A 72089-nucleotide genomic window follows, 5' to 3' on the forward strand; every position below is an offset into this window, starting at 1 on the left:
GGTATCAATTCGTTTGATGTATTTGAGCTTTTGATTTTGCCATTTGATTACAGACTTTCCGTTTTGAATTTTCCTCGGTGTTCAGTATTTTTGTTATTTTTCATTACTTTTTACATGAAATCGTTGTTGGCTTATGGTTTCTAATTGGTCGAAGATGATACACCCTAGTTCTACTTACAGCTCTACTGGTTATTGGACTTAATTAATAACCTGGCCTCGTAGTTTGCATATGTTTTCTAACTTGTCGAAGCTTATACACCCTATTTCTATTTACAGATGTACGGTTAATGCTTTTGTAGACGAAACGTGCGTCTGGCATATACACAAAATTTAGTCCTGGTATCTATGATGAGTTTATTTAGACGTAATTCATTACCTGAATTCGTAGTTTGGATATTTTTCTCTAATTGGTCGAAGTGTATACACGGAAGGAACAGAATTACCATCTTTGCTGTACCATTCATCTAATAATGTCGTATCTGGAGTAAAAAAGATCTCTTTAAAATTTTAAATATTCATAACACTGTCTCTCTATAAGAATGACACCCATTTCATTACACAAGCAAGGTGCTCCAAGATGCTCAAAATCAAAGAATTGGTAAACCAAATGTAAATATATCTCTCAGAAAATTGAATTTTTATTAAGTTGTTATTGGCTTTGAAATCCCTGTCAGTAACTGCAATTTATCTTAGATCTGTACGTTGGTCTTTTTCGTTGTTAGTGATTTAGATACCCTTCCACATCCGGTCTTTTTTGTGGTAAGATATATTTTCTGTTAAGAATTTGCTGAGCGAAATATTTTTTAATGCAGTATGGTTCTTATCTTGTGGAAGGCTGCACGGTTGCTTATAATTGGTGACACCACTTCATTTGAACTTTAGCGGATAGTTGTCTCATTGGCAATCATATCTCATATCCTTATTTTTATAAAGATAAGTTGCAAAACCAAGAAGGACTTTAAAACTTAATTAGTATTTATGAATATCACATGATTGTCACATATAAAAGACATATTATGTCATGTGTATACGTCAAACTCTCTAACACTCTCTATTTATTACTCAATTTATTTCACTTGACTGGGCGGAGTTTATCCAGTTCGCTCATAATAAACCAGTCCATCTATAGATAGGTGTTTAAGGATACACTCGTCAATGCATTGTCCAGTCATTCTTTTGTAAATTCCTTTGAGGTCACTGATAGTTGATAAGAAATCAGTAATAACTATAACGGCAATCATCGTAATCACACACATTTTCAAATCGACTGTCCTCATGCAAATTAAAACGTAAGCTCCGCCCGATCAGTTGAAATAACATTGGTAATACTTCCTACAAAAACAATTACCTCACAAAGGATTCTGCAGTTTACATATTACAGAATTGAAACATGACAGTAATTCATTCATGTACTGTAGTGAGTTATACATGTTACATTTTTATCTAATATGATGTTCCTTAAATCAAAACATGTACATTAAAAAAGTGACACAAAAGCTTCCAGTTAACATTTAAATAATTGTAGGACGGTCCTTGCAATTACATGATGATAATCAACTTTTTCAATGGGTTTGTGTTGTTTTTCTCTACTTTATTTTTATTATCCAAAAGGAAATCAAATACTTTGCCATTTCTTAAACAGATTACACAACGCTGTAACAGAAATGTCTTTACAAACATATTCACACAGGTTGTTGACACTAGACAGACGTTTTCCCACAGTGTATTGGCACTTAGGTGAAGTTCACACATACTGTTTAAGATATTTGATATTGATAGAATCAAATTTAGATTACAAACATACAATTCGATATTTTACATATTGGATTTCTGCAGCAGCTTGCGATGGTATGAGAATATTAATATTGACAGTAGCGTCATTAAGTAAAAACTAATTTATATTAGTGTTCTAAATTTCCTGGTTCTCAAATGCTTTTTTACTTTTATAAAATGAATAAATTAGTCTCTTGTCCAATAAAAACCCAATCAAAAAACAAAAAAGACAAAACAAATGGAATTAAAATTGTCAGGACTATTTTCCACTTCATATTCACCTAACTTCCTTGAAAATATCAAATTAGCCAATGACTTTGCAATAATGTTAATTCCATAGAAAAACATCGGTCAATGACATTTGTTCAAAGTAGTAGTATACCAGGTGTTAATATTATTACGGATGCGAATGAAAAAAGATAAAATATCAATAAGTCTAACAAATGTTAAAGATAGCAAATAGAATTGTTCTGAAAAGAACCTTTTGAAATTAATAAACTATAAATCTTCTTATGACCATTTACATGATATTATAAATCTCGTAATATATTAAGACTTCTGTCGCGTTTATGAAGCTAAGAAATTTAAAGGAAAGATACGAATCTTTGTTGATACAGATACAGCGTTTTTCAACTTTTAACTCATAATCATACAATGTATTTGTTAATTTCATAATGTTTATTTTTACCTTTTCCGCATGATAATATCTCTTTTCTGATATCCTGGAATTCTTGCTCATCTAAATAAATCGGCAATGGACAGTCTCCATATTTATTTCCTATCAAGCACTAAAACGACAAAATTAAACTATTTATTTCTGTATTCGTAAATTTTTAATAATTTTCTAAATCTTTTTCACGTTTTCCTCATTCTAATTTATTTGCACAATATTTTGTATCTTGTGAATCCCATCCAGACTGATAGTTTGGTTCTATCTATCTTGTGAATCCCATCCAGACTAATAGTTTGGTTCAATCTTGTGAATCCCATTCAGACTGATAGTTTGGTTCTATCTATCTTGTGAATCCCAGCCAGACTGATAGTATGGTTCTATCTATCTTGTGAATCCCATCCAGACTGATAGTTTGGTTCTATCTTGTGAATCCCATCCAGACTGATAGTTTGGTTCTATCTTGTGAATCCCATCAAGACTGATAGTTTAGTTCTATGTTTTCTATCTTGTGAATCCCATCCAGACTGATAGTTTGGTTCTATGTTTTCTATCTTGTGAATCCCATCCAGACTGATAGTTTGGTTCTATCTTGTGAATCCATCCAGACTAATAGTTTGGTTCTATCTTGTGAATCCCATCCAGACTGATAGTTTGGTTCTATGTTTTCTATCTTGTGAATCCCATCCAGACTGATAGTTTGGTTCTATCTTGTGAATCCAATCCAGACTGATAGTTTGCTTCTATCTATCTTGTGAATCCCATCCAGACTGATAGTTTGGTTCTATCTTGTGAATCCCATCCAGACTGATAGTTTGGTTCTATCTATCTTGTGAATCCCATCCAGACTGATAGTTTGGTTCTATGTTTTTGTTTTCATTAATCAAAATGGTTGAGAATAGGAAGTCCATAATTTATAGTCCGAGATTACTCTGACGTCCAACGGCTGTTTTGCCAGACAAGCTGGGGCCGTGGGACGTCAGAGCTCGTCCCATATCAAAAAGTGGATATTTGCCCACCCAAAATAGATGAGCTGCTTCGTCGCTTCTGGTGCCGATTGACGGCCTTGGAATTGTATAAATCGGGCATCAATCTGTTCATTTTTCATTTATCTCTTCATTTATGTAAGTTTCACCTACCTGCCAACCTTTATTTTCTCATAATTAGACAGTTTTCACAGTGACCCATCGATTTCGGCATTTTGACTTTCACTTTCAAATGGACGTCAAGTTATGGGAGAGTTCGTGGTCTCGAGACTCAAAATATGCAAATTTTATAGGAGATCGATGTTTAACATATAGAAGCCAACCATGATTTTCCACCTCCTTTACAGGAGATCGATATGAAGCATTTAGTTCCGACCACGTTACAATCGGAAGCTCTCGGACATTTAGATAACTTGCATTGTAAATGAACGAGGTGTTACATAATGGTCATTTGCATAAATCATCACTGTTTTCTCGTGGTCACATGATAATCTTTGAAAATGAAAGGCAAAATGCCGAAATCGATGGGTCACTGTGAAAACTGTCTAATTATGAGAAAATAAAGGTTGGCAGGTAGGTGAAACTTACATAAATGAAGAGATAAATGAAAAATGAACAGATTGATGCCCGATTTATATAATTCCAAGGCCGTCAATCGGCACCAGAAGCGACGAAGCAGCGCATCTATTTTGGGTGAGCAAATATCCACTTTTTGATATGGGACGAGCTCTGACGTCCCACGGCCCCAGCTTGTCTGGCAAAACAGCCGTTGGACGTCACAGTAATCTCGGACTAATAATTTAGAACGTTTGAACCCGCTGAATTTGTACGTAATGCATATGTCAGGAGCCTGTTCAGTGGTTGTCGTTTGTTGTTGTGGTGTGATTAATTAGTGTTTCTCATTTTTCTTTTTTTTTAATATATTAGAATGTTGGTTTTTCTGTTTGCATTGTTTTACATTAGTCATTTTGGGGCTTTTCATAGCTTGCTAATCGGTTATCTTCCCTTGAATTGCTCATTTAAAAAAAATTATTCTAAAAGCAAAAAAATAAATCTTTTTGAGTAAATATTTTGAACTATACAATAAATTACAAAGTATTCTTTACATTATTAAACAGTCTATCCTTTAAATTCCAAATCTGTCTCCAAATTTGCAGATTTAGGGAAATAACTAGACCGATTTTTTATTGTGATTGTACAATCCAAGTTGGCGGTATACCATGTACCTACCTTAACACCACTCATAGGATATTCCTCTTTACAAGAAACAGTTTAACTGTACTATGAATAATTGTTAATGGAAAAAAGAGAGAGTTCGAGATTCAGATTTATGTAAATCGCATTTAGAAAAACGTGAATTCGATGTACGCATATGGATAATTAGTTGTCAGTACGGCAGTCAACACAGACTGTTAGTTAAAATTATGTGACAATTGTAATAATTATTATCTGCAGTTGAACTTCAATAATAATATGTGGTGTATCCTATGACGCAATACTCCATTGTTTTATACATTAAGAATAGTGACTCTGCTGCGTGATGTTCTGTTCTATCACGTTTTAATTAATATCAGGTAGTGACGGTGTCTAGTAGTGTTAATTTTATGACGTGATCAAGTTAGGTACATTTGTACTCCTTAATAGTGACTGCATGTGGCATGTATATTTTTAGCGTTTTTTGTTGAAAAGCGTTAACATCATTAAAACATTGACCGTCCGTGGGATGGATTAATCGCCAGACGTCAAAGGAACGACTTCAAAAATGGGGTTATGTTATTTTCCCTTAAATAAAATGATAAATAAAATTATTTTGGTCAGTACAAAAAAAAGTATTCTGAACTCAAATTTCCCCATACCTTATAGTGTTAAAATTTAAAAGACAATATTTGATTAATAGCGTCGAAAAAAATATTTTACTCAGAAAACACAACTTTTTTTGAAGTTAAATGGTTGCTGGCTTATAACTCGACGCAGCATTATCATTGAAACATAATTCAATATTCAAAAGATCAGGTTAAAATGATGAAGTATGTACTGGACAAAAAATGTTGATAAACTGGGCATTTCAACCTTCTAAAAGCCTATTTAACTATGTATTAGGATAAATCAAGCCAACCGGGTGTTAACGACGTGATAATCAGACGACATTTCAAAATTTTAACTATATTTAGTTAGCTTCGTCAATTTCCTAAATTTCATGACATCAAAAAAAGAGGCCAATAGTATGTTAAAAAAGTAATATTGTTATAAACTGGTTACATAGAGTATCCAAAAACAACATTTACCTCTAATACATTTGAGAAAAAAAAACCCAAGATATCATCATAATCATGCTTATATATCTGGTTATTATTAAGTTACCTAGTCTAATGTTACGAGATTATTGTGTATGCATGTGATAATATGGTGAACCCGAGGGGGTATGTCCTTTGGTTTTCAGTCATTATGTGATACTATAAACACTTAATAGTACACATGACACAAAAAAAGTAAAATCACAAAAATACTGAACTCAGAAGAAATTCCAATCGGAAAGTCCATAATCACATGGCAAAATCAAATGACAAAACACATCAAAAACGAATGGACAAGAACTGTCATATTCCTGACTTGGTACAGGCATTTCCAAATGTAGAAAATTCTCAGTCAGATTTTTTATTGCGAAATGCACGAAAACTTTTTTTTTCCCAGGCAATTAATCAAAAATTGTTTTTCAAATTTTAACACTGTAAGGTTAATCGGATGTTGACCGTTTCACAGATGATATAGAATATGTTCCTTGCGTCGTAACTACAATATCCTTCCCTTTTCACTAATATGACCTACCGAATTAGACTATTTACCGGATGTTTTAACACATAAGCAACACGACGGGTGCCACATGTGGAGCAGGATCTGATTACCCTTCCGGAGCACCTAAGATCACCCTTAGTTTTTGGTTGGGTTCGTGTTGCTTAGTCTTTAGTTTTTTATGTTGTGTCATATGTTCTATTATTTGTCTGTTTGTCTTTTTAATTTTTAGTCATGTTTTTCTTAGTAAATTTTCGTTCTATGAGTTTGACTTTCCCTTTGGTATCTTTCGCCTTTCTTTTATGTTGTATATCGCAGTCAATATGTGGTACTATGGTAACACTGTAAGTTATGTTGTATATTGTAGTCAATATGTGGTACTATGGTGACACTGTAAGTTATGTGGTATATCGCAGTCAATATGTGGTACTATGGTAACACTGTAAGCTATGTGGTATATCGCAGTCAGTATGTGGTACTATGGTAACACTGTAAGTTATGTGGTATATCGCAGTCAGTATGTGGTACTATGGTAAAACTGTCAGTTATGTTGTATATCGCAGTCAGTATGTGGTACTATGGTAACACTGTAGGCTATGTGGTATATCGCAGTCAATACGTGGTACTATGGTAACACTGTAAGTTATGTTGTATATCGCAGTCAGTATGTGGTACTATGGTAACACTGTCAGTTATGTTGCATATCGCAGTCAATATGTGGTACTATGGTAACACTGTAAGTTATGTGGTGTATTGCAGTCAATACGTGGTACTATGGTAACACTGTAAGTTATGTTGTATATTGCAGTCAGTATTTGGTACTATGGTAACACTGTAAGTTATGTTGTATATCGCAGTCAATATGTGGTACTATGGTAACACTGTAAGTTATGTTGTATATCGCAGTCAGTATGTGGTACTATGGTAACACTGTAAGTTATGTTGTATATCGCAGTCAGTATGTGGTACTATGGTAACACTGTAAGTTATGTTGTATATCGCAGTCAGTATGTGGTACTATGGTAACACTGTAAGTTATGTTGTATATCGCAGTCAATATGTGGTACTATGGTAACACTAAGTTGTGTTGTATATCGCAGTCAGTATGTGGTACTATGGTAACACTGTAAGTTATGTTGTGTATCGCAGTCAGTATGTGGTACTATGGTAACACTGTAAGTTATGTTGTATATCGCAGTCGATATGTTGTTCTATGGTAACACTATAAGTTATGTTGTGTATCGCAGTCAGTATGTGGTACTATGGTAACACTGTAAGTTATGTTGTATATCTCAGTCAGTATGCTCTGTGATAATATAGTAATCTCTTGAGGGTGATAAGGTATGTTACAGTCATTATGTGATATTACGGTAACCTCTCGAGTGTTATAGGGTATGTTGCAGTCAGTATGTGATATTATGGTAACCTCTTGAGTGTTATAGGGTATGTTGCAGTCAGTATGTGATATTATGGTAACCTCTTGAGTGTTATAGGGTATATTACAGTCAGTATGTGATATTATGGTAACCTCTTGAGTGTTATAGGGTATGTTGCAGTCAGTATGTGCTATTACGGTAACCTCTTGAGTGTTATAGGGTATGTTGCAGTCAGTATGTGATATTATGGTAACCTCTTGAGTGTTATAGGGTATGTTGCAGTCAGTATGTGATATTATGGTAACCTCTTGAGTGTTATAGGGTATGTTGCAGTCAGTATGTGATATTATGGTAACCTCTTGAGTGTTATAGGGTATGTTGCAGTCAGTATGTGATATTATGGTAACCTCTTGAGTGTTATAGGGTATGTTGCAGTCAGTATGTGCTATTATGGTAACCTCTTGAGTGTTATAGGGTATGTTGCAGTCAGTATGTGATAATATGGTAACCTCTTGGGTGTTATAGGGTATGTTGCAGTCAGTATGTGATATTATGGTAACCTCTTTGGTGTTATAGGGTATGTTGCAGTCAGTATGTAATATTACGGTAACCTCTTTGGTGTTATAGGGTATGTTGCAGTCAGTATGTAATATTACGGTAACCTCGCTAGTGTTATAGGGTATGTTGCAGTCAGTATGTGATATTATGGTAACCTCTTGAGTGTTATAGGGTATGTTGCAGTCAGTATGTGATATTATGGTAACCTCTTGAGTGTTATAGGGTATATTACAGTCAGTATGTGATATTATGGTAACCTCTTGAGTGTTATAGGGTATGTTGCAGTCAGTATGTGCTATTACGGTAACCTCTTGAGTGTTATAGGGTATGTTGCAGTCAGTATGTGATATTATGGTAACCTCTTGAGTGTTATAGGGTATGTTGCAGTCAGTATGTGATATTATGGTAACCTCTTGAGTGTTATAGGGTATGTTGCAGTCAGTATGTGATATTATGGTAACCTCTTGAGTGTTATAGGGTATGTTGCAGTCAGTATGTGATATTATGGTAACCTCTTGAGTGTTATAGGGTATGTTGCAGTCAGTATGTGCTATTATGGTAACCTCTTGAGTGTTATAGGGTATGTTGCAGTCAGTATGTGATATTATGGTAACCTCTTGGGTGTTATAGGGTATGTTGCAGTCAGTATGTGATATTATGGTAACCTCTTTGGTGTTATAGGGTATGTTGCAGTCAGTATGTAATATTACGGTAACCTCTTGGGTGTTATAGGGTATGTTGCAGTCAGCACGAAAGATACCAGAGGGACAGTCAAACTTAAAAATCGAAAATAAACTGACAACGACATGGCTAAAAATGAAAAAGGCAAACAGACAAATAATAGAACACATGACATAACATATAAAACTAAAGAATAAGCAACACGAACCCCATCAAAAACTAGGGGTGATCTCAGGTGCTCCGGAAGGGTAAGCAGATCCTGCTCCACATGTGGAACCCGTCGTGTTGTTTATGTGTTAACAAATCCGGTAAATAGTCTAATTCGGTAGGTCACATTCATGAAAGGGAAGGTGATTGTAGTTACGACGTAAGGAACATATCCGATATCATTTGTGAAACGGTTATTCCATAACGGCCAACCTACTCGTGATGGCGTCCCTAATATTTACGAAGGGATGATTTCAACTTCACCATTTGGAACTCTTGGTTTAACAGCTTCCTTGTGAGCAGCAACCCTCTATCAAGAAAATCATGATCGGAAATGCAAGCAAGGGAATATCGTATCAATTGGGAGATATATACCCCGTATGCAGGTGCTGCTGGAATGTTGCTACTTAGAAAAACGAAAGTTCACAATTGGAAAGCTGAACTCATCTCTTTTGTCGTAAAGTTTTGTTTTCAACTGACCCTCATTGTCAATTTCTAGATGTAAGTCAAGATATGAAGCTGACTTAACTGTATCTGTAGTTTCCTTCATCTCTAGTTCGATGGGATAGATGGGTTAAACATAGTCACCAAATTTTGAATTATTTAGTGAAAGAACATCATCTATATAGCGGAAAGTAAAGTTAAAGGATATTGCTAACTTCTTATCTTTCTTCCTAAGAAGTTCCTGTATGAAGTCAGTAAATATATTGTAGATAAAATGTAGTTACTCTTTCCAAGATTTGACATTATCAATTGTGAATTCACCGTTTCAGAATATAATCAATTCTACACAGTATTTCTAAAAGCTACATGAAGACCAACAATGTTATGAATATTTAAACTATCATGGATATATAACCAAGACATAACAATATTCACTTTTTGGTGTACTAACAATGAAAACAAATATCATTCAGATTGAATTTCTTAAACGGAAAATTGACTTCAAAAATGACTCCTGAAAAAAGGAAGAAAAAGAAAAACCAAGAAATTAATTATCAGTCATTAAAATAAATAAAATTGATTATATTACCACAAAGAAAGGACCAACTGATTGCTGATGACATTTCTTTATTTCTTCTATATGCTCTTGGAACCTGTAGGCGTCCTGCACGTGGTCAATTTTACTTCCATAATGAACATCCATCCAAACCACGTCCAAGCCATGCTGTACACATTCTTGTTGCAGAGCGGGCAATGCATCACGCCAAAGATGGTAACGCTCTAATTCAAAATCTAGATAAATATAAATCAACTTATATAACCATCTTACCGTATACATTAGGTGCTTTATTTACCTAAAAAAAGCCTAACACATTTGTTTACTCCTTACCTACACTAGCCTATCATGTCTGCTATTTATCTTAAATATTTCAGGATCATTTGTTTGTAAATCATCGTTTCAGGAACCGTTTACGATTCTTTACATAGTCTTTGGAAAACTTTGTCCCCCAATACATTATTTCGCCTATTTACCTACCGTATTTTTGTTGCCAGTAGGAGCTGGAAACCAAATAAACATTTCACCCCTTTTTAATAATACAAAAAGAGCAGTTTAATATTTCAAATAACTAATTGTAAACAGTGGCTTTGATTTTTATGAATCTTCTTCGTTGTCACCTTGTAGGCAACTATTTTGTTTCTGAAGGAAATTTTAATACTGAATTTCAATCGAAATGTTTGAGATTATTTTTTTGTGTCTTAGTTCGAAATGGTTTTGGATTAATTTTTCCATCTTTTAAACTAGATTTGGATGAATTCATCTTTCTTCGTCGATCCATTGTCTGGTATCTATGCCGAGTTTATTTATACCTTTATGTAGGTAAACCTACTTAATATGGACAGAATCCTTATTGTGTGAATTGATTTTAATAAAAAAAAGGTTTATTGATAGATTCCTATAATAGATGTGATTTAGGCAGTAAGAAACCTTTTCAAATCGCTGATGCAAAACAGTTATATAATAAATAGCAGTCATTTATTATAACTCCGAGGAAATTAAAGCATTATAAAATGAGGACAGAGTAATATAATATATCCATATTTGGACCAAGTTGACACTTTGATTAGTTTCCTGGAAACGTTTTACAGTAAACTATGTCAGAATAACAGGCAGTATATCAGTATTACAGACAAAGCATCTAATTTTAATCTTCTTAAAGGATAGAACAGTAATAATAAGATCACAATTACTTTAAATTTTGGTCGATTATGTTAACTAAGACATATTTTGATCGGATATATGTTGTCAAGACGATGAACACGGATGTGGGTTTTTTTCCCGAGAAAATTAAATTTGCCAATATTGTCTTTTGTCGTGTTGATGATTTATTTCTTTAATATTTAATAAATGTAACTTAAGTCATTTGTTTATCCTTTCTAACGTAATGAAGAGTATAATGAGCTTACGACCGTACAGAACAGAATAAAAGCTTAATTAAAATACGGGGGAAAAACAGAAAACCTCTTCTAACAATGCTTCGTAATTAAAACCGAATTTGTTTACGGTAAAGAAAAGAGATTCTATTTGTAAGGATGGTAATAATAAGTCTTGTCTATTTATCAAAAGGAAGACGTAGATGTCCTTAGTCATATTAAACTATGTCTATATCATTTGAATCCGCTTCACGTAATCCAAAAAAATACAAAACCCAGACTCAAGCTTCAGTTGGGCCCTTAACAAAATGTGTACTAGTTTATGTTCACTTAATTTATATATACATTTAGTTTTCTCGTTTAAATTGATTTACATTGTCATATCGGGGTCTTTTATAGCTGACTATGCGGTATGGGATTTGCTCATTGTTGAAGGCCGTACAGTGACCTATAGTTGTTAATGTCTGTGTCATTTTGGTCTCTTGTGGACAGTTGTGTCATTGGCAATCATACCACATCTTCTTTTTTATATGACCCAAAATACTCTCCCTAAACGGACAAATGTAAAAAAAAATCATAGTATCTGTATCAATTATAGATAAAAAAAATTAAGATAACTCATTGTACCATACACTCTTACAATAATTCATTACTGAAAGCTGTATTAATCAAATGATTTTCGGATACTTTTACCTGATTGAACATACTTAACGTTGACTTCCGTATAACTTCCTTGAATGGCATTATTTAATTGCAAACATATTACTAGCACTACATCAATAATGATATCCCATTATCATTCTGAAACCATTATCTCACATTGCGCGCATTTTGTTTTAAAGATGCAGACTTCCATTTAAACCATGAAAATACACAATGAACATTCATCCAATAAGACTGAGCAAGTTGAATCTTAACTCTCATAAAACATTTGTTTAATTTTGACCACACTCAATTCCATTTAATATAAGGTTGTCCTCCCTTTTCATAAAACTTTTTTTATCGCTATGAAAAGATGTAGAGAAGATGTTCGATTTACAATATCCCATATATATGAGATTCTGGATGGGGAAACGGCAATATTTTTGTTTCTGTTTATACCGTTTTTCATTATTCTCTACTTCTTTGCCAATTTTTCTTTATTCTCTTTATATCAACACCGCCTAATTTTTCAATGCTTTAATCATTCTTTATCTGCCAACCCAACCTAAACCCTTATATGTAGAGTAAAGATTATCATAACATAAAATTCAAACTGCAATTAACATCAAGATATCTGTAGCGCCTGTGTCTGGCTGTGGATACAAGAAGACTTTTACAATTATATGCGATATGATAACTTTAAAGTCGATAGCCCACAATGATGGAAGAAACTTACGACATTTGGTGTGTTCGAGCGCTATTGGTTTATTTAATTTCAATGGTACCAAACAGCAACAAAATGTCATCCTTCAACAAACTTTGATTCCCAACGAACAAATCTTACTGGAGTATTAAATGTGAGTGTATTTGTGTGAGTTTGTTTTATAGAGCCACATATATACGATATACAAATACTCGAGGTATCAAATTGAAAATATTATTCTATATAATACATTATATTTAAGTTTTAAATATTTTCTACCTGATCGGTTAGAACATAAGTATATCTTCAAAGTTCTTTTTGGCAGAGGTGGTATTTCTGATAGTTTTCCAGAAAGGATAATGTCAGTCAGATCGCTCATGTCACTCTTTAACGACATTTTGTCTTCATGGTATTTGCCGATGGACTTCTGAAATATAAGGAGAGCATTGTGTTATATCCATATATAATTATTCTGAATTAGTCCAAACTAATCAAAAAGACTAACTGTAAACCAACGATTCGCGATACCGGCAGGTCAATGAATGTCTTCTCATATGTCCGCGTTTACTTAATTATGCAAAGACACTTTTAGTATCCTGCAAGACTTGCGACTTTCGACCACATTCAAAATGAAAGTAAAATAAAAGGTTAATGCTTCCATAAACATAAAACCGTGGAACCAAGAACGAATCTATTCAAAATTCTGTGATGAGAGAAATAATGTTAAATAAAACAACAACAAATAAAAGGATGTAGACATTTAACGAATTCTACTTATGAAGAAAATGAAAGAAAGAGATAAAATGTGCATAATTATGGATCATGAAAACGGGACATTCCCTCTGACTTCTCGAATTATTTTATATTAAACAATTATGCATTACACGTAAACTATAAAAAGGAATCAATCGTCATATGAGCATTCCATAATCTGTTGGTTGTCAAATACAGCCCTATATCTATTATTATATTATATATATCAATATGACTAAATACCGTAAATACGACCATTTATCATGTTTATCTTTCATTTTAATGAGACCAGAAACACAAACAAAAAAGAGAATGCATGAGAACAAGACAAGCTGACAGTTACTTTATCGATGATAATTTGTAATTTGCATATTTGAAAAATGTATGTGCTATACAACTAACAAGTGATTACTTTTAATTGCTTTAAATTAAAATTAAATTCTGTATAAAATCTTTAAAGAGCTGAACGACGTATCCAGACTGAGTATTGATTTTCATTTTCTTTTCTTTTTGACAATTGATAGAATTTAAGCGTTCATTGCTGTTTTGAGTTAAAATTCTTTTCAGGTGAACAAGTCTAATCCTACATCGAAATGTTTAAGAACAGTTAGGAATCCCGTCCCCCTTTTCTTTTTATGTAACAAGTAATTTTATAGTGGGTAAGATACATAAGTCTGCTCAAGTTCGCCAAACCTGTGGTATTCAGGAGCATAACAAGTTGGTTCAAAATTATGATAATGTGTTAAAATAGAGAGATTTATATCTTCCTGATGACTGCTACAGTGTGTGTTATCGAACAAAGTTAACTGACTTAATTAATTATAAGCATGTTTGTATATAGCTAGAACATAAGGCAGGGTATATTTTAATCTTATGACTATGGTATCGTTTTGAATATGAGTGTAAAATTTGAAGCTGGACGTTAATGAACCAATCGGAATGTAAATTTTATAGTTTTCTACATTTTAATATCAAAGATACTATATATATGTTAGCGGTAATAAGTGAAATTAGGCATTAATCTTAAATCCTAGGCAATAAGCTAACGCCTAGGCATTAAGTTATTGCCTGAATATTGCCTGAAATTTTCAGGCATTAAGCTTATTACCTAAAATCTGATGATGATTATTCATCCTATTGCCCAACATGATTTTGTGCAAAAGGTGAAATCTGTAATTTATGTATATTTAGTGATTTTTTTTCTTGAAATAAAGTTGTTTCTTAATTATATTCCTAATATTAATATACATTTATCTGACAAGTCTTCAAATTTTAGTAATTTTCGTATCATAACAGCATTAACTCATACTTTTTTGTTGAAGTACAAAAAATAAAAAAAGATTTAAAAAAGTGATTGTATCCAATAAAAAAGAGGGAGACTCTATATAATCTTTATAATATTTATTTGAAAATGTTTACACTTCACTGGTCAAGCTGGTTTAAACTGGTAAAAAGTAGACAAAAATTCAGATATGATTTTTTGCTCACACCATTTTATTCGATAAGTAAATATTCTTTGTTAAAATATGTTACCCCCAGGCTATATATCTTGTCTTTTTCACTTCTTTAACTAAATTATTCGCATTACGTGACACCATGTCTATAGGGGAAAAAATTCTTGAATCTTTGAGGTCTAAATTCGAATCACGGAAAACAAGGAGCATAAACCCTAGCAGGGGCGAATCCAGCCATTTTAAAAGGGGGGGGGTCCAACTATATGTTCCCATTCAAATGCTTTGATCGTCCAAAAAGAAGGGGGGGTCCAACCCCCGGAACCCTCCCCTGGATCCGCCACTGCCTAGAGTAAAGTATCATGATCTTTTGGCAAATATTCTATTGGAATCGCTGCATGGCTGTGGGACAATGAATCGACAAAGTGGTCAATTGGTATCAAGTTCGTCCAGATTCAAAAGAATTCAGCTCTAAACAAAAGCATTGGACGACCCCCCCCCTATGAAGCCTTATTGGTTAATGTGCAACGATTGGATTAACATCAGAAACCAAATACCAGTACCTATGTTTGATCGAGGGAAGGGTGACAGTAGAAATTTACTCGGCCGAGTCATTGAGGTAAGATATTTAATCAAAAGTTTGACTGCATCATTTAATATGTCATGTTTATTAAATACCGAACAGAAAAAAAACCCAGTAAAAGTAAATATGTTTATGTTAATTTAGGAAGGGGTTATGGGACCAGGCCCCTCCACCTCTTTTTGACAAATCCAGGATCTGCACCTGATGAGGAAAATCAGAAGCGGGTTAATACCACAAAGACGGTTGAAATAACCATATGCAACACGACTTCATTTTGTAATACACTGAAAATAATTGCAAATAACTAATTAATTCTACTCTTACAAATATTTTTTTATCGATATTTTAATGAAAATAATCAAACTGCCTCCATAAGAATTTCAACGATAAGGGCAATGCTGTTGTAACTACAAGATTTGGACAACTCCTAAGAAAATTTGGATCAAATGAGATGGAAAACTCATTCTTTGTAAACAAATTTTAAACCTGGAAGAGGAAATTAATTGTGAAACAACTATAGGTGTTAGAGAGGCTTCAACCCATCAGTCATTATCCGGAGGTCAAGGATTTTTCAAATGTTCATGTAAATCTAAATGTTTATTATAAGTAACTGGTGCAAATGCAAGAAAAACGGGAGACAGTGCAATAGTCGGTGCCACAGTTCAACAACTTGTAATAAAAAATGATTTTAACACAAATTTCTATCAATTTTCATATTTTATAAGTAATATTTGATGAGTTTTAATATAAAAACATATTTTATCTGTGATTTTATTTCAAGTAGATGACTTTTTAAACTTTAGTTCTCGTAAAGCTATTATGTAACAAATGTATAATTTTTTATCTTATTGAATAAATGTCTTTTATTTACTCGCATTTATATTTTAGGCATTAAGCTTAATGCTGGGCTTAATGCCTGGACTCATTTTTCAGGATTTATTTGTGCCAGTCTTTGTAAGAATCAGGCAATTTAGAAAAATTTCAAAACATGGTCGAAAAAAACCCACCGACCTAACCGTCCTATTTTGAAGTTATCCTCATCCTGAGTTAGAAATGGTAGGTCTTTTGTTTCTGCATGTCTGGTAATTCGAGAAATCTCCAGATAACTTTTGGTTAGAATGATAGCAAATTACGGAGTTAGCTCCCCTTAATTTTTATTTTCTAGTGCATTTCAACCAAATTATATCTTGAATTACCAGAACAAGAAAAGGAAACGAATGTTATATTCGTGCACCATTATACAACTTGAACATAAATTAATGTCAACTTGAGTGGGTTTTTGTTTGTCATGTTTTCACCACTGCCTGATTTTTAGGCAGATTGACACTTAAGCATTAGACGTAATGCCTAGGCGTTAGCTTATTGCTTAAGATTTAAGCTTAATGCCTAATTTCACTTATCGCCGCTAACATATATAACAATTATCTAATTAGTATAAAAAGGCGATTATAATACAAAGCTGACATAAGATTGTCATATTTTTACTTCTAACAGTATGAAAAAAGTAAAATCACAAAAATACCAAACGCCGATTAAAAATTCAAAACGGAAAGTCTTTAAGGCAAAATCAAAAGCCCAAAAACATAAAATGAAGGAAAACAACTGTCATATTTCTGATTTGGTACAATCATTTTCTTATGTAGAAAGTGGTGGATTAAACGGCTGGTTTTATAGCTATGAACAGAATGTAAGTTGCAGCAAACTAAAGCGAGCTTGGGCTAAACAGGTTGAAATGTCTTTAGAATTAATCTGTATTTGAAGGAGCTACATTAATTAACGTAAAATAATACATTTCTATCTTATTAATTTTTTCCCCAGATAAGTACTAATCGAGATAAACCTCTTCTCAATAATATATTGTTCAGTATGAAATCGTACTATCAGTACGTAGTCACCTATACCATTGATTAGGATCTGGAACATATTATTGATAGGAATTCGTACTATCAATACGTATTTATACCACTCATCTAGACAAATCGGATAAAGTGATAATTATATAAATTCCGTATAATCTGTTAGGATGATGTGACCGATGTCAATGTCACATGTCTAGGATTCTAATGGTGAAAACTATTCGACTAAGTAACAGTTATTGGGATATGGCCATTTTCGGCATTTCTTGAAACAGAGGCAAATGATATCGAAGGGATATTCAAACGTGAAGTAAATAAAAACCCACGAAAAACGATGAAAAGATAAATAAAACAAAACAAAACACAACATAGAAAACCAAATACTTCAGCAAGACTAACTCCCTAAAAACCGGGCGTCATCTTGGGTGTTCCGGAAGGATTAGTAGTTCCTGGTCCACATGTGCCACCCGTAGTGTTACTCCTATTGCATACATTATATGAACAATGCAGCTAAATAAATCTTGGTTGTAGATTTTCCGTTCAAACATAATGAAACTACGGCTAAATGTTACCAAAACTTATCATTTTCTTTTCTTTTTTCCATCTTTTAATTTACATGTATAATCGACTTGTTTATAGCAAAAAGTTCTAATAAGAAAAGTTTACGGTGATCTTGTCCTTTGACCATTTAATATTACCACGGCCATATGTTGATTGTAGACAATATAATTGTGAAGACCTTAGATTCATACGACTTAAAGTCACTTCAGATATTTCTGGAAACTGCGATGGAAATTATCTATCTCCTAATCTAAATAACTGTTTTACAATATATAAATATACATTGTATTTTTCGAAATACCATGGAATTGCTACCCTAGGAATAGATCTCAAAGCTGTTTTGGAAAACCCTTTGAGGGTTCTGGGTTCTTGATGCTCTTCAAATCTCGTTTTTTTTTTACTTTTAAACTTTTTGATTCAAGCGTTACTGTATCCGAAACATGTGTCTCACATACACAACTTTAATACTTGTATCTATGATGAGTCTTTTTTTCTCAAGGAAGAGTCGTAGTTTATCAGTCTGTCAATCTTTTTCTTTCGTTTAGATTTTCTCTAACTAGTACGATTTCTTAGGTTGAAAATATTAGACGAAATGTCAACAGAGATAAATGAATCCGTTTTTAAACAAACAATTTTTTCAGGTGCAGGCATACAACATTCAAGCCTATAATGTCACGGTCGTAGTTAACTCCTAACTCTCCTTCGCCCACCTCGTCTAACTTGAAAGATACTATGTTTTTTAAATGTCGTTGTATAATCAAGAGACAATTTCCTCGCATGATTTCTCTCATTAATATAGATTTATTTTATATTATTCTGCATGAGATAAATCAATTATGGAAAATAAGCGTAGCAGCAAATGATCCTAATTGATTGAGATCCTGAATTTTACATATCATGTACTGTGCGTAGTAACAGTAATTTTTGTTATCTTGGCCACCGCTCTTCAATCTTTAAGCAACAATTTTTAACTTCAAAAGGGGAGTGGGTATGGTTATTTTTATGAGTCAATTTTTTGTTTTCGCGTTTAAGTGCGAACATTTTTATCAAAAGGGGAGTGGGTATGGTTATTTTTATGAGTCAATTTTTTGTTTTCGCGTTTAAGTGCGAACATTTTTATCAAAATAAAATTTAACCCTATAAGGTATGGAAACAATCTTGGATTCAGAATAGTTTTTTGGTCATCTGCAAGACCAGAATATTTGTCTTTATCAAATTGGAAATCAAAGAAATTCTTTTGAAAAAACCCGTACCCCCTCCCCCTTTTGAAGTTAATATTAAACTTGATACTATCGTTACACTAGTTAAATAATCGAATTTTCTAAAATAGTAATAAAAAAACAACCAAATAGTGTCACAATGCCTGTTTACACGGCCGACACCCGGCTAACCGAGAGATAGGTCGGTTAATCTATATTGAGTATGCGGCTATATCGGCGGTGGGTCTGTTAATCGGGTTGGTTATACGTCTGTTAAGAGTGAAAACTCACAATTTAATGTTAAACTCTGTTAAATATACAGATTTTTTGGCACATTATGAGATCACATCAAAAAAAAAAAAGTGTCTGACAAAATGATATCTATCATAGAACATTTTCCACCAGTAAAAAAAATGCATAGTCTGCGCAATTTTAAGTAAAACGAAAAGGCGTCGCGCAAGTATGTGGTTTTTATGCTTGTACGCATAGCAATATTTTAGATAAAAGGCCAAAAACCATTTTTAGATATGATTTAAAGGACACAAAGTAGTACTTTGGTTCTTAAAAATCAATTGTCATTGATAAATATTTCATAATTGTTATATAAGTTGAGTTATACCACATTTTAATGAATATTAGGGGATACAGTCTGTTAATGGGTTGGACAATTTAAATCGTGTCAGTTAAGAGTTATTTAGCCACGACAATAGTCTTACTACCTTGAGTTTATATTTTCACATTGAAAAAAATGAGATGTACTTATAACGAAAAAATTACAATACGGTGCAACAGTATCCATATAGGAAGAGCACTTTTATTTAAAAAAAAATTCTCTGCATTTCATTAAAAGGGTGTGTCATTTCAAATTAGCGTTATATGGACTGATTGGCCGCTCGAATTCGCATGAATTTATTATTTATGCCAAGTTATCAATCAGCCTTATTTTTTTGTCTTTTCAAAGTCTGTAACATCTATGAATCTGTCATGTGTTGTAATTCAGCTGGTTAAATTCCATGCGTTTTCTTTGGAATACTAAGGCTTTTCTACCTTAGGAATAGATTACCGGCGTCACACATTGGCGGATAGACCAGCGTGCATCAAACGTACAGAGAAAACTGACAAAGTCGGTATACGTTAGTTGCACGCCTTTGGAACGTTTAGCAATCGTTCAAAGCGTGTTGCATAAGTTTGAAGTACGTCGAAAAACAAAGGTAAAATTGAGAAAGGAAACGAGGAACGTGTCAAAGCGACAACAACCCGACCATAGAACAGGCAACAGACAAAGGCCACCAATGGGTCTTCAATGTAGAGAGAAACTCCCGCACCCGTAGGCGTCCTTCAGCTGGCCCCTTAAAAAATATGCATACTAGTACAGTGATAATGGACGTCATAATAAACTCCGAATTATACACAAGAAACTAAAATTAAAAATCATATAAGACTAACAAAGGCCAGAGGCTCCTGACTTGGTACAGGCGCAAAATTGCGGAGGGGATAAACATGTTTATGAGATATCAACCCTCCCCCTATACCTCTAGCCACAGAAGGAAAGTAAATACGCTTGATGAATGCTACAACCCGAGGAAATGTGTATGCAGCATAAAAAACATACAACATACGCCAACATACGTTTCTTGAACGCCGGATAAACGCTTAGCCTTAGGTACGCTTATAGTACGCCCAATACACGCTTAAAGCATATTGGCAGCGTAAATGATTTTTAACACGCCGCAGCTATACGCTGATGTGTGACGCCGGTATTAGTTGTATTTCCTGAATGCTTTAAACATCTTTTTCGAGCGTCACTGATGAGTTTTTCGTAGACGAAACGCGAGTCTGGCGTAAATATAAGGCGCGAATATAAATTTCAATCCTGGTATCTATGAGAAGTTTATTTCCGGTATGTATTTTCCATTGTACGGAGTCATCATTCTCATTTTCTGTCGCCTAAGGAAATGTCTGTACCAAGTTCTAAACCGTGGTTCTAAACAAGAAATAGACATTAGTAAGTTTTTTTTATATTAGTGTTGGGTGCTGATTTTATGTGTAACAACAAGACAATTTTATATTCCTGTAAATCACAATAAATGCATAATATTAATTTTATTTTTCGAGTAATGATGTATTCCTATGATATCGTAAGTCAATTAGCCGACTCGCAGTCCGCAAACGTGCTTGTTTTTCTATCGAGTGACCTTCAAGGTGGTGTAGAGAAAGGTTGATGTTGAAAGGTTTGTCTATATTTGTTTGCATTATAAACATAATTAATTCATTTGATAAAAAAAATCAAAACATTACGAAGTTTATCTCTGATGTATGTACTTGTTAACTATGTAAATGACAAATTGGTGCCATTTATATCAATGAAACAGAATCCACATGATATATGCGACCATTCTTTGATGAAATTCATATTACTTTGATTTTACACTTTTTAAAATCATTTCTATCATTTTTCAGATTCCATTGTCTAAACTTATGTTTCATTGTTCATGTGTTGTTTCCATTTATTCTAGCCACTAATCTTTGGCCTATCTCTTTATTCAGATAACATCCCATATAGCAATTAAATTATACTTGTAATGTCATTCATAACTCTTAACAGACCAATTAACAGACCGAGTTTTATACATCCGACCCATTAACAGACCATATTTTTATCAAAAATTGATTTATGTCACCAAAATACAGTTTTTCGTGTAGATTTTTCACATATTGATGTTAATATGGTAAACAAACATAATGCCAGTCTTTTTTCGATGTTCAAAAGATTGCATGCAAGTAAACTCAACCAACTTGTCATTTTTGTGTACATTTTGTGTGTGTAAAATGTGTATAAATTTATTGATGAGTAACTCGCCTTTTCATTTTATAGATCGTTTATTGAAGCTAGAAAAAAAATAATTACACCACTGTATTCAGTAATCCAAATCATTTTGTCAGACATGAATAGTTTTAATGATATAAATATAATTAAAAAGTAATACAATGAAACATGCTGACCTTGAACTGATTTTCACGATAACACCTGATTAACAGACTTTAGCCAACCCGATTAACAGACCCACCGCCGATATAGCTGCATACTCAATATAGATTAACCGACCTATCTCTCGTTTAGCCGAGTGTCGGCCGTGGTTTACAAAGATTTGGATGTAGATAAAATATATTTTGGTATTAGGGTAGCTATATGTATATAGCGCTTAAGCTTACATTGATTTTACACAACAAAAATCAAAGAACTGTAAAATAGAATTTCCGTTTTTGTTACATTTTATGTAAATGATTATATATAATTTATAATTTCAAACCGACCTCACGATCAGAAAAAATGTCTCAATAGAGCTTTCTTACAAATTGACGAAAGGTACGAACGAACGTAAAGGGAGCACGTATTTCATTTCCACAATAACTGTTAAAAGAGTCTGTGTTTTATCCAGTAAAACAGAATTCTTTTCTAAATCAAGTTTATTTTTCAAAAAAGAATAATATCGCAAATAATACACGATTTTAATATAATCAAACAGAGAAAAATAGTGTCAAATACACTTACGTCCGATACGTTTAATACTTACGTAAACCACGAGAACACACATTTCCGCGGGAAATTTTTAAGCACGAGTTTCACGATTAACTTTTCAATGGCATTATTGAAGTACGTTAGTCTAAATTTAACGACAAGATTAACATTTATTTTATTTTTTATAGTACACTTTCAGCAAATTGTCAAAGTGGAATATCGAGATTTGCTAAACAAAAATGATGAAAAAGTAATGTTGAATAAATCTAGAAAAACAGATTTTGTATATCAAGAAAATAAATCTACGATTTTACACCATATACATTGTGGATTTTATAATGACGATTTAATAATACACAAGTTTGGAAGATAGACGCGAAGTTATCACTTATCGTCCAGTGGCTAATATTTGATGAATGTTGAGGACTATAGGCAAAACGCAATTATACGCTAAAATATTCGTTCCATTGCCCCGGTATATCATATATACACATTAAGGGGGGGGGGGGGGGGGGGGGCGATGATTCAAAACATTGTAATATTGAAGAGTATACGTAGGGGAGGGGTCGGTTTTTAGTTTTTTAGGGGCATTTTTTTGTCTGACTACTAGATATATTTAGGATATTTTGTAGTGTTATCTCATCCGACCTGGTGGTATCATATTTTAACATATACTGCAACTGTGCTATTTGAGCAGTCAAATTGCATTGACCGTATATTCATATGTGATATACAGTCACTGACCGTATCTCACCTTTTTTATGACGTTGACAATGCGTTTCCGTAGAGTTTTATTTATGACGTCAATAAAACATACAGGTTCGCGGAAATTTGACGTCTTCCGCTCAAAATTAAGAAATGATGTTTTTTTACCCTAAATACTTCATTTAGAACAGTTATAAGAGTTGCAGTATATAAAGAATAACCATACATTGTCTCTAAATATAAAAGTTATTTGTACTCGGCTCGAAACAGCTAGAAATGCTCGGCACAGCCTCGCTTTCTACCTGTTTCTTAGCCTTGTACAAATAACATTGATATTTCGAGACAATGTATGGTTATTCTATATATATCGTACGTCCCGACATCCTATAAATATATCGGAAAAGTCCAATTTAATAACTGTCGTTGCATGTAGGATAATTGTCCGAAGTTCCACGACTATTATTTAAATATGTCAAAATAAAGGATCCCTTAAACGAGTCTTACGTATGATTCGTCAAGCATACGTACCTTTCGTCAATTTGTAAGAAAGCTCTAATGAACGCTAAATACACAGATGGAAAACAAAATATGGCGCTTTCCTATTTACACAACGAAGCCTCTTAATGTAATTTGATATACTGCGATTTGTATGCTTTACCATAAAATGAGGGTAAATTAAAAAAAAAAACAAATCGGCCTAGCCTATAAACAGCTTCATGTGTGTATACATAAATATGTCGCGGAAAACAGCAGACAAAATTTAATGAACAGTAACGAGTACTTTAATTCCAAAGAGCGTTTTAAAGAACTTCGAAGTAGAAATAAGAAGATGCGATATGAGTGCCAATACAACGCTACATCCAAGTCACAATGTGTAAAGTAAACATTTGTTAAGTACGGCCTTCAACACGGAGCATTTGCACACACCAAATAACAAGCTATATTAGCCCCAAAATTGAAGATCCAGAAGATATTGCGACAGTAATTCAAATAGCATTAGTTCAAGAAAAACCAAACAATACCGTGGACAAAAAGAAAAACGACGAATTGCAGTCACTGATGTGCATTCTAATTTTCAGGTCAATCAAATATTAAACTATTTTTATTTGATTTTGCCATTTGATTAATAGGGACTTTCCGTTTTAAATTTCCTTCTGAGTTCAGTATTTTTGTGAGTTTACGTTCTATTACGTTACACTGTACATGTGTGACACATTTTTAAACAATTATATAATAACATTTCGTAATGCTTTAACGTTTATTCTTAAAGTTTATTGCATTCGATATTTCCTATTCTTCATAGTAAAATTATCGCTTAATATAAAACAAATGTACTCGTCATCCCATGTATAAAATATAGACTAACTTACCTTAATTTACCTTTAGGCACATTAAAGACATTTATGCATGTTTCTCAATAAATAGTAATAGACGGTCATGTTTCCATGGTGACATGACAATAAAGATGGAAGTAGATCAATATTAATTATAAGTTTCTTTAATGGAAGTAAATAGTCTGATCATTGTACAGCATAGACAGTGTTATATATGTCTTTCGGAGGTACAAAAAGGATTAGGGTGGGGAGGGGTGTGGTGAAACTTCCCTAAAATGGTATCACAAGGAAATCATTGATATTGCATTTCTACAATTTATACCTGTTTAAATTTGAAGCTTGTTTGGCTAAATATACGAAAAGAGTGTGTGTGAGTTGGGAGAGGGGTGGGCACGTTTTGTATGCACTGTCTCAGGCAATCTTCATAAAATTATGTAATTTAAGTATCAAAGTTTCAGTTTTTATAAATCATTGGCTTTCAAAAATTCGGCTTTGAGCGTTCCTGATTCAGGAAAATCCAGAAAATCGCTTCGGACGTATGCAGCTAATAACTTGTTTTTTCTTTCCAAACTTGTAGGTCTTTGGTTCACTGACACGCAATCGTACACTCTTAAAAATATACTTGTTAATAAAGCATTGCCGACTTGATGTACAGGTTAATATTGGTTGTATATCAGATTCAGTTAATTAAAAATTGAAGCTTTATTTTTAGCTCGAATGCTCCAAGATTAGCTTTTATTGACACTTTTCATGGGAAATTGATCATTCTTAAGGTATAATGTGTTGTATTGTATATATATTGTAATCTATGTTTAATCATGAGTAATTAAACAAGCAGTTGTATCTGAGAAAACTCTGACTACATACCTTTTACTTTCTAGAATTCCAGTTATATATGTAACCAAAGAATATAAATAAAAGATGCTTTTAAAATAGCGAAAATAATTCTAAAATATTGATAAAGTTTTTTTCTGTATTATACCTTTGATCAACTATGGTGATACCAGAATAAAATGATATACTACTAAACAGTCTAAAAGATTTAACATTCCAAGTCAGCAGTTTCATTTAAGCTGACAGCAATTCAAAACATCGGAACACTAGTACCACCTACATGATTCAAATATAGCATTTGACTTTTACGTTATAACCGTTGCTCATTGATGAAGGAAAATATTGTTAGTCTGGGATCCTGGCTCACTGCTCGACGAAGTATAAGATTGGGTCATTGCGCCTAGCTATCTTATTAATGTAACTATTTAGGAATGCTATTGAAAGAACTGTTGATGATTTGAAAAAAAACCCAATCAATTTACTTAACGCCGAGTTTGTCAACGTTATGTAAGCTTTCACAGCGTTCATGTAATTTGACATCCCCATTCGAATATGCATGTTTAACCCCGACGCATTTTTGCGACTGTCATAAATCAATAGCGTCTGCCCCTCGTAATTTTTTATTTTACCCCCGTCCGTCCGTCCGTCTGTCCCATTATGGGTATGCAGTTATTCCGCATAACTCCTCCTAGTCTGAATCCTAGGAAATTTTCACTTTGCTGTCTGTTTGTACATATATTGAAGATGTGAATGTGGTCAGGGTTTTGAGTTTTATTAATATTTGCTCTTTTGGGAGACAGTTGAACTTTTTCATTTTTGCGGTATACACGGTCCCCCAGACACAATAATATCTCAAAGAAAGTTTTGCATTGACTTTGTTATAATACAGTTACTTCAGAGTGGAGTGCGGTGGCATCACTTTGTCTAGTTAGCTCACTTGGCCAAAGGGCCAAGTGAGCTTTTCTCATCACTTGGCGTCCGTCGTCCGTCGTCGTCGTCGTCGTCTGTCGTCGTTAACTTTTACAAAAATCTTCTCCTCTGAAACTACTGGCCAAAATTAAACTAAACTTGGCCACAATCATCATTGGGGTATCTAGTTTATAAAACATGTGGCGTGACCCGGGCAACCAACCAAGATGGCCGCCATGGCTAAAAATAGAACATAGGGGTAAAATGCAGTTTTTGGCTTATAACTCAAAAACCAAAGCATTTAGAGCAAATTTGACGGCTTAAAATTGTTTATCATGTCAAGATCTATCTGCCCTCAAATTTTCAGATGAATCCGACAACCCGTTGTTGGGTTGCTGCCCCTGAATTGGTAATTTTAGGAAATTTTTGCTGTTTTTGGTTATCTTGAATATTATTATAGATAGAGATAAACTGTAAACAGCAATAATGTTCAGCAAAGTAAGATCTAAAAATAAGTCAACATGACCAAAATGGTCAATTGACCACTTGAGGAGTTATTGCCCTTTATAGTCATTTTTTACAAATTTTTCGTAAATTTTTGTAATCTTTTACAAAAATCTTCTCCTCTGAAACTATTGGGTCAAATTTAACCAAACTTAGCTACAATCATTATTAGGGTATCTTGTTTAAAAATTGTGTGCTGTGACAAAGCCAACCAATCTAGATGGTCGCCATGGCTAAAAATAAAACATAGGGGTAAAATGTAGATTTTGGCTTATAACTCTTACTAGATCTGAAACCAAAGCATTTAAAGCAAATCTGACGCTTTTAAATTGTTTATCAGGTGAAGATCTATCTGCCCTGGAATTTACAGATGGAATCGGACAACCTGTTGTTAGGTTGCTGCCCCAAAATTGGTAATTTTTAAAGAAATTTTGCCGTTTTTGGTTATTTTCTTGAATATTATTATAGATAGAGATAAACTGTAAACAGCAATAATGTTCAGCAAAATAAGATCTAAAAATAAGTCAACATGACCAAAATGGTCAGTTGACCCCTTAAGGGGTTATTGTCCATTATAGTCAATTTTCAACAATTTTTCCTAAATTGGTAAATTTTTGTAAATTTTACAAAATATTTTCCTCTGTATCTAAAGAGCCAAGTTTAGAAACTTGTAAGTATCTTAAATATTATTATAGATAGAGATAAAATGTAAACAGCAATAACTCTGAAACCAAAGCATTTAGAGCAAATCTGACATAGGTATAATTCTAATAATAATCTAAAGGGCCAAGTCTATATAGATAGAGAACATTGTAAGTAGCAAGAATGTTCAGTAAAAGTAATTCCCTTCGTAAATTTTACGGACGCCATCACGAGTTGGTTGACCGTTATGGAATAACCGTTTCACAAATGATATCGGATATGTTCCTTACGTCGTAACTACAATCCCCTTCCCTTTCATGAATATGACCTACCGAATTAGACTATTTACCGGATTTGTAATCACATAAGCAACACGACGGGTGCCACATGTGGAGCAGGATCTGCTTACCCTTCCGGAGCACCTGAGATCACCCCTAGTTTTTGGTGGGGTTCGTGTTGTTTATTCTTTAGTTTTCTATGTTGTGTCGTGTGTACTATTGTTTTTCTGTTTGTCTTTTTCATTTTTAGCCATGGAGTTGTCAGTTTGTTTTAGATTTATGAGTTTGACTGTCCCTTTGGTATCTTTCGTCCCTCTTTTAAGATCTACAAACACACCACCATCACCAAAACACTTTTATCATGAATCCATCTGTGTCCTTTGTTTAATATGCACATAGACCAAGGTGAGCGACACAGGCTCTTTATAGCTCTAGTTTTAATTTCAGTTCATTTATATACATATTGGAGCTTAGTGTGACGTCCATTTTCCCTGAACTAGTATACATTTTTGTTTAATGGCCACCTGAAGCCTTTCGGATGGGGAATTTTTGCACTGTGTTGAAGCCGCAATTGGTGGTCTTGGGCTGTTTTCTGCTTTGGTCGGGTCTCATCTCTTAGACACATTCATCATTTCCATTCTCAGTTTCATTGTCATGGTTTTAATTATAGATCCTTCTTATGTTTCTCCTCAACAACACATTTAAATACAATTATCCGTACATTTTACGTTGGACCAGTATTTCAAGATCTATGATTGTTATTGATATGTATATTTATTAATAAGTAGAATGCGGATGAAAGCTTAATTATATAGGTATATGTTTACTAAGTGGATGCCCTTGAAAAAGTTATAAACAACTTCAAATAGCAATCTCATGTTCGGTATTCGGTTTCTAGTGATCTCAGTACATGTATGTCAAACTTCACGTACATTTGTACGCAGTAACAAAGGTCCATTAAAATAAAATCCTTTGTCATACATACTACATGTGCATATGCATGCAAATATGATTTATTTTGGCTATTGAAAATTGTTTAAGTATTGTCATCTATTTAAGTATTTAATGTCAACATAAAAGCTCTGATGACTTATAAAAGTTTTAACGCTAAAAAGAATATGAACCCGCAATTTCAAAATAAGTTATTTTTCATTTTTCAGCTGCTTTGTAAAATCTCGTTTTGGTACACTTACTTCGTGTACAATTTTCCAAAGATCATAGAAAGAATTTTACAAAATGCAGTTTATTTTCTTAAAACAAATTTCTGTATCAGGAAGCTTATTTGAAAATTTCTAAGAATTTTCAAAATGAATTTCCAAAAATATTATTGATTTTGGTGTATGTAACACTATCTGACTAAGTAACACATGTCTGTAGTTGTCACTCCTTTATGAGATTATTACACATAAATAAATAAAAACCTTGCATACATGTCATTTTGCTATAGCCCAAGCTGAAGTTAGCTGTTCGTTTTTTTACAAATTGGTGAATTGAAATGGAAAGTCCTGTAATATTTTACGTTTTTCTAACCTGTCTGGTTAGTTCCACTGGTGCACATAAATGTATCGGAAACAAGTGCCGAGATGGGATAGCAATGCCACTACTTGATAAAATGGGAGCCACACTGAAAGCACACTTAGACGTCACTAATATGAACAACCATCTTAAAGCATACATTCAACAGGAAATCCAGGAAGGTGTTGAATTTGTTATGAGGAATAAAATGAAGAAACTTGTGAATGCGGGTCTTAAAAAGATGAGCACTGCAATCGAAGCGAGAGTAAAAAGTATGTATTACTAATTAATTTCATCAATTATATGTCAAATAGTTAATTTAAAAAAATCGGACAAGTAAAACAGACAACCAGTGTGTTAGATGTTTGTGTTTTAATTAATAAAACTTTCTCCACTAAATTCTTCATGGATGTTACAAGGCTAAATTTTTCTAGAAGGGCGAATGCGTTTATGCCATTATTACCCCAAAACGACGTTGAAGTTATAACGAAAAGAAGAGTCGGCTACGAACATTTTTTTTAGAAATGAACATTTTAATCTACTTTGTTCTTATTAAATTTAATCTCTTGTTTCCATCACGTTAATATTCTTCGATAAGACAAACTGGGGTTCGTGTTTCTCAGTCGTTAGTTTTTTTTTATTTTGTTTGTTTTTGTACTATCGTTGTCTTTTGATTGTTTTCTGTTTTAGCAATGCCGATGTCAGTTTATTTTCGAGTTTGAATGTCCCTCTGGTATCTTTCGCCCCGCTTCAAAAGTAACTCTGTACTTAAAAATTGAATGCTTCTTTTTGTAAATTCTTTCGGGATGTAAAAGCGATTACCGTCGACGTACATTTTGTTTCCGCGCTTCATTCTAATGATATGTGCACGGTCAACGCTTTTACAACCGTGCGAAATTAGAAAAAGAAATATTTAACACTCAAATTACATTTCTTTCAACTAGGATCATGAAAACACGGTTTCTATCAAGTTTTTTTTAATTAACATGTGCACTTTATTGTGGGAGCTCATGTCATCATGAATATTACATTTCATTGTGTAATGAATGTTAATTTCAGAAGGACGCCATATTGCTGTTAGCTAATCAAAATAACGTATCATAATGAAACATACATTAAATTGCTTATAGATGTATGAACACCAATGTCAGAACTGCCATGTTTATCTCTTGAAATGACATTTTTTTCAGCTGGTACCTCCTACGTCCAATGGGGAAAGACAAAATGCACAAATGAAAACACAGAAATGGTTTATACCGGTAAATATCTATAATAATTTATATGATAGAGTTGCTTTATTTGGACATTTTAAATTTACATTTAGAGGTGCTGCACCGCCTTTTCATTTACATAATTATACAAAACAAAAAAACACCCGACATGTAACGTGTTAAAATTCATATAGCTGTACCATTGCGGTACCCATATGCTCCAGATACAATAATTACACCTCAGTTATTTCGAGGATAAGTTGGGGCATCATAAAGAGGAATAAGTAAAATTTCTGTTGTACTAGTTTCTATTGTACTATCAGAATTAATTGTCATGAATGTATCAATAACATATCCTGTATCCATCTAGATAGTTTTGTATTTTGAAAATAAGGTTTATTGCGAGGTCATACAATAAAATTTCTGTATTTTTTTAATAACAAATCCGCACTATAAATTATTTCTAAGTTATAAGTGAATTTTAGTCAAATTGTGTACAAATTGTAATCTGTACATGCACTTCATGTACAAATTGTAATATGTACAAAGTCAAAATACAAATTATAATTTCTACATTTTTTTGTACAAATTATAATTATAACAAAATGAAACGATATCAAGTACAAGAAATCAATTCAAATTGCCAAGATCTTTCCGTTTGAAGGAAAAGTTCGCTTTCAACCATATTAAAATCTTATTGAAAATGCATATAATCGTGGTTATACGGTTATGCATATTACGTATTTAATTATTTTAGCCAACATTCATGCATTCTTCTCACCATAAGTACTCATATAATTGTTTTGTACATTGCATGACGTGTTTATATGTCATGCAAAAAAAAAACCTGATAGCACTTCTTCATATTCCTTCTAAATCAGTGAAAGCAGTTTGTCAAAAAAAGAAGATTTTAACTTAACTACATGTATGTCGGTTAAAGAATAAAGTGTGTGTCTGGAAAAAAAATGTCAACAGGGACGGTCGAAACTAAGATTAGAACGCTAAACAATCAAACATTGAATCAGTTTTACTGTAAGAAAAATAAACTGATGCCATCATAGGACCATTTCTGACTAGATGTGTGTTATCTTAGAAATTCTGAACCAGGCGGAGGCTAGCGAACAATAGCTGGCGAACATTATGGCGATATGTCTACTACGGTACTGAATATTGCGCAAAAGAAATGTGACTTGTTTTATCAATGGATGGGATAAAACCCATTTCAAAATTGAGTTAAAATTGTTATATTTGTACGGATTTTCTGCCTTTTTGAATAGTTCTTAAATTAACGGCCTTTGTTGTCTTATTCTGTTTTGTAGTTTCTCGATATATATATCGCCTTATTGTTCGCTAGCTTATTGTTTGCTAGCTATTGTTCGCAAGCTTCAGCCTGGTAAATTCTGATGTATTTTTCTACTTACATGTATGTCATTACCTTAAATCTCATTATAGTACATTTTATCGTTTTAGGTTTTGTTGGAGGATCTTCATATACGGGTGGTGGCGCTCCAAATAAGCTTTGTGTTCCGAATGAACCACAGTGGGGTATTGATGATGGTAGAGTAAATAGAAGTCCTTTCATCGGTGCTACTTTGTTCGACAACTGGGACATCAACATCAAAGATACACTGTTTGATACACGAAATACACGTATTATGTCATTCAGTGTGCTGTTTGTCATGTGACCAAAGCAACGTCCACGATCATGATACCGGGGAGGACATCATGCTACGAAAATTGGAAAAAGGAATACAATGGTTACCTAATGGCTGGTTACCCTTCTCATAAAGCTGCTTCGGAATATATCTGTGTTGATGGAAACCCAGATCATATTAAGAGAGTACCTAGCTGGGCTGACAAATCTCTTTTGTACTCGGTTTATTCAAGATGCAACGGAGCCACGCCCTGTCCACCCTACGTCAACGGCAGAGAAATGACATGTGTAGTTTGTTCTAGATGAATAGCCAGATCTGAAACACTTTCTTGTGTCAATTGTGGAACAACTTTAAAGTTTATAAGCCACTAGAAACTTACTTTGAAATACACAATTAATGTTTTAATATGAACAGAAAATCTGTATCACGAATATAAAAATAAACATATTTGATGTTGTATGTACTGTGCCTTTTTTTTATACTACTTATATGTCATGTCGAGTAACTTTAAGAACTGAACAACAGGTACACAGTCCAAAAAGCAGTACGTGTTGAAACTATAGATTTCATTACACATGAGAATTGCATATCACTTGATATGAATACACCTTATCGCTATTTGTCCGCCATTGCTGGAAATCACACAGGTTCCCGTAAAATTTTGACGTCATAAAACAAAATGTCTGACGCCACAATGGAAAAGTGATTGTTGTTGACGTCAAAAGTTCAAGCGGACGGGTCAGCCGGGAATAGCGATAAGGTGTATTCGTTTAACTCGAATCGGATTATTTTTATTTAATTTTCGTTTAGTTTCTGGTTAGGGTAGGGTTGATACCGGCCACATTCTAAATGTGCCTGTCTAAAGTCAGAACTTGCAAATCAGTAGTTGTTTGTCTGACATTTTTGTTTTATAATGTTGTCATTAATCAATCAGTATAATTTGTCGTTTAGATCGTTTCACATTTTTTCATGTCGGGCCTTCTATAGCTCACTATATGATATGGCGTTTGCTCATTGTTGAAGACAACACCGTGACTCATTACTTGATGAATCCACGAAATGTGTGTTCTTGTGGGTAGGTGTCTAATTAATGGTAATACCCGACTACTTATTTATAAAGTTTCAACAATAAATTGTTAAAGTTCGATCAATTGATTAAAATTTTGATTATCGTCCAGTGGAAAATACTTCATGCATATTCAGTACAAGAACAAAGTGTGCAAATGGGTAGATCGGGATGAAATAAGGGGTATTAGACTGCTACTGAAAAACAAGAGCGTTATGATAGAGTAAGGAGTATTGCCTTGCTACAGGTAACTATGATAGGTCAATGAATATTGTCTTGCTAAAGAATTCTATGATAGGGTCAGGAATATTGGATTACCACAGGCCACTCTGAAAGGGTCAGGAATACTGCTTTACCACAGTTCACTCTGATAAGGTCAAGAATACTGCCTTGTCACAGGCTACTATGATATCAGGAATATTGCCTTGCCACAGGCCACTATGATAGGGTCAGTAAATATTACTTTGTCACTATTATAAGATCAGGAATATTGCCTTGCCACAGTCCACAATGATAGTGTCAGTAAATATTGCCTTGCCACTATTATAAGGTCAGGAATATTGCCTTGCCACGGGCCACTATGATAGGGTCAGAAATATTGCCTTACTATAGGCCACTCTGAAAGGGTCAGGAATATTGCCTTGCCACAGGCCACTATGATAGAGTCAGAAATATTGCCTTACTATAGGCCACTCTGAAATGTCAGGAATACTGCCTTGCTACATGCCACTATGATAGGGTCAGAAGTATTGCCTTACTATAGGCCACTCTGGAAGGGTCAGGAATATTGCCTTGCCACAGGCCACTTTGATAGAGTCAGAAATATTGCCTTACTATAGGCCACTCTGAAATGTCAGGAATACTGCCTTGTCACAGTTCACTATGATAAGGTCAGGAATTTGCCTTACTATAGGCCACTCTGATAGGGTCAGGGATACTGCCTTGTCACAGTTCACTATGATAGTGTAAGTAATATTGCCTTGTCGCTATCATAAGGTCGGTTATATTGCCTTGTCACAGGCCACTATGTTAGAGTCAGGAATATTGCCTTGCAACAGGTTTCTCTGAAGACATTTTTATAACTGCTGTTTTGTCACTATAAAAATTTAGGGAACGTCCGCTGAAGGAAATTCAAATTTGGTTGGCTGATTAATGACGACCGCCACTGTCGCGATCCTTTTGGGGTCAGGAAAACATTTGGAATATACATTTTTGCACAGATGTTAACAAATCGTATGTATGGCAATATCAGGACTATAGCCGTCTTGGTCGTTTAGGATGGCTATAGACTTCTAGGTTCTGTGATTCAATATGAATGATGCTTGTGTTTTTCCAATTCTTATTTATAATCATTCGGTTACAATTTGTATAAAGCTAGTCTTAGAGCAAACTTAATTAATTTGTACATGTCTACAGAACCAAGCAATGCTATTCTTAATTATTTTTTCATCTCTACAATTAAATAACTACAATGTATCTGCATATATTTTTATATAGAGTCATTTACCGTTTTTATTAAGATTTGCAGTGAAAAGAAAAAATATTTTAATTTTTAATCAAGAAAGAAACCATGTAATTACATTTTTCCTCACAAATTTTCACCTATGGTGACTAATAAAAAAAAACTTGCCCATTTACTAGAACGGAGAAGTATAAGGAGAATCATTGTTGTATACAACAGTTATCTCACTCAGTTTGAAATGTATAAACGTGCTCGCCACATGCCGATCTAGAATCCTGAAAGGATGACCAACACTGCAATATAATGAACGAAATTTTAAAAGTCTATATATATAAGAAGATATGGTATAAGTGCCAATGAGACAACTCTCCATCTAAGTCACAATTTGTAAAAGAAAAACCATTAAAGGTAAAAGTACGATCTTCAAAACGGAGCTTGGCCTTGAAGTCATAAAACTTTCGAGTCAGTTTTTACTCATACTCCAAAATCAACCAATCAGAAGGTTGAATTTCATGTTCCGAGCATGATTTTTTTTTGTGCTCCGAGCACTTAACAAAGTTTTATGACATAAACACCGACCATTAGCTATAAAGGGCCACAAAAATCACTAGCGTAAAACCATGCTATGCATTAACCACATGTACATGTATCTTGCTTAAATAAGAGGTAACTGTACAGATATATCCGCCATTTCCCTCCTATCAACGGAGGGGAGATCAGGGGTGGATCCGTTACATTTTTAATAAACATATTACAAAAGAGATTTTTTTGACAATTATACCTTGTGATCTTCGTGATAAAAAAAAAATACTGAACTCTGAGAAAAATTCAAAACGGGAAATCCCTAATCTATGGCAAAATCAAAAGCTTTAACACACCTTACGAATGAATAAAAACAGTCATATTCCTGACTTGGTACAGGCATTTTCTTATGTAGAAAATGGAGGATTAATTAGATATAGGAAGATGTTATGTGAGTGCCAATGAGACAACTCTCCATCCAAATAAAAATTTAAAAAAGTAAACCATTATAGGTCAATGTACGATTAAACCTGGTTTTATAGCTAGTTAAATCTCTCACTTGTATGACAGTCGCACAAATTTCCACACTATTGACAACAATGTTTGAACAAAACAAACAAACATACATAATAATAAAAGATGTCAAACAAGAGACACAATAGTCAACATTGTGTTCTAATCCTAATAACTCTAAATAAAAACAAACATATAAACAAAGGAAAACTTAGAAGCATGTAGACATAATCAAAAACGAAAGACAAGATTACTAAAAATTTAGCATTGTACAATAACACAATGACGAGATGTATAAGTACCGAGCCACGTTAAATATATAGTAACAAACATTGACTAAACAGTTAAAGTAATAATGTACAGAAACAAAGGAAAGAACACTATAAAAAGTTTTTAGGATGATAAAATAACGTCAGTATTTAGAATCTATTCATTAAGACCTTCGTGTTTTATTTTTGAAGTTGATACGAATATTAATCAACAAGGTTTTTCTACCTTCCGATGACATTTTTCTAGAAAAAAAAGATGGAGAAGTTCTATAAAATGACCCTTATCCATCAACTTTCTGCTCAGACACTGGTGATGTTCTACATCTAAATTGGTATATTGCTACTAAGGTGGGGGGAAGACTGATAATTTCTAAATTAAAATCGTCTCGTTTGTCGATTCTGGTCCTACGATGACCGTTTATGTTAAATTGCAATTATAGGTCTAAAAATGAGGCAGACGAAGACGTTTTTGTTGTTTCATTAAAAGATATTTTGTTTCTTTAAAAATATATTCTAGTAAATTAAACCCATTCAGAAAAGTTTGGATTGTTAAAGGAATGAGCATCATCAATATATCAGAATGTGAAACTAAATGATCTCTCTCCTTTGATTTTCTTGTTTTTGACATGTAGCTGACGGAAATTCGACTCATGTATAAATAAGAAGAGGTAATTGATGAACGATATCATTTTAATATATGCATATTGGTCAAGAAACAAACCCAAAAACAAGTCAAAACAGTCGAATTTAATGCAAAAAGTGTAAAAAAAAGTATGACAGATAAAATGTATCATATCTGATTGTGTTCATCTAGAACAAACTACACACGCCATCTCCCTACCATCAACGTAGGGTGGACAAGGGGTGGCTCCGTTACATTTTGAGTAGACCGAGTACAAAAGAGATTTGTCAGCATAGCTAGGTACTTTCGTGATATGATCAGGGTGTCCATCAACACAGATATATTCCGAAGCAGCTTTATGAGAAGGGTAACCAGCCATTAGGTAACCATTGTATTCCATTTTCCAATTTTCGTAGCATGTTTTCCTTCCCGGTATCATGATCGTGGACGTTGCTTTGGTCACATGACAAACAGCACACTGAATGACATAATACGTGTATTTCTTATCAAACAGTGTGTCTTTGATGTTGATGTCCCAGTTGTCGAACAAAGTAGCACCGACGAAAGGACTGCTATTTACTTTACCGTCATAAATACCCCACTTTGGTTCTTTCGGAACACAGAGCTTATTTGGAGCGCCACCACCTGTATATGAAGATCCACCAACAAAACCTACAATGATAATAGTACTTTATTCACGCTTGCTTTTTATTTTTTTATTTTGGTGATTTTGATAGCTTGCTATGTCGTATGAGTTCTGATTGTTGATGACCGTAGGGTCATTACTTAGTTTTAAATTTACAACATACGATTTTACGTAGAGAGTCGTCTCAGTGGCAGTTATATCACATCATAGTATTTCAATTAGGCTAGCGTCTTCCTAAAAAGAGACATATCATTATAAACAATGTTTTGTGTACATTTAGAAAAGAAAACACTTCACGACGTTATTTACCTCCTATAGATCTAAATACCGTAGAGTCATTCGCCAGTGCCCAGATGCTGGTATAACTGGTCCGAGTACACAGTTATCGTCCTTTGATTTTCGAATATAGTCCTTAGTGTGGACAGTGTGTTACTTGCCAAATTTTGTTATACCCCTTCCAAATTTATTTCTCCATGTTTTATGCCTCATATAGCAAGTTGGGGGGGGGGGGGGGGGGGGGGGGGGGGGGGTAAATGTAAAGTAGTGATTAGGTCCAGCTGAAAAAGGTCAAAAATTACCCCCTTAACATACAATTGTCCATATTCTGAGTTAGAGCTGATGAAGTTTGATATAATTTTGATATAATTTGTCCCAAAAGTGGTACAACACACTGTAAAAATATTATTGAGAAAGCGCAGGTGGGATTTTTTTAATTTTCATTTATTGTCTAAAAGAAATGCACTACGAAATAACTGTGTACTCGGACCAACTGGTATGCAATATTTCTGTTGTGAAATTGCTCCAATGATTTGACCATTAAAATCTCTAAATTTTTGGTATCGAGCACACCTCTTGAAGGTTATTACAGAAACACGACGTACGCACTAAATTTTGTATAAAAGCTTCGATCAGCTTTACATTCATATTTTCAAATATACAAATTGGACTGGTACAGTATTTCAAATTTCATTTTTCATTCAGTTAAATTTTGCATTTAGAGCTCGATAAAGGTAGCATTCATTATTCCAGACTGAGAGATCATACATCAAATTGTATCTTTGTGAAATAGGTCTATACAGTAGTTGTCGTTTATTTATGTAATTTATACGTGTTTCTGGTTTTTAGTAAATCAATTGTATCTGATTTTATGCCCTTTATGGGCCCTGTAATTTGGGAAATAAAAATATTCTATTCTATTCTATTCTATAGACTAGACCGATGATTTTCCCGTTTGAATGGTTTTACACTAGTAATTATGGGGCCCTTTATAGCTTGTTGTTCGGTGTGAGCCAAGGGTCCGTATTGAAGGCCGTACATGGACCTATAATGGTTTTCTTTTATAAATTGTTATTTGGATGGAGAGTTGTCTCATTGACACTCACACCACATCTTCCTATATCTAACTATAGATATATGGTCTGAATGTATGTGGAAAACAGTGGAAATATGCAATTTGTCACTATAAATCGTCGCGATTTTTCCCGATTCCGCCCACATCTTTTTGTTTACAAACTGAAACTATATTGAAGTAAACATTTCTGATTAATCGATATTTCGATATCAAGAGGTTCAAAAGCAATACAAATCAAATGTGATCTTAATCAGAAATCTAGGAATTCACAGGAAATTGTGAATGGAAGACATCTGGCACATAGTAGAGAAAAAGAATCATTACAGAGGGCAGATAGCTTACAGTATAACATAATGTATAACATAGAAAACAAGAATGTGTCCATAGTACACGGATGCCCATCCAAACTATCATTTTCTATGTTCAGTGGACCGTGAATATGGGGTAAAATCTCTAATTTGACATTAAAATTAGAACGATGTTCAAATTCTTTTAGGTCATTTTTTAGTAGCAATAAACAAAAAAAAACTATGTCAATTGGACATGCTTTCATACTATATATGCCCTTGAATTTTTACTAGATAACATTTTTGTTCGCTTTGAACATTCCGTATATCGTCAGATTATCGGAATTCCAATAGGACTAACTGTGCACCACTTATTGCGGACCTGTTTTTGTATTGCTATGAGTTACATTTTATGACAAAAATAAGCAAAGACCCATCGAAACAACATCTGATAAACAAATTTAATAATACTTTTAGATATTTGGATGATATTTTGGCTCTCAATAATGACGACTTCGGTATGTATATTAAAGAAATTTATCCTGTTGAACTTACTTTAAATAAAGCTAATACTAACAATGACCACTGCCCTTTCCTCGATCTTGATATCTATATCACTAACGGAAAGCTGAATACTAAAATTTATGATAAAAGCGATGATTTTTCATTTCCTATCGTTAATTATCCATTTTTAGAGGAACATCGCCATCTTACGGTGTTTATATATCTCAACTTGTACGATTCGCTCGTGTATGTAACAATGTTTTAGATTTTAACGAGAGAAATTTATGTATTACTGATAAATTATTACACCAGGGTTTTCGATATCACAAACTAGTCAAAACATTTACTAAATTTTATCATCGGCATAAGGACATCATTCGTAAATATAGCTCAACATGCAGACTTCTTATACGTTCAGGTATTTCACATCCAATTTTTTATGGAAATATTCTTTATAAAGCACAAAGGTGTCAGTATTCACCTCAAAAACTGACAAAACCTTTGAATATACTTATTAAGAAGGGATATAGTTACGATACTGTTGTCAGGTCATTAAAGATTGCATATTTTGGCGTTAATATTGATTCACTTATAGGGTCTTTGCATCGGAACTAAACACATTTATTCAAAAACCAGTTGTTGGCATGACACGGGTTATGTTATAATGGTATGATACTAAACCCCTAACGGGAAGGATTGTGTCTGATGTTCATATGATGAAATCATAATCTTTCAGTCAGTTTAATTGAAGTCTGGAGCTGGCATGTCAGTTAACTGCTAGTAGTCTGTTGTTATTTATGTATTATTGTCATTTTGTTTATTTTCTTTGGTTACATCTTCTGACATCAGACTCGGACTTCTCTTGAACTGAATTATAATGTGCGTATTGTTATGCGTTTACTTTTCTACATTGGCTAGAGGTATAGGGGGAGGGTTGAGATCTCACAAACATGTTTAACCCCGCCGCATTTTTGCGCCTGTCCCAAGTCAGGAGCCTCTGGCCTTTGTTAGTTTTGTATTATTTTAATTTTAGTTTCTTGTGTACAATTTGGAAATTAGTATGGCGTTCATTATCACTGAACTAATATATATGTGTTAAGGGGCCAGCTGAAGGACGCCTCCGGGTGCGGGAATTTCTCGCTACATTGAAGACCTGTTGGTGACCTTCTGCTGTTTTTTTTTTTCCATGGTCGGGTTGTTGTCTCTTTGGCACATTCCCCATTTCTATTCTCAATTTTATGTCATAGGAAACATGTGTACTAAGTTTCAAGTTGATTGGACTTCAATTTCATCAAAAACTACCTCGACCAAAAACTTTTACCTGAAACGGGACAGACGGACGGACGGACGGACGCACAGACCAGAAAACATAATGCCAATAAATGGGGCATAAAAATCGTACAAACAGAGGGTTAATCTATCAAGTAATATTCTAATAGACATTACACGTTACATGTACTATATAGGTTTATAGCTTACCAGAATAAATCAGTTCTGCATTATTATTGGTGCAATTCATAGTTCCCCACTGGATATATGAAGTACCAGCTGAAGAATAAAAAAGATACTTTAATTAAAGAAGTTTTACCCTGCAAAATAAGGCCGATGTCATATACATTTGTAACACTGGCATTGGCTGTGTTAAAACTTGATTTCTAAAAAAGTAAATTTTAAGTAAGACTTTTATAAATCCAAGTATATCGTATACTATTATAACTAATACTTGAACACACCCGCGAAATCGCGGGAAGTTAGAGCTTGGTTGAAAGTATGTATACTGTTGTAGTGAGAAATTTTGTGAAAGATTTTGTGTCTGGAGAATTTCTGTAAAAGAGTTCATGTGTGGAGAATTTCAGAAATGGTATCAATATTCATAGGTACTTAGAAACAGTTTCAGCCCTCTCCCTTGTTTAAGGAAGAAGTCCGTTATTTTTTGGGGGGTTAAATTCCATTATTTTCGCGTTTCTGTATACTATGAACATACGTATCCACGATATGGACAACACTCTGATTGGCTTTTTACTTTTTCTTTTTTGTAATCTATCATACGATTGGTTCTCAATGTTTAAACCGGTAGTCATGTCTGACAGAAAAGTCGGTCTGATGACGGAATGAATATCCGAACGCCTTTATTTTCGTTTTTCTCCCAAAATAACCCAACTGAATAGTCAGAAGAATGGATGGCAAATGCGACTATGCCTTTAACCTATCGTACACAGAGGCCAGGACCGTAAATTACATAGAGGCATGTAGGCAGTTGCCTCCTATTGCGGGATCACTGACAAAAATTAATAATAAATGGGGAAAAAAAACCCACTGAAAAGAAAAAAAATGGTTAAGATCATGCATTTTTATAGCACTGGTTGTTAGTTAAAACAACAAGGTGGTTAATCATAATATTTGGATCTAAACGGTCGGTACCCAGCTCAACTCCGTTGCACACATAAAATTTCCCCACCAAATACTATTGCATCAGCATACATAGAATTGACAATGTTGGCAATATTGAATGCATATAAGTTCTAAAAAGATGGGATTTGTCCAGTCAGAAAAAATCACCTTAGCATTTGACAAAGCCAGAATAAAACTTTTTTGTGTTTTCAAACATTGTTACGTTTTAATAATTTGAACTTGATAGATAAAATTATGAGTTATTGAGTATGCATTTTCATTTTAAAGTTTGAAAATTGTGTCTTTGAAACGAAGTCAAAATTAATTCGATTTGGACAGCCAAATAAGCCGGATAAACCACAAAAATGACAAAAATTCAGCGGGCTTTGATTTTAAGTCTTTGCAAAACTTTCCCTAAACTTAGGTAAAAATATCTTGTGAGAGTCATAAAGCAGGATAAAGTGAAAACACATTTTCTCTACCGGGACACGTAATCAAACTCTGGTTTATAACTATTTTTAATATATTCCAGGCGCATATTTATTCAAATGTAACAAAAAAATTAACAAGTCATGTATTCTTGGGAGGTACATTGCATACAAGGAAAAACCTGGAAAAATATCCTTTTCTGCATGGAATGGGTCCAAATATTTTTTGCCTCGCTCCGTTCGGCGATAATAAACTGCCTCCCCAGGGCAGGCAATTTACGGCCCTGGAGGCATAATGATCACTTTATTGTGAGAGGAAGAGAAGCGACACACAACATGAGGTCTTCTCGTTTAACAGTGAGATCATTAGGATAGGAGATACATGTAGGAGAAGCGACACACAGAATGAGGTCTACTCGTTTAATAGTATAGATAGATAACACGAGAAACAAGCAAACACTACACTTGTTAAACATGTATACCACCGAAGGTTGTTGCGTTAAAAAAATATTAAACAGGTATATTTAGTGAATACAACTATACCCGTAACGGATTTAACAATTATTTCAACAAAGTCAGATTTTTTTTAACATTAAAGCATCTACCTGATATTAAAGTAGCTTAACTTATTTAATATGTTTAAAATTCTAACATTTAACATAAATTTAATTCAAAATCTAATCGCAAAGACATATCGAAGTGCTCTTTATTTTACTTGTATGTTTTAAAGTAAAAATATTGAATAACGTAAAGCAATGCATGGGATTAATATAACGCTGCATTAATAATAATTGCTTCTAAAATAATCACATACTTGTCACTTGTTTGTCCACGGTAGCTTCGACAGTACTGCTGATCATTTCTACACCCTTATTCACAAGTTTCTTCATTTCATCTCTCATTGCAATTTCTACACCTTTCTGAATTTCCTGTTGGATGTAAGCTTTAAGATGATTGTTCATATTAGTGATGTCCAAGTCTGCTTTCAATGTAGCTTTCATATCATCAATTAATGGCATGGTTATCACATGTTGACACTGGTTGCCGCTACATACATTGGCATAAGAGGAACAAACAAAACTGATCATAAAAACGTAAAAAAATACTGGACTTTCCATTGTGAAATTATCAAGCAATCAAGAACACGTCAACTAACTTGAACTGGACTAGACAAATTATACCTTTATATTTAAAACTGCTAATAACAAATTTGGGAAAGAGATACTTTAACTTCGTATCTAGTTTCCTCTTGATGATAATACTACTTGTAATAATGACTTCTCTTTAAAAGGTTGACTAATTATGATCATTCACTAATCTACCTTGAGGGCCTTACAAAAAAAATCTTAACATACAGAACAAGTTCCACAAATATTACAATTTTTCACGCTTAATGATTGCCTGTAAAACAAGAAAAACAATAAAATGATTCATTTTACACAGACATTAAAAGACATTGATAGAGATTTGTCACAGTCATATCAATTATAACCAAAAGTGAAAATAGTTGATTGTAAACGGTAAGCATGGTGAGAGATTAAAGATAAGGGAAAAAGCACAAACTCTAGTTAAGTCATCACCTAGGGGAATAAGTCAAAATCAAATAATGCCATGACAAAGAGATATGACTCAATCTCGTCATGGTCAAGGGAAAATAACTCCAACTTAAATTATTTCATAGTCAAAGTAAATAACTTAAACTCAAATTACGTCATGACCAAAGGAAATATCTCAAACTCAAATTACGTCATGACCACAGGAAATAACTCATAGTCAAGGGAAATGACTTAAACTCAAATTATTTCATTGTCAAAGGAAATAACTTAAACGCAAATTACGTCATGACCAAAGGAAATATCTGAAATACAAATTACGCCAATTCCAAAGGAAATATCTCAAACACAAATTACGTCATCGTCAAAGGGAATAACTCAAAATCATGTTACGTCATGATCAAAGGGAATAACTTAAAATTATGTTATGTCATGGGTAATTTAAAAAAAAAAAAAATGAAACTCAAATAACATCATGGCCAAGGGCAATAATTCAAAAACAAACTACGTCATGGACAAGGGTGATTACTCAAAATTAAAAACGCCATGTTCAAAAGAAATACCTCAATTTAAATTTGATCATGACCAAGTGAAATGCCTCAAAGTCACGTAACGCCTTGGTCAAGGGAAATATATCTCAAACTCAAATTACGTCATAGCCCGGTATATTTGATGCGGTTTTTTTTATAGACACATATTCTTCCGTACTAGATACATTATCTGAAATTGAACAACTTTTTTACTTTTACATTAATTATCTGTGTACATGTAGTACCTGTATATATTAAATAAGAATCGTAATTTTTTTAATACATGCATCTCAGTAAGTATATGCATATATTTGCGCAACAATCACATATCAGCTTGATGATTAAATTCCTAAAATATCTACCAAGGGGAGACATTTGAAATCACTTAAGTTGAAATTACATCCTAATCAAGGAAAACAACTCAAATTTGAATTACATCATGACCAAGGGAAGTAACCCAAATTCAAATTGCGTCATACAAAGATCTATTTATACTTGTTAACAACAGAAAAGAGTAAAAACATACATGTTTACAAAGTTACAACGCATACAATTTCACCCTGTATAACCCCGATACAGATGAAACCGGACGTTGACGCGTTCGAATCGAACAAACCGTGTAACACAGAGTTCATCTATTCTTCGGATATTTTGCTCCAATATATTCTTTGCCATAATACTCATTAGTTACTAACAGATTTTTCAAATGTGTGACATTTTTATATACAAATATCAAAAAACGCACGGCGATATCAATGATAAAACGTGCTTGGTATTTTTAAATATTCAAAACTTAATGTTTCTCGTACCTCATAGTTTTTAAAACATACATTTTTGAAAATTTCATAGTATAAATTAACAAACTTATAAAGATCGCTTGTTTATGTTGTATCTAGAAACAAAAAAATACACGTTTTAAAGTGTCTTTATTTTCATGTTGTGTACGCTTCGTTGTCGTTACACCTATTTATACTGTACGCTACGTTGACACAATATTGCGTTTGTCAATGAATTTTGCATGTATTAAATTATGCTTTGGTATGACTATAAAACCAATATGCATGTATGAAAAAAATAATTTCCCACCATAACATGCAGACAGCAACCCATAATATCCGTTATATTGTCGAAACACTCTTGGAGGAAATTTGTACATGTAAAAAAATCCTTATGTATACGAAAGTGTAAATTGGTAGGAATAGTTACCAAAGGTAGGAAAATACAATAACTCGACAGATGCAAATATGGCTAAGCATACAGATACACACGTCCGATTTCTAATTTGATAGTATTTTTGAAAGTTTTTACCATACGACATTTAATGTACGGTTAGGTGGTGGGTTGGGTGCCCGCTAACATGTTTAATTCCACCATATTCTGTATGTGCCTGTCAAAAGCCAGGAGCGTGTAATTCAGTGGTTCTATATTTTTTTGTTCACTGTTTTGTGCATTAATTGGACCGGTAGTTTTCTCGTATGAATTGTTTTACATTTGTCATTTCGGTGTGTTTTATAGCTGACTATGCGGTATGGGCTTTGTTCATTGTCAAAGGCCGTACGGTGACCTATAGTTGTTCATTTTTGTTTCGTTTGGTCTCTTGCGAAGAGTTGTTTCAATACCACATTTTTTTTTATATAGACAGCAATCAAAAACAATCAATGGATTATAGGTTAAGCCTTTTGGCCTGAATCTCAGAGGCGGGTCCTTGGGGTCATAGAATACAATAGAGTTACATTAAGGCTAAAGAATATGTGTATACAATAAACATGTAACTGATAGCCATCCATAATAATACAGTTACTTTTATGTGAAGATATAAAGATGAAGAAATAATTCTTAATTATAACTGGTTTGCTTTTTTAATTATGTTTTTTTGTTTGTTTAATTTTTAAGGTATAAAGATTATGCTTAATTTCCTCGAATATTACAGTCTTTCTACTGAGGTGCCAAAATCTAAATGAATGGTCATTCTGGTTATTATAAGCACCTTAAAGTCTATACCCACCCATATGCATTTCATTCAAATTTTTACTTATTTCGGAGAAGACCAAAGGGACCATATTTATATTCCCCAGTTACCCTTGGCGTCATGGGTAAATTATGCAGATGAGCAAAGCATCAATCATCAACCTAACCTTAGACATTTGCTGTGTTTCTTCTTTCATGTCTTAATAGTTATCAATAAAAATGAAACGTTTCGAAGTTGTTACTGAACAATACCTGGACCCTTTTATTTGTTTATGACACGCGTACGTAATGGCTGATAGTTAGTTACTTAACGTTCACTTGCAAATATGTCATGCATGTTCAGGATAAGCACAAAGTAGCAACACATACTACATGTAGGTCCTGGAAGGAGGCCTTCCGGAATTACGTTAGGGAAGTTTGGACTGCCACTGGATAAAATGAGGTATATTGAATAAGGACACAAATGTTGCCTTTCAACAGGTCATTTATGGACCTCTCATAAAGTTTTTGCAGGGGTTCGTACAGTGTAGTTAGCATAGTACTCTCTTTACACAAGACATTGGATCTTATATTCCCATTCGGACTGGACGTGACTGCGTACTTTTACATCCCACACAACTAAACGGGTGTCCAACTTCGGTCAGGTTTTACTGCCGGTCGGAAAAAAACCAAGGTGAACATATCTAATAGTATATTTTCCAGTCATCCTTTACCAAATTCTTTCATGAATAAAAAAAATTTGGCTACAATATAGAAAGTTATGCTGTACCGGTTAATCACTTTACATTATGACAATATATGCACACTTATGAGAACTCATAATACCGTACATCTTCTCGATACTGTTTATATTTGGCATTGCACAAGTCCATGCGTTTTATTACGTCTTTACCTAAAAGCGTTGGATATATACTGATTAATACTTTAGATACACGATTTACCTCTTAGTTGTAATTTGCTTTGAAATAACTATGAGTTACTCAAATTACTCCTTTGTCGATATTGTATATGGTTTTTCTGCCTTGTACCGACATTTTCAGTTGAGCCAATTGTAACTGTACAGTTTTTTTTATTATGTTGTGCTGTTGCACCAGTGTCCGAGGTTAAGGAGAGGGTTGGGGGCTCATGTGTTTGATCCTGCCGCATTTTTATTTTGTGTCGGTCCAACGTCAGGAGCCTGTAGTACATTGGTTATATAGATCTATCATTTTTTCTTCTTCTTTAATACATAATTCATAAGTTATAAAAATATCACCGTTAGTTTTATCGTTTTATTTTTTTTTATATCGGTTTTTTTTTAGCCGACTTTATGGTATAGGTTTTCCTCATTGTTAAATGTTGTACATTGGACTATAATAATTGCTTTATACACCCATTTCATTTAAACTTTGGTGGAAAGTTGTCTCACTGGTCACCAAATCACATCTACAAAGCTTTATATATATATTTTTTTTTAATAAAGCAGTTGGAATGCCATCTATGGCATTCGGCAAATTAAGTCCAACGAGTTCCTATGTCTGCTTTCGTCTAGGCGAATTTGGACCAACATCGGCATTTGGAAGAGTCTCAAATTGTGAAAAGTAAGTCATTAAAGTTTTATTGACTGTACTATACTTTTTGAAACTTTATTTCTACTGGAATATATTTATTAACTGTTCATTTCATCTGGAATAACGTTGAAAGTCCCAATTTTCAATAGAAGCATTCCTATCAGATGTCACGCTGGTTAAATATTGCAATTTTGGCTTTGGATGACAGATATCTTAAGTTAAACTACTTTGACTAAGTTAACAGATAAACATTTACAATAAAATACAGAAAAAGGGTCGCCAACACCATCTCGAATACCTTGACAAGAAAGTGATTTGTGACGGTTTTTGTCAACGAACTGTACAGTGATTATTTAAAAACGCACAACGAACGCGACACATTTGATTGAACGAACAATACAGTAAGAGAAAATTGGTAAAGGATGACTGGAAAATATACTATTAGATATGGTCACTTTGGTTTTTCTTCCGACCGGCAGTAAAACCTGACCGAAGTTGGCCACCCGTTTAGTTTTGTGGGATGTAAAAGTACGCAGTCACGTCCAGGCCGAATGGGAATATAAGATCCAATGTCTTGTGTAAAGAGAGTACTATGCTAACTACACTGTACGAACCCCTGCCAAAACTTTATGAGAGGTCCATAAATGACCTGTTGAAAGGCAACATTTGTGTCCTTATTCAATATACCTCATTTTATCCAGTGGCAGTCCAAACTTCCCTAACGTAATTCCGGAAGGCCTCCTTCCAGGACCTACATGTAGTATGTGTTGCTACTTTGTGCTTATCCTGAACATGCATGACATATTTGCAAGTGAACGTTAAGCTACTAACAATCAGCCATTACGTACGCGTGTCATAAACAAATAAAAGGGTCCAGGTATTGTTCAGTACCAACTTCGAAACGTTTCATTTTTATTGATAACTATTAAGACATGAAAGAAGAAACACAGCAAATGTCTAAGGTTAGGTTGATGATTGATGCTTTGCTCATCTGCATAATTTACCCATGACGCCAAGGGTAACTGGGGAATATAAATATGGTCCCTTTGGTCTTCTCCGAAATAAGTAAAAATTTGAATGAAATGCATATGGGTGGGTATAGACTTTAAGGTGCTTATAATAACCAGAATGACCATTCATTTAGACTTTGTCACCTCAGTAGAAAGACTGTAATATTCGAGGAAATTAAGCATAATCTTTATACCTTAAAAATTAAACAAACAAAAAAACATAATTATAAAAGCAAACCAGTTATAATTAAGAATTATTTCTTCATCTTTATATCTTCACATAAAAGTAACTGTATTATTATGGATGGATATCAGTTACATGTTTATTGTATACACATATTCTTTAGCCTTAATGTAACTCTATTGTATTCTATGACCCCAAGGACCCGCCTCTGAGATTCAGGCCAAAATGCTTAACCTATAATCCATTGATTGTTTTTGATTACTGTCTATATAAAAAAAATGTGGTATTGAAACAACTCTTCGCAAGAGACCAAACGAAACAAAAATGAACAACTATTATAGGTCACCGTACGGCCTTTAACAATGAACAAAGCCCATACCGCATAGTCAGCTATAAAACACACCGAAATGACAAATGTAAAACAATTCATACGAGAAAACTACCGGTTCAATTAATGCACAAAACAGTGAACAAAAAAATATAGAACCACTGAATTACACGCTCCTGGCTTTTGACAGGCACATACAGAATATGGTGGAGTTAAACATGTTAGCGGGCACCCAACCCACCACCTAACTGTACATTAAATGTCGTATGGTAAAAACTTTCAAAAATGCTATCAAATTAGAAATCGGACGTGTGTATCTGTATGCTTAGCCATATTTGCATCTGGCGAGTTATTGTATTTTCCTACCTTTGATAACTATTCCTACCAATTTACACTTTCGTATACATAAGGATTTTTTACATGTACAAATTTCCTCCAAGAGTGTTTCGACAATATAACGGATATTATGGGTTGCTGTCTGCATGTTATGGTGGGAAATTATTATTTTCATTCATGCATATTGGTTATAGTCATACCAAAGCATAATTTAATACATGCAAAATTCATTGACAAACGCAATATTGTGTCAACGAAGCGTACAGTATAAAAAGGTGTAACGACAACGAAGCGTACACAACATGAAAATAAAGACACTTTAAAACGTGTATTTTTTTGTTTCTAGATACGACATAAACAACCGATCTTTATAAGTTTGTTAATTTATACTATGAAATTTTCAAAAATGTATGTTTTAAAAACTATGAGATACGTGAAACATTAAGTTTTGAATATTTAAAAATATCAAGCGCGTTTTATCATTTATATCGCCGTGCGTTTTTTGATATTTGTATATAAAAATGTCACACATTTGAAAAATCTGTTAGTAACTAATGAGTATCAAAGACTATATTGGAGCAAAAATATCCAAAGAATAGATATTGGATTTTCTTTAAAAGTATTAATTCCTTACTGTCTGAACTCAGTGTTACAGTAGAACTTTATTCTAGGGTTTCAATATTAACTATATTGTATAAACTGCACCTAACTATTCTTCTTTTGTATTTATTTTCACATTTCGCAATGATTAATTCAATTGGAAAACCCAGAATTCAAGTCGCGACAAATATTTTAAACTGAAATATTTGCCTTTTTTGCTGTGTAATTCCCTAAATGTATCAATTGGGTATTTCCCTTGACACAATATATTAAAATTGGATATTGTCTGGTTAAGTTTGAATGTACTGTTTATATAGTAAGGCAGTATTTGGTCATACTAGAAGCATTTTCACTGTTAAAATTGTTCATCTAAGAAAAAAGAGGCCCTCTTGAGGCTAAATTTAGATAGAATTTATACTCTCCTGTGTAAAGAATTGCTCATATTGTTGGCAATTCATGCAGCAAATATTTCAATAGTGCTTCATTTTGTAGTTTCTATCTTTTATTATATCAGGCATATATAATTTGTCATTTTGTACTGTTTGAAAGGACTTTTGTTTGAAATTAATACTCCCAAGGGACATAGTTCAGCTTTTTCATAGATTAATACAGGCAACAAAGGCAACTTTACAGCTGAGTATTTTGCAGATTTAATGTTTTAAGTGTCTAATATCCTTGTTTTTATCATCTCAAGACAGAATAACGGATTTTATAACCAGCTCTGAAATTTTGAACCACAATATGGCATATACTAAAGCATGGAATGGAGATTAGTATGACAAATCTTGAATTTGTGCTTATGTTGTAAATTTTGGATAAAATGAACACATATTGAATGGAACTGTCATTTATATCTGTTTAAATGGAACTGTTTATTATTCTTTTTAAATAAGATAAGATATAGTTGGATACAGGTTGTTTATTAAGCCTTGTTATCGGAAAGAAGTAGAGAAAGTGGTAAATCAGCAAATAGGGGTGGGGACATAAAATGATCCATGTTTCTTTAAGTAATGGGGACATACAAGTATTTATTATAATCAAGGTTTCCACAATAACCCAGTATTGCATTGATGGTGTCATACGAATTCTTTATAGCTTTGTGTCACAGTATAGGGAAAACGGTACTATTTCATTTTCCCAGCATTAGGTTGGCCTTAAGTGTACCCAAGACAGGTGAAGGAAGTCAACTTAGGAGGGCTGTGATTGGATGTAAGGGTACAATATATTTTCTTATTTATCTATGAATAACTACAGTGTGTAAATTTACAATATAAATTTTAAAACCTATTGAAATATTTTCTAGAGAATTATTCGAAAAGGCTTCCAAAATTTGGTGTAAAATGACGGTGAGCATGGATAACATAAACAAGCTCCGTTGGAAATTGGTCATGATACTATTTGGCTTCAATTTTTAAAATAGAGTAATAAAGTACTAACACCACAAAACTGTTTGATCCAGGTTTTATTATAAAAACTGGTAAATTTAGAAAATGTAAGTATTGTCGCCTATGGCAGAATAAATAGTACCGTTTTCCCTTTACGCGACGCCTATGATATATAATAATCAATTAATGAGTCAAATCTGGTTAAAATCGAAATCAATAAAAGTATGAAGGAAGTATCAATTGGTATTTAATGATGACAACCCATATTATGACCTGCCTAATTATTGTTACTTCAAATAATTCATTTTGTCGCCGTCATGTATTAGTTGATCGCTAATGTGAAGTTATATGTACAAATTTGTAGGCCTATTCATCTATTAGACAGGAAGCAACACTTTATGTCAACCTAGTGCATTAATATATTCGTTAAATATTTTAACGTTATCTGGTGTTTGCTAATAGTATGATCGTTCATGACTATATAAAGTAATTTAGCTTGGGTATTTTTCATCTAAAGAGTTAAGCTGTGTCGAATGAAACGTGTTGCTGGGCGATTTCATTTGATCAAATGGAAAATCCTAATTTTTCTTCGTCAAGGTCCCCTTCAAAAAGTTTTTGGATATGTTTTTTTAACTCAATATATTTGAACAACGCAAACAAGAATATTTAGATAATCATATGTGCAAATGCTTCTGGAGCTGTTTCATATGCGTAATATTGTGTTCCTTACTAGAAATGCTTCACCATGAAAAATAAAATTGTTGATTGATTGGTATCTGCTTTAATTTACACCACCTTATCGCAAAGACTATCGCGACGAGTGATAAAATTTAGGACATATGGCATCATTGCCAATGAGATAACTATCAACCAAAGTTTAAATTTAGCGGATGTAAGCAGTTATAAAAAACAACACAAGTGCATTCTTTATATATGCGTATGGCATACAAGCGATAGGTTTAGCTAGATTTAGAACCAGGCTTACTCCGATATTTTTTACTTACCGAAATGCTTGTACCAAGTCGGGAATACAACAGTTTTTTCCATTCGTTTGATTTTTTTGAGCTTTTTATTTTGCCATTGATAAAGGACTTTCCGTTTAAAATTTCCTTGAAGTTTGGTATTTTTGTCATTTTACTTTTTACAGACAATTTAAAAGGGCTTAATTTATTAGATCAATACAAGTTAAAAAATTCTTATAAAAACATAGACGGGGGTTGGCCAAGGTATTTATATAATTAATTAATTATCCTTCATAACAAAATATACACATATTAGTACAGATATGAGAGTACTCGCGGTTACTGACAACTAGTTCAAAGCCAATATCAACTGATAAAATAATCATGTACTGGTATCTATAAATTCCATGTATCTATTCCATCATAAGAAATTCAAAAACATAGAACGTTTGACTACATAAAACGAAAAGAACCTAATCAAAACAGCCAAAACCAAAAATAAGTTTGAAGCTCCCTCAGGCAATTTGACCTTAATGGGATTTGGCTAATATTTTCAGGTCTCGTTTCCGCTCTTCATGTGTTGTGGTTCTTTTACATACATGCATTTCAAATATCTGGCGTCGAGCATTCCTGTAGCTGGTGAATGTAAGTATAAAAGCGATACACACGCAACAAAGGTTTTGTTAATTAATTATGAAATTAGTAATATCAAGATTCACAATACATATCAATTCCAAAGACTCCAAATGCATAGGAATCATGAAGTTCGATAGGTTTCGAATTCGAAAGGTTTTCTGTAATCAAAAACTAATGTTAGATTTTCTGCACAATAGTAATAAGACTCGATAATTTTGCCGTGATACATATTTAGTGTGTTCAAAAACCGACGAGCACTGAGGTATAGTGACCAGTAACTTTTTTTTTAAATAAGGTTAGTACCTATTTGGCCGATCAATTTAAAATCTAAAATGTTATTAAATGTATTAGTGTAGTTAAAAGTTGACTTTGACTAGGTATTTGGATTTCCAAATAGTACTTTTTTTTTTAACTATGCTGCAACTGGTGTTGCAATACGATGAACGATTGATGTTGGTTTTGAATCGGAGTATAAATAAGTCTTAGAATTAGTCTCAATCGAAAAGTACTACGTATCATCTAGTCAGTTTAAAACTACGCTTTATTTGTTATTTCAAGTGTGTAATGACTAAACATGTATCCACTTATATATCCTCTACTTTAAGTTTGTTTTGCTAAATACCATTGTTTTATTATAGATCTATACGGTTTGTTATGAAATTTAGTAAAACTATTGAATACACTTGTAACCTCATGATTCATCTTCATGAACGTATATCATTATTTCATAAAATTTGAAGAGACGGACAGAATTATTTCCCCATTACGTAATAAATCCACGTCATTAAAACCTTTACATATTGATGCACTATAGTCGTATTCAATCTGTTGACCAAGAAGTATACAATTTGAACCTGTTTATTAAATAAAGGGTAAACTATAGCTCGTAGAACAGTGTTCAAGCAATATCGTCAAATGAGCTAAGTTAAACGCTTGCTTCATCTTCAATGTCTGTTCACATCACTGGCATCTATAACCACACTAATATTATCATTTTTATCTAATGATTTTATAAACGTAGAGAATTTCCAGCATTTTTTTAACGATTGATTTCAAACACATTACAAATTCCGTCGTTTAGATTTACAACAACCAATTGGTTAAACACTGAATTGAAATGAATAGCAGCCGGGTTATTCAAACTGTCTAACTCTGTCACAATTTCTCGCGAGTGTTTGCCATCCTCCGAGATCATCACAATATTGTTGGATTCAAAACCGGCTACAAACATATTACCATCATCCGCCAATGATATCCCACATGGTTTCTGGAGAATGTCATTCATAAATTCCCAAATTATATTCCCTGACAGATCACAACATATCACTTTGTTGGTATCCCATTTTGTGAAATACAGTTTTTCGTCTTTGTATGAAACATACAAAATTGCATCTCCTTGATTTTCCACGACTTTACTTTTCTTGCCTGCTCTATCAGTGATTAGGAAACCGAAATCTTTAATACGTGCAACAATTTTATAATCAGAGTGATGCGGGTCATATCCGATGGAGGTCGAAATACCATAGCTGGTGCTTGGAATGGATAATTTATGGCAAGTTGTTCCAGTTTCGGTGTTAACAAACTTAATTTTAGCTTTATTGGCCAGAGAGATGGCGACTTGGTTCTGAGATTCATATGCCACATCTACAGGACTACCAATTACTGCTATTTCCTTTTTTAAATAACCATGGGGATCACATATAAGAAGCCTGTCATTGTTTTTGTCTGCTATAGCAATATCTCCGGACGGAAGCATTGTACAACCAGTAAGACGTTGAGCATTCTTCCCTCCGGTAATATGAATTTGCCAATGTGTTTTTATTGAATATTGGTGCATGACATAACCGGGAGATCGAATAGCCTGGGCTTCTTTCTTTTTCAAAACTTCAAGCGACAAAATTATCGGTTTTTCTTCTATTGAGAGTTTCCCCAAAAGAGTTAAGTCACTTGTTATATAGAATATAGCAGGACTAATATCGAACTTGCATTCTGAATGTTTTAGTGTATCAGTTTGCAACAAATGTTCAATGAAACACTTATCTTCTTTTATAAACGATTCAATGTCCCGTAAACCAAGAAAGACCTGTAATTCTGAAGCATGGTTCTTCATGTTAATCAAATCATTTGAGGTCTGTTTGACTTTTACTGCTGCTTTCTCGAGATCTTCCATTAGTTTTTCTTTAACTGATAAACATTGGTTAAACTTACATGTCAGTTCATCAAGAATTTGTTTTTCAATCTTCTTTATGTGGTCATCAATTGTTTGCCGTAGTTCTTTAATTTCTTTCCGACATTTATGCATAGTCGCCGTGAGGGCCTCCATACTCTCGTCACACTCGGCAATAAGTAAATTGAAGTTTTTCCTTAACTCGTCAACAGTACTTTCAATGTCATTCATGAAGGCGGATGTTTTGACATTATGAATAACGGCAGAAAGGGGAAATAACTGGTCACAATCTTTATGTTTATCATGTAAACATTGCACACAACAGAGATCGTCATGAGCTGGACAGAAAAATTCGTATTTGCCACTGTGCACATTACATTTGTCAGTAGCAGTCAGGATAAATGATGGTAAATTTTTGTAATCGTCTACCGATTGTGTTGTGTGGTTCTTGGACGACTTTGAGATACTGTGGTGTTCGGTGCATTCGTGGCACAACAATTCATCACATTCGGAACACCAAATGATTGCAGTTTTTCTAGTACCACGTGATTCACATATATCACAAAATGACGTTGATGATGTAGCCATGGTAAAAATATGCAGGAAAATATCTGTAATATCATATTAAATGCATTTACTCAATTATAGTTATTTTGAACTCCTTCCTCTAAGATTTTTCATGTGAAATTAAAAAAAAAAAGGAATTGGAATTTAATATTGATACTTAAATTCTGATATTAGTTAAGGAACAAAATAAGCTAAAAAGTATTGATAGGCTGAAGAATTCATTTTTCAGATATTTGATATTGAAAAAAAAAATGGAAGCATAAGACTTTTACCTTATATAGATATAAGAAGATTTGATATGATTTCCAGTGAGACAACTCCCTATCCAAGTAACAAATTGTAAAAGTAAACAATTTTAGGTCAAAGTACGGTCTTCAACAACACGATCTTACAATACGAGACTCAAATAATGCAAATGCTAAATACATGTATAAATAAATGACTGCGGTATGGGCTTTGTTCATTGTTGAAGGCCATACGGTGACCTATTGTTGTTAATTTCTGTGTCATTTTGGTCTCTAGTGGAAAGTTGTCTCATTGGCAATCATACCACATCTTCTTTTTTATATAATGCGTTTCATAAGTGTTTCTCTTTTCTCGTTTTTTTTATATAGATTAGACCGTTCGTTTTCCAGTTTAAACGGTTTTACACTAGCCATTTTTGGGGCTCTTTATAGCTTGCTGTCCAGTATGGGCAAAGGCCACGTGTTGAAGACGATTACCTATAATGATTTACTTGTACAAATTGTGACTTGAATGGAGAGTTGTCTCATTGGCAATCATACCACATCTTCTTATATCTATCTAACGACTGATTGAAGTCTTTAATCAAAAGGAAAGTGGGTGAGATGCGGCCAAATATTTTACCCTGTATCGTAAGGAAAAACCAAAGGAGTCTGAACATCTGACAAAATACCTGAACCTCAGCAGACCACATTGTTCAGTTTCAGTTCATGTACAAAATGTAAGAATCATACAAAGGGTTATGTACTTATAGTTATAAAAATACATAAATCATCACCACACTTTATGATGCTCAATAAAAATTATTATATCATGTATTCATGAACATATCTATGATTTCAGATTTTTTCGTTGTTGTTTTTTTTTTTAGATATTTTATGTCATTGTTTTCTTATCTTTATTCCTTGTTTCCTTCTTACTATCTATTATTAGTTTTCCAGCACAATATTATTTATTCTCTCTATTAGTTTGCTAATGATTTTCCCGTCTGTCACTCCATCTGGACCTTAATTCATAAGAACATATTGTTTTTATTACACTAAACTGAGATTTGTAAAAAAGAAAGTATTAAACTTAAGACGAAAAAGAATGTAATGTGACCTTAAGCTATAAAAAAAAAACCCATCATATATAATTTAATAAACAGGATGCAAGTAACACAAGTACATTGTAAGATGATTGAATTAAATTATGTGAAAAGTAATACAATGGGAACATTACTTATGTCACCGGAAGAAACTGTTGTAACGATTGAATGATAATAAAGCCCGTTAAAACACGTATTTATTTAGTTCGTAAAAAGTAACATAGTACTATAAGAGGTTTATATTTATCAAAATAAGGAGGTGTGATATGATTGCCAATGAGAAATCTCTTTACGAGAGACCTAGAAATCAATAACAACCTGAGGTTGCCGTACGACCTTCAACAATGAGTAAAACCTTTTTCTGCTTATTAAGTAAGCTATAAAAGGCTCCCAAATGACCAATGTTAAGCGAGAAAACTATAACGGTCTGATTTATGTACAAAAAAATACGTAAAACATATTTATCATATGTTTAGTAGTAAATACAGTAGTTTTGCATATGTGATAAATAGCCTGCTGTTTAATCCATATCGCGCAACTTTGATGCGCACCCTTTATCGCATACCCTTTATCACACCCCTACCCTTTATCGCATACCCTTTATCACACCCCTACTTTTTTTTTTTTTTTTTTTTTTTTACATAAAGTCAGTTTGATTTTTTTTTGGCTTAAGAAAAATTTTCCTCAAAATAGGTAAATTTTTTGAATGACGTCATTGTTTGGTATGTGACGTCACGAACGTCGAGTTTTCATATTGTATGTGACGTCACGAACGTCAAGTTTTCATATTTTTTGGCACACTAAATGCAACTATGAAAAATACAAAACACACAAATTAATACAATAATAAACAAAATATTTTTAAAACAACAGCACGCAAATTGTAAGGTAACCCAGGTGCTTCGGATAAGTAATTGAGCAGTTCTTTTAAGGCCTTTGAAACAAGACAAAAGTAGAACTGAAGGTAACCCAGTGCTATGGATCAGAAAACAGTTCATATAATATAATACTCTTCTGTTGAAATATATGATAAAGTGTATAATACATGGCAAAATCCGTATCACATGCCGTATCACCCTCGACCAATATCATCCCTCGGGCCTAAAGGCCCTTGGGCTGATATTGATGTCTCGGGATGATACGACATATGATACGGATTTTGCCATGTATTATTCTCTATATAATATACAGCAACAAATGACGTCCACTCAGTTACCGGCCCCTGGCTTGGGACAGGCACATACATAATGTGATGGCCTTAAACATGTAAGCAGGCGCCCAAACCTTCCCTTACGTGGGCAGTGGTGTGACAATATACCATATGAAACAACAACTGAAATATCTGTCAGTTCAATAATGTTGATTGATTGATTATGGTGATTATTTTATTTTAACCCCTTTTAGACACTGCAGGCTAGGCATAGACGCCTATTTTTATTAAAAGAGAAATGATAGTTGGCATAACCGAGACATTAACCATTGGCAGGAAAATTAGCCTTCCTAGTCAAATAAGACACGAGTCGAACGCACTTGAAACGAGTAGGATTCGAACTCACAACACCAGAGTTGACAGGCAGATAGATGAACTACTAAGACCCCAACAACCACTATAACCCCTCGATACTTTCTTTTTTGTCATATTTTAAGATTTTGTAAAAACATGAATGATGTGAAATGAAGTCAGAGGGACAGATCAAACAGTGATTGCATCCTAAATGATTAAAAACATATATTTGTATAGTGCTTGAAAAAGTAATTGATACAGATATTTCCAAATATTGTTTTCAGCGTTTTGGTTTTACAAATGTATATGTGTTACATCAACTGAATTAGATTTATTCAAATATTTAAGCAGTTGAACTTTATATACAATTTGAAAAATAAATCAGAATAAATAGTTATGCATGTTAAAACACAGTAAAATACATACCTAGCGAATGATACAGGACGACAAATTCAGGAAGAAATAAAAAATGATGTGTCAAAGCTTTTTGAAAGAGGAAATATAAATATCAAATAACAATATAACAAAGTCCAAATGACAAGTACTTATATCCTTCAGTATTTCCGTGTCATTTGTAAATTGATATATATATATATATATATATATATATATGATGTACATGTATGCATATTGAATGTAAGGTTAAAAGTTGTTTCAGAAATGATGACATTCGAAACGGTTGCTTGTTTATGAGTGAGAAAATAGAGAATTAAAGAGACGTAGAAATAGGTTTACATATTTATAGTGGCAAATATTACATATCGCTGTTCGTATAACATAAGGCATGGATTGGTTGATGTTTAACGAATAGTGGCAAATATTTAATGTCACTGTTTGTTTAATATAAGGCATGATGAATATATTGAAATTCAACGTATAGTGGCAAATATTACATGTTATTGATCTTCTGGTATAGAGAGTATATGCATATGATATACTTATACCACATCTTCCTAATATATCTATATAATATACATTGTATCTATATAAACACCGTCATTTGGTCTCTTGTAGGTAGTTGTGTCATTGGAAACATACCCCATCTTTTTATAATAACTCAGACGCTGAATTTACCGGCCAACCTTCGTCTTAACTTTACCAGTCTCGTGTCAACTTAATAAGCAGTCAATTAAAATACAAATATTCAAGTCTTTGAATTCCATCATTTAAACATGTTTCATTTGATATAGCCATGATGACGAACAACATAAAGGGTAAGACGCACAACTGGCCTAGTTCTCTTTCATATATGATTAGGAAAAGACCACTTAACTTCAAAGGTATGGGGGTTATTTTTTTTCTCCTAAAAATATTATGATTCCCAATTTGAAGAAAACAGTATGTTTGCAACGCAAAATTTTTAATCCAGATTTTACTATTATTTCAAAGTGTTAAATTTGATTGATAGCTTCGAATAAGGTATGGCTCTTAGCGCTAACAACATTTTTTTGTCTCAAAAAAAAAATAATCCCCAATTCCGAAGTTAAATGCTTGCTCTCTTATAACATGTATAATTAAAGAATATGAAGACACACACAAACAATATTAAATAATTATGAATTGTACAATATCATAGCTAAAGAAAAATTACAAATACCACCCCCCCCCCCAAAAAAAAACCAAACAAACAAACAAACAAAAAAACAACAACAACAACAAACAAAAACAGTCGTTCATTTTATATGGCTATATTCATATTAAAAAAAGTCATTATTATTAGTTATAGGTGAACATGGATGTCAGGGTGTTGTTAAAGTAGCATTTACAATACTTTCTCAAAACGTATGAGTCTCCATTTCAATCTTTGTCTTTTACACATAAGCCTTTTTAATGCACATATCACGTATATATGCGTTTGATGAACAGAGCCCGAAGATTTTTCACGCGTTCCTTAAATTAGGAAAAAACCCGATGGCATTGGAACAATTACTTCAAAATTTTGTTCAGCGCCTTGGACGAAAAGATGCACAGACTCGAACGCATTGTGTCCTTTGTCCGTCTAAGTCTAGGCATTTAACACAGTTACACGCAATCATCTATAAATAAACACCATTTTTTGTTTACAAAACACCACTCGAACCTCAAACTTTTCGGGATTTGCCAAACAAAGTTATCACTTTGATATGATTTGAGTTACTTCTCTTTGGTCGTAGACCATCAATATTGATGACTTTTATTAACTCGGAACAATTCAAGCCCCGATTTTCTCCCACACGTAGCCTTCGTAGATCAGCGGAATATATAACGACTGAATTATTCGGGTTAGATTTTAATGTAACCAGAAAACCCCTAAACATATTTTGCACTGCAAATAAAGCGAGGTGAAATCAACACTAGTATACATACTTGATTAGGGGTCAGGTCAAGGACCCCCCCGCACCTTGGCCCGGGGGGGGGGGGGGAGTTTCTTGTTGCATTGCAGACCCATAAGTGGCCTTTGGCTGTTGTCTGCTCTATGGTTGGGTTGTTGTCTCTTTGACATATTCCCCATTTCTATTCTCAAATTTATATAACATTGAAAATAAACTTATCAAAGAGAGTAAAAGATTTCGGTGATGATGATAACGTGTTTTACGTTCAGTGACAAATATATCAGGACAAGAACATGTTAATTTGAAAATATTAAAATATTGACTGCTTTGTTCTAAACCAACATGCAAGTCCAAGTCAGGAACCTGTAATTCAGTGTTTGTCATTTGTTGATGCGTTACATATTTGTTGTTGGTTCATTTTTTTTGTACATAAATTATACCGTAAGATTTCTCGTTTGTTAGTATGTAGGCCGTACGGTAACTTATATTTTTTTAATTTCTGTGTCATTTTGTCTCTTGTTGAGAGTTGTCTCATCGACAATCATACTAAATCTTCTTTTTTATATATACAACATGCAACATGCCATAGTTTCCAGGCCATACTATTTTTCTGAAGAAGTAAATTAAATGGCACTTTATTTTAATCGAATCCCGAATTTGCGATAATGTAATGTTTTTAACAGATGGGAACAAGCTATAGGTCATATACCCCAAGAGGACAATGCATGTATTTAAATATTGGTCTAAACGCATTTCCGTTGACGTCTTATTGTACCCATGTACATCGTGTTCATATCAGAAAAGCACCAAGTACAATTTTACGTTTTTTGTTGGAAACCGACTTCATTTACTGATATAAATAAGGCCGTTAGTTTTCTCGTTTGAATTGTTTCAAATTGTCTTATCGGGGCCTTTTATAGCTGACTATGTGGTATGGGTTTTGCTCATTGTTGAAGGTCGTATGGTGACCCATAGTTGTAAATGTGTGTGTCATTTTGGTCTCTTATGGACAGTTGTCTCATCGGCAATTATACCACATCTTCTTTTTTTATATTAGGGTAAAGCCTTCAACCTCTGGGGTCTAACCTTCAACAACTCCTTAGTCATGATCCTATTGTTGAATCTCATATTATATATTTTTTAGTCGATGTTTTTTTAATAAATGGTGTATAGTGTTTTCTTCTGTTTTGCCGTTAAACCACAGTCCCAGGTGAGAGTAAAGCTGGCATATTCAAACCTGTGTAAATCAACCAAATTATATAATATGTAACTGTCCCAAGCCGGGACTCTATAGTTCAGGGGTTGTCGTTGGTTTATGTTTGTTATTTAATTTCTTTTGTAAATTGTTTTGTTACATATAAGGCCGTACATTTTCTCAATTAAATAGTTTCATACTTATCATGTTTGGGACAGCCAAACGGTGTGAGTTTTTCTCATTGATGATAACCGTAAATAATATAATGGTTCTCGCTTGCCAGTCATGTTTTTTTTATCATACGCATACTAATGTATTGTTTAACTACAAAGTCACTAAAGAATAACATTGATTAAATACTTTTAATTTTAATAGTTTCTACTTCAAAACAACACGCTACAATATATGTTATTCAGGTCGCAGACAGGGTATATAATGTGACATTCCCGGCTTAGGCTTTATATTTCCTGAGCCGGAGGCGAAGGAAATATAAAGCCTAAGCCGGGAATGTCACATTATATACCCTGTCTGCAACCTGAATAATACATATATTACGGATTACCCTTTCATGAATTTTCAAGTAATACTTTAATTTGTTGAATTAATACGGACATACAATACAAGTTTGTGTACAGTACTCCTCTTCAGTTCATTTTTAGTGTGTATCTCGATGAATAGATTTTTTTAACGCCAAATATAGTGTTGAAAACAGTATTTATTATGCAGATTTACTGTGTGAGAACAAGTAGTTTTTCTTACAGCTATGTACTTTGACCACATGAAATATTTATAAACCCATCCTTATATAGTATTTCCGCTTATGATACGTAAAATATTTTTTTTGGGTTAAAGTATACATTGTACTTGACAATAGTAATACGATTCGGTCATATATTTAGTATTTGCTTTTCAAATAGCGTTCTTTAAATAAAAACCACATCATTGTAGAATACCCATCGTTGTATACCCTGTTGGAGCCTCTGACATTCTTTTACTGTGTGATGTGAATTACGTCACGTGACATTGTGCATTGTGTAGTGTATTTGGAGAAAGGGGGAAACTATAATAAATAATTAAATACAGAATTTTAGGAGCTCACAAATTTTATAACATAATGTATATTATCAACAACAAATTGTAAACGTAAATAGAAGCTTTTAAATGAAACGAATTAACAGTTTTAATTATCTATAACATCTGTAAAATCCCTTTAGAACCCAACGTCAGAAAAGTTTTCCGGGCGCAAAAATTTAACTCTTGTTGATGGTAATGTTCAAGTTTGTTATTGTACATCCCTGGATCATTGGAGCTTGTAGGAAAGGTCTAGGGTTGCTGACTGTAGTAAGTGCGTGATATTCACAGAACAAGTCATTGACGTTGACACCTTCAAGATCTTGAATTATAGGGAAAGTTGTTGAAGTTGAAACAAGTTCGCTTGAAGTAGTTGAAACCGGCATGAGTGCTGCAGTGTTTGTAGCTGGCATAACTGAAAGGGAAGACGGTTGTTGGCCACGAACAGAGTTTGTGATAATTTCACCCATTACTTGTTTCTCTCTGTTTGAAACACGTTGGTATACTGCAACAGAGGATGCGGATTTATGGCCTGTCACGGACATTATCTGTGCCATTGAACAATTTCTTCCGAGAATAGTTGCGCCTGTTGCTCTAATAGAGTGATTGGTGTATGTTGTGGACAGGCCTACTTTATTACTAAGTGTCGACAAGAAAGATGATAATGTGTCTTTTCCTATGGGACGTTTTGTGTACCAGCATTCATCACTGGAGTTGAAACTTTCTTTTGGATATTGCCAAAGTCTATCAGAATCTGGATGCAACTTTGAAAGGTAGGTTTCAAAATTTTTCACAGGACAATATTCAGGCATTTCAGGATCTTCAGGCATATGCCCAGACACTTTCTCATGATCGGATTCTCTCTGATTTTTTGTCATTTCATCTACCTTTTTAAGAATATACTTTCGGCCAGTATTTGCGTAAGTTTTGACAACGAACGTTTCCTTTGTCATGGATTCCATATTTTCATTTGCTCTGCGGCAAAAATATAAACGAATGTTCATTTGAACACGGTTTGCTAGCCCAAATGGTGTACTTGGGTCCAAATAAATGCTATTATATAGCTTGGTAAGATCCTCAGATTCTATATCAGGGTAGTGAACAATGTCCCCTTTCCCAACTGATTTTATTTCTGCTTTGGCTGTTTTGAAACACTCATTTGCATCTGTAAACTCCGTGTTTTTGATTAAATCAAATTTTTTCAAGAAGGGTGGACTTTTCAGATATCGATTTAATGCATGCCTTGTATTAATCAAAGTGGTAGATTTGTACATTTCCCCTTCTTTTGTGCGGGCATCCATATAAAAATGAGAAAGTGTTTCCGCAAGTCTGTTAATTTCAAAGCTTTCAAAGTTTGTGTCCATGTTTTTTTCCCGTAAATATGAGCGAAGTAAATTTGCTGCACCCTTATTTGCCTTGGTTGTGTTTACAGGAACCAAATTCTGTTTTTTTGCAATAACATCTTCTTCAGAATGAGAAGCAAACCGCTTCATGTTGCCTTGTTTGATCTTGTTTTGTTTTGCAGACGATATTATGAGTGCGCATAAACGGAAATTATTAGTTTTGTTATTTTTTTTACAAATAATTTTAATATAATTTTTTTTTCTGAAGTAGCTGATGCATAAATATAACTAAAATTTATATTTATTACAATGTAATTGACATGTTTATCGCTGAACCAAGTTTCAAGTTTTCAAGTTTTTTATTTCTCAAAGACCCCAACAGGGGTATGTGAACAATAACAAATACTACATAAGTATTCATAATATAACAAATAACAAAGTATCAAAGTAATGCAGTGAACATTATAAACATTCATTAACATATATACATTTGAAAAAGTAATGCATTTAAAGGAAGACAGTAAACTTCAAATGGACATATTAATGGTTGAAACAATATTAGTTTAATTAACAACAGATAGTACAATTTTACAAAATTTTGCAATTTTAAGAACAACATTGTAAGAGTCAGAATTAAATAATTCATAAAATTTGTCAGTATTATGATTGATAATAAGATTACAACCGTAAAATAATCAGCCATCTTTTTTATTTTTCTATTGAAAATTTTTGGGGTGCCAATTGGGGCAAAACACGTCATATATACCCTGGCAGTTTCCTGAATATATACTGACATCTCCTAGCTGTTATCCAATCACAAAACTCGACACATTTGTAATCCGTAATATTTACTGTTATTACCGTTAGGAAAACATTCTAGTAAAATAACAAAGATAAATCTTTCTAATTGCTACTTATGTTGAGGGCTTTATGAAGATGTAACACATGCCCTAGGCGACATCTATTTATTCTTACTGTGCTATAATTGTAGATACTACAAGCACCACAGCTTACACATGTTTTTAACTACCCCAGATGTTCTGAACTCTGTTGTCTCATTGGTACACATATCAACTTTACTTATTTATATCTAATTGAAAAATAACGACAAACATTAAGCGTTCCAAGACAAAACCCAGGTTCAGTGTTTGTCGTTTTTACATGTCATATTTGTTTTTCATCAATATTTTTGTAATTTATAATCTTTCAGTTTTCACAATTGCATTGTTTCTTTTTTAATTGCCGTGAGTGTCAATGGTCATATCTTTTATATTTAGTGTTTCATTTTTGTTTTATGTCGGGGCATTTTAGAACCGACTATAGGTATGGATGTTTCTTATTATTGAAAGCCGTTCGGCGGCCTGTAATAATTATTACTTAAATCAACTTCATTCACAGGGGCGGAGCTAGGTATTATGTCAACTATAGGCACAAATCGGCAGGGTTCTGGGTGCCGCTTAGTAAGGCTCCCATGAAGGAAAGCCCCCCGACGAAAAGAGGATTTTAGCATTTTTGTTCCATAATTTTGTGTACAAAAATATCAAATTTACTGGATGAAGGTCTGAATAATTGAAAATGTCATTGGATAAATGAGGTTCATTGGATAGGGACATACATTTTTACCAGCATACCCCTAAAAGTGTATTTAGCACGAGAGAGTGAGGCGAAAAGTTGTTTGGACTAATTTAAGCTTAAGGCCCACAGAGGCTTAAGGGAAACGATTTTCAAGTTTTTTTAACGAAAGTTTTAACTCAATTTGGGCAAAAATTGGTTAAACAAATCTAAAATGTCTGAACTTTTGTGAATAACTTTTAGATCCAGTTGCATACACAAAGTCAATGATACATTTATTAAAAGTCAAGTCGACGTTTTTTTTTGTTTTTTTGTCAATAAAATCAGTTATACTCGCATCAACATCAACATTGAGGTGTCGGTTGAAGATAAAAAATAGATTAGAAAGTCGCTCGTCTCCCATTGTTGATCTTAGGTAGGACTTGATGCGGCCTAGCATCGCACTGAAGGATCTTTCACTAGCTTGTTGCTGATGAAACGGGCATTGTCAATAAAATCCAAATACCGAAGGGTACGGTACTGATCGGCGTTGGTAACATAAGTAGATAATAATACGCATTAGAATTAAAATGTGTAATTTTAACTTTTTTTTATTCCAAAAAGGGTACTAGTATATGATTGGAAAATTTATGTATGTCGAGCCTTAGGTAGCTACGCCCCTGATTCACGCTATGGAGTATAGTTTATAGCTTTGGCAATCATACCTCATTTCCTTATTTTGATATTTGATATTTTAGAAAATATACAAGAAACAAAAATAAAATATAATCTAGTTTGCCATGGAGACAATGGTTATATATTTTAATATTATATCAACACTCCCATGTTTATCGAGAAACACTTGATTTATGAACTTTATTTTATTTCATGTCTTGAAAAGATGAATTTTGTTCAACTTTGTTAATCATATTTAATGGTTAATAATGTCGGACATTGTACGATTAGAGTACATTTGAACTGGCTATTTGAGATAGTTAAAGAACACTTTAGCTTAGTAGTATCTAGACTAAAGCCCAGTAAGAACAAAGGTGGTTTGTTTAAAAGCATGTGTTAAATCTCGATTAAGCCCTCAACATAAGTATAGCAATTATAAGAAATATATTTTTGTTAATATATTAAGAATCTTTAGTTCGCCATAGTACTAGTGGGTGCAACGTGTGTTTAGTAGAAACTGTTAAAATATTTACTTATGTAATGAAACATTAAGTGATTGTGCAGTTAAACGATAATTTTATAGGGTTACTATATGGTTATTATGATATTTGACGTACAAAAATAAAAGTGATGACATAATTTATTGGACAATTATATATTTATGGCGTTATGGTAGATTTATGATCGTTCTTCATAGATCGGCGCCATTTATCGATCTTTTGCTATACTTTACAGTCGTAAATGCATTTACAAAATTTCCGAAGAACAACTATGATTGGCGACCGTGAATGCATTATCAGTCGTCAACTTAAAATGAACTCCGTGTTTCATGCACACATGAGTTTTCAGATCAGTACTTTAGAAGACAAACAACATTTAAATATTAGACGGTATTTTTTACAGTTGCTATCTTCTGATGATTCTTATTATATGCAAAAAGTCGACTAGACATACATGTATTTTGAATGTATACAAATAAAAACATTCAAATGATTTGTAAAACAACCCGAAAGTACAGAGACTAAATCAATGTATAGTATAATAGAGAGGTAGGGCAAAATTTGGGCATAGGACATCTGCACTTTTAAAAAAAAATGACATTTGAGCTTTTTACATAGGACATTTGCGCGTTTACAATATTTGGTTTTTGTTACTATCCACCGCTTTTATTCGGGTTGGGACCGACAGGTTTGACCTGGTAGAATTTAACGTTTAAAAATCAACGCATAGCACATTTCATAGCACATTGATACATGTATAAGAGTTTATATACAGCTTAAACTAGTTAAAGTAAACATTCTAAAGACATAAAATAAACACGTACAGTCATCACAGGTCAGTTTTCGCTTGATATCTGAAGCCCAAGGACTGAACGATTTAAGTTCTCGTTATTTGTTCTGACTGGTATTTTGCCCATATTTTAAATAAATAATCAAGTTCTCTTTCTCAATTCTGCAGTGCATGTTCATCAATATAACGAATCTTAATGTAATTCACTAACTGTTATTAAATGAAACTTTTGGACCATTTGTCGTAATAATGACAAATATAGGTTAAATTCAACTACGTACAAGTGAGAGGTTTAGCTAGCTATAAAATCAGGTTCAATCCACCATTTTCTACATAAGAAAATGCATGTACCAAGTCAGGAATATGACAGTTATCCATTCGTTTGATGTGTTTGAACTTTTGATTTTGCCATTTGATAAGGGACTTTCCTTTGTGAATTTTCCTTGGAGTTCAGTATTTTTGTGATTTAACTTTTTACGTAATTTTACTTCTCATTTAAATTACAGGTGGATAACTATAGGTAAAAAGCGAAAATGTCCGGTCAACTTAATACAGGTGAATTAAAGTTAAAGCGCAAATGTCCATAGTGTTTGAAGCGCAAATGTCTTATCGTTTTACAGGTAAGAAAGCACAAACGTCCTGTATCCTTTGAAGTATAAAGTAAAATCACAAAAATACTGAACTTAGAGAAAAATATAATTTAGATATATTACACGATTATATAATTATAAATGTCTTATCAAAATGTGTTATGTTTGTTTAGCTAAGATGGTGGATCGCTGTCGAATCGACATATACTTTTAGTCTAAAAATCCAAAGTTAAAAGTCATTATCGAGGCATAGTAGTGTACGTAAACCACACACAATTTGTTTCCAAATGAATGGTTGAAGTATAAATCTTTAATAAGTAAGCCACTAGACAATAATTCAATCAGAGTAAATTATTTTTGACAACTTAATGTTTTGTGACAAACATGTATCCTCGTAAAGGACGAAAACAATTGAAAATGCATAAAGATCATACTTATTTTTTATTATTTATTCATATACAATATTTTGCCGCCAATTTAATATCAAATTTACAAATGAAAATTCGGTTAAACAACAGTCTTTCTATGTTCATGCTTTCTGTGTACTACTTTTAACTGTTACACAACCCTAACCTTTTAAACATCTGTATATTGTTCTGTAGCATTCGTTCCATGCAATAAAATGCCTTGTCAAACTGTCAAAATTTGGTCGTTGACGTGTACAACATATAAGCTTACGGAGACTTTGTCAGTATTTTGTCGATAGGAAGGTATACAAAATAGGATTGATACAACTGTTGGCATACGCTTAGATCTCCGAAGTTGCTTGAATACTATATATTAAAATGTAGTTATAAAAATTTCCAAAGGCGATAAACATATTCATGAGGTGATATGAACAAATACAATCACTATAAGGAGTATCCTCTTTGCTACTCTCTTCATCAGCTTCATACGTGTGGCACGTTGACTGGTACCCAGAACAACTCCGTATAAAACTTGTTTAACTATTACACCATAAAAGACACATATCGAAATCTATTATAACACATATCCAAAAACAAGAAAATAAGACAACAATCTTCTGCCAAAGGTCATGGACATACTGCATTCTGATGGTTCTGATTTACCAAACTCGTTTGTTTCAAAAATTACTGGAAGATAAGAACCAGATACAACAAGCCAAGTGATCAAAACGACCAGGTTAACATTCCGTCTGGTTCTGAATTTCTTTGATGTGATTGGGTGAACTATTGCTAGATAGCAGTCTACAGACATCAGAACTAAGGTATACACACTAATCGTTGCGGAAACATACAAAAGATAGTTTGATAATTTGCATACAATGTCACCAAATACCCGACTGCCTTTGAAGTATGTTGTAACTATGAAAGGAACATATACCATAATATATAAAAATTCAACAACGCCTAGGTTAACTATAAATATGCCTGTTGTATTCTCCTTCTGCCTTTGTGAACAAACAGCAATAATCACGAACAGGTTCCCTAAACAGCCAACTTGTATGGTCAGTCCGTAAATAATAAGTAGGATAAGTTCAAGAATGCATTGAATTTCAACTTGAGTTTCAATTAGTGCAAGCTCTTCTGCAATTTCTGAAGCAGATATATGTTATATGACACTGTGAGGTTGGTCATGTTTTAATGGTCTAATAGTTTGGTTAAATGGTCCTTCAACCTTTGAAAGTAACCCTGAAAATAACAAGGATATATTATTAACAAGTCAAATAATCAAAGGAATCACGCTTCTTCCTCCGTCCATAGACATCTGGCAAATAGTCAGTATAACACTAGAATTACATTTCTCAATTATCAAACCATATAAAGGGGTTAGACATACAAGGCTTATAATAAACTACCAATGTAAAATAGAGCGGCGGATGTTAGCAAAGCAAAATTTAATCTTGTAAGTCGATGATATACTGGCAACGCCATGGATAAATACAACAACAATCAAGAAGCAACATGAAACTACCAAAAATTCAAACAAATTAGGGTGTATATAATACAGCATAAAAAGCTAAAACTTGGCAATTAGAAACCATAAAAACAATGGTTGATCTGAAAGGCTCCGGAAGAGTAAGCAGATCGCTCCAGATCCACACGTGGTACCCGCCGTTAATTTGCACAACAAACGCAATTTACGCCAACAGCACACAAATTAAACAGTAGGCAGACCAAGTTGATAGGGTACATTTTTATAATTATTCGAATAATGAGACCGGCAAAAGTCAGTCCGTTAGTTTTCCTGTTTGAATTGTTTTACATGTGTCATTTCGAGGCCTTTTGAGGCTTGCAGTTTGGTATGGATTGTGAAGATTGCTGAAGGCTGTATGATAACCTGTAAGTGAATTTTCTTTGTCAGTGAGTCTCTGGTGACGAGTTGTATCCTTGGAAATCGTACCGTATCGTCCTGTTTCTATATAAAGAACATTTTAAAAAATATAATGCTTTTTGTATTGAATTTTGAAATTACAATCCTCATAAATGGAGATCTAGAAAACCCTAGGTGTCCTTACATTTTCAGACTAACTCACCACAAAATGATCTAACTATGTTTTGTTAAAGTAAAATGCATTTATATATTTTTTAATATTTAATGTTATACTTGTATAATACTTTCTGCTGGCAGTTATTAATGAGATTTATTTACAAAATGGTTTAGCCATCTAACCTTAATGTGTATAATATGTAGATATGTTTTATTTGTTTTCAATCTTAATTCCATACAGAATGCATATGAACTGAGCTTAATACTTAGAACTTTAATCTTAAACTAAGGCAGAGTGAACAATCTAATGAGTTTAGTAATGACAATACCTTGAACACTTTTCCACCATTGTGTTACCAAACTGCATGCAGATACTGAAAAAAGGATGTCCAAATTCATGAGTTAAAAAACTGTAATACTATGGCCGAATACGAAAAATTACCAAACGATAACTAGCCATGAGAGTTAAAATACAATGAAAGTAAGCTATTAAAAGCAACCATACAGCCTTCAACAACGAATCGACCTACTTCGTAAAATCAGCTTTAAAGGGAAATCAGACTATTTATACTACTGATGATATTTTTTTGAAATTTTGAATGTTGATAGATCATATATACTTATTTCAATATTTTAGGCGGAAAAAAATTGGGTCACCGATGTTGTTT

The 72089-nt window shown here is 33.4% G+C and overlaps 5 protein-coding genes across 5 annotated transcripts in view; 1 reads left to right on the top strand and 4 right to left on the bottom strand.

Annotated features, from left to right (window-relative positions):
* The window catches only part of LOC139489165 (protein qui-1-like), a 40895-nt gene extending 27707 nt beyond the window's left edge, over positions 1-13188 (bottom strand). Inside the window, exons 1-4 of the mRNA XM_071275331.1 lie at positions 13042-13188; positions 10075-10277; positions 2462-2561; positions 377-479 (exon numbers count right to left, since the gene is read on the bottom strand). Of these exons, the coding sequence (XP_071131432.1) occupies positions 377-479; positions 2462-2561; positions 10075-10277; positions 13042-13159 (524 nt within the window). The 5' untranslated portion in view covers positions 13160-13188. The remainder of the gene's footprint in view (positions 1-376; positions 480-2461; positions 2562-10074; positions 10278-13041) is intronic.
* A 16108-nt stretch (positions 13189-29296) lies between these two features.
* On the top strand, positions 29297-32731 carry LOC139489162 (uncharacterized). The gene is made up of 3 exons (XM_071275328.1): positions 29297-29678; positions 30597-30665; positions 32088-32731. Exons 1-3 carry the CDS (start codon positions 29387-29389, stop codon positions 32300-32302), a joined length of 576 nt encoding a protein of 191 aa, XP_071131429.1. The 5' UTR covers positions 29297-29386; the 3' UTR covers positions 32303-32731.
* Positions 32732-36832: 4101 nt separating this feature from the next.
* Positions 36833-43509, bottom strand: LOC139489166 (uncharacterized). Its single transcript, XM_071275332.1, has 3 exons — positions 43148-43509; positions 40994-41062; positions 36833-37398 (listed from the first exon to the last, which is right to left on the bottom strand). Exons 1-3 carry the CDS (start codon positions 43449-43451, stop codon positions 36911-36913), a joined length of 861 nt encoding a protein of 286 aa, XP_071131433.1. The 5' UTR covers positions 43452-43509; the 3' UTR covers positions 36833-36910.
* Positions 43510-54359: 10850 nt separating this feature from the next.
* LOC139489167 (uncharacterized) lies at positions 54360-59463 on the bottom strand. The gene is made up of 2 exons (XM_071275334.1): positions 59370-59463; positions 54360-56153 (listed from the first exon to the last, which is right to left on the bottom strand). Exon 2 carries the CDS (start codon positions 56128-56130, stop codon positions 54415-54417), a length of 1716 nt encoding a protein of 571 aa, XP_071131435.1. The 5' UTR covers positions 56131-56153; positions 59370-59463; the 3' UTR covers positions 54360-54414.
* Positions 59464-63700: 4237 nt separating this feature from the next.
* Positions 63701-65014, bottom strand: LOC139490209 (uncharacterized). Its single transcript, XM_071277058.1, has one exon. It carries the CDS (start codon positions 65012-65014, stop codon positions 63701-63703), a length of 1314 nt encoding a protein of 437 aa, XP_071133159.1.
* Positions 65015-72089: the final 7075 nt, after the last annotated feature.

The sequence above is a fragment of the Mytilus edulis genome, chromosome 9 (assembly GCF_963676685.1).
Source record: "Mytilus edulis chromosome 9, xbMytEdul2.2, whole genome shotgun sequence".
Classification (NCBI taxonomy): Eukaryota; Metazoa; Mollusca; class Bivalvia; order Mytilida; family Mytilidae; genus Mytilus; species Mytilus edulis.

Excerpts from the sequence above, each read along its gene's own strand:
- LOC139489162 (XM_071275328.1), top strand. The coding sequence starts at position 29,387 with ATGGAAAGTCCTGTAATATTTTACGTTTTTCTAACCTGTCTGGTTAGT. Across the intron at positions 29,679-30,596 it reads AATCGAAGCGAGAGTAAAAA|CTGGTACCTCCTACGTCCAA; the intron begins GTATGTATTACT and ends CATTTTTTTCAG. Across the intron at positions 30,666-32,087 it reads CACAGAAATGGTTTATACCG|GTTTTGTTGGAGGATCTTCA; the intron begins GTAAATATCTAT and ends TTATCGTTTTAG.
- LOC139489166 (XM_071275332.1), bottom strand. The coding sequence starts at position 43,451 with ATGGAAAGTCCAGTATTTTTTTACGTTTTTATGATCAGTTTTGTTTGT. Across the intron at positions 41,063-43,147 it reads CGTGGACAAACAAGTGACAA|CTGGTACTTCATATATCCAG; the intron begins GTATGTGATTAT and ends TTTATTCTTCAG. Across the intron at positions 37,399-40,993 it reads TGCAGAACTGATTTATTCTG|GTTTTGTTGGTGGATCTTCA; the intron begins GTAAGCTATAAA and ends TTATCATTGTAG.
- LOC139489167 (XM_071275334.1), bottom strand. The coding sequence starts at position 56,130 with ATGGCTACATCATCAACGTCATTTTGTGATATATGTGAATCACGTGGT.
- LOC139490209 (XM_071277058.1), bottom strand. The coding sequence starts at position 65,014 with ATGAAGCGGTTTGCTTCTCATTCTGAAGAAGATGTTATTGCAAAAAAA.